This window comes from Stomoxys calcitrans, chromosome 3 (assembly GCF_963082655.1).
Source record: "Stomoxys calcitrans chromosome 3, idStoCalc2.1, whole genome shotgun sequence".
Classification (NCBI taxonomy): domain Eukaryota; kingdom Metazoa; phylum Arthropoda; class Insecta; order Diptera; family Muscidae; genus Stomoxys; species Stomoxys calcitrans.
Window position 1 is genome coordinate 88,656,367 of NC_081554.1, and position 72,089 is coordinate 88,728,455.

Below are 72,089 nucleotides of genomic sequence, written 5' to 3' on the forward strand. Positions count from 1 at the left end.
AGAAATGGGTTCAGATTTGAATATAGCTCCCATATATATGTTCGTACGATTTGCAGTAATACAGCAATAAAATGGTCATTTGTTAACCGATTCTCTCGAAGATTGGCAGGAAAGATTTCCTTGAGACACTTAATATTATTGGTGAATTTTATAGAAATCGGTTCAGATTTGGATATAGCTCTCATATATATGTTCGGCCGATTTGCAGTAATATAGCAATAAAATGGTCACTTGTTAACCGCTTCTCGCGAACTTCGGCAGGAAGGTTTTTCTTATAACTCTCGCTATTACTGGTGAATTTCATAGAAATCGTTTCAGATATGGATAAAGCTCCCATATATATATATCGCCCGATTTTCACTACTATACCCACTGCAAACGCACTTATTGACCAATCTTCCCAAAATTTTGTACAACGCTTTCCTCGACGACTTCCACAATATCCATAAAGTTTGATCGAAATCGGTTCATATTTAGATATAGCTCTCATGTATATGTTCGTCAGATTTTGGATAATTTGTTGTCATTTGTCAACCGTAGTTATTAAATAACCTAATAACCTATCTGAATACATCCGCCGCGGTCCATCAAAATTGGTTTCGAATTATATATAGCCCACCATTGTGTTTATAGGGTAGGTGTAGGGTATTATAAAGTCGGCACCGCCCGACTTTTGCCTTTCCTTAGTGGTTTTTATATCAAATTCCCACTCTACTTCCAAATAATGTTAATCTAAGCCTATTCGTTCTATATGCCCGCTGGGTGGGTTTTCTGATGGGGCGTTCCCCCTAGGTACTTTAATGGCTACTACTCCTGTTTGAGTTTAGGGATGACTATTAATGTATTGACAAGAATTCAAACAAATCGGTCCACCCATCTCTGACCCATTTCGGATATAAGTCAAATTGTGGGGAACCTATGTCTACGTTAATGATTATTAAGAATGGGCCTACCAGATTGCCTGTTTTACAGTGTATTTGGATTAGTCATTTTGCATTTTTGACCCTCCTCCCGTCTTTGTTAATACATTTTGTATTTGATGACTCATCGATAAAAAATATGTTAGTTCAGGCTATAAATTACAAATTTATTATACTTCAACTATTCTACATAGGAATTGTCAAGCCATTACGCCTACAGAGAGGCATTAGAGTGGCCAAGTTTCTTAAAAAAATTGAGCACTTAATTTGTTGATTATGACAAATTGAAGCTTAGACAACTAAAAGTTTACACATATCAATCAAAAGTACACACAATACCACCACCAATGGATCGATTGGGACCCAAACAAAATTTTGGAAGCAAACACCATCCGCTTTCGAAAGGAAAAACAAAACACATAATTTTGTACAATTGAATGTCATGGACATGTATAAATTTAATTTATTTACAAAAATAATTTGTCTTACAAAATTTCTACTGTGAGTATGGTGCAGATTAAAAACAAGCAAACAAAACGGAAAATACAAATAGAGAAAAAAAGAAAAAGAATAAATATTTGTACAAAGGGAGCGCAAACCAACACTAAATAAACCATTGCGTTGTTATTTAACAATTACAAAAAGTTAATGGCTTCTAAAATCTACAGCGAGTAGGTGATGGTTGGGTGGGTGGGGTGGTGGGTGAGGGAAAGGTGTAAGTACTGGCACATATGAAATGATATTTGAATACCACCAACAGGGTGACAGGACCATAGAGTCGCCACCGTTTCGGCCCACACTCGAAGGTACATGGGTAAAATACTTCACTGCAAACAACTACGAGCGTTTATAGGCGCGTTTGATTTGTATATTTGCGAGGTGGAGGTCTTGGTACCGATACCGCCTCATAATAGTTGACTGGCCGTGATAACAATTTCGTGGGTATGAAACGGGGGTTACTTAACACTTTCTCGAACATAAGGGATTTCTCCTTGACATTTGAGCTGACAGGACCACTTACATCGGCGTCATTGAGGAAGCCAAAGACATCGTCTACAATTCTCTTTGAGGATTCCACATCGATCAAATTGTTGTTGCTGTTGAACTCTTCCCCCGGCAGCACATGGCCATTGGCGTAAGGCGAAGTTGGAATGATTGGTGTGATAGGGGTTTTGGGAGTGTTTGGAGTGTTGGGAGTAGTTGGCGTGACTGGTTTTTGCACCAAAGGATCAACTCCTAGCAGACGTTTTTTGTAGTTCACCTCAGCATGCTGCTTCCACTTTTGTTCACCCTCTAGTCGATATTGGTTCTCCTCTTTCCTTCTTAAGGCACGGAACTCCTTCAATTTCGCCAAACGAGCACCATGTTTTGCAAGGAATGCCTTACGGACTAGATAGCCTCGACAAAGGGCTTGAAGGTTTCTCATACGTTTTCTGAGCTGAGTAAATTCGTAGGTTTGCTGACGTGATTGAACCACAGCAACCAAACGATGGAAGCCCCTTTGCATTGTTTTAAAATCTCTGCGAGGCTTGCGAGCTCTCCAGCTCTTTTGAATCACAATTGCTGCTTGACGATGCTTCTTTAGGAAACGTCTGAAAATCATATATCGCACTCCTCTTTGTATGGTAACAATTGCCTTGAGTACAACTCGGGATCTTTCCTCCTCCAAATAGGCATCGTCACAGTCCTTGAGGAACACTTTGCTTAGACCAAATTGGTGGTCAGATTTCAGGGACAACTCTTGGTAGCAAATATCTTCTGTCACTTGGCGGCAGTTGAGTTTATTTATGGGGCCCGTTAACCCCCTCATCAAGACACGGTAACGTTTGACAAACTCTTGATAGGTGTGACGTATGGGATAGCCAGCCCTACGAATGCGGGCTGTCTCCATCATGCCGGAATATCGTAGCTGGCGTACGCAAAGCTCCCGATCAAATTGCTATGAAAATAAATAAATTTTTAATGATTTATGAAGATAAAACATCAACTCCAATTATCACTTACGTTTGGCTGTTTATCATCATTGGGTTTGATGCAACGTATAAAGAAAGGATGGGCAGCAGACAATGTACGCATCAACAGTTCCAAAGAGTTGCGGAACTTCACTGACAGTGTCACCTGTTTCTTTATGGTATCGTATGGAACAGGTGCTGGGAAAATATCTTTGAGAAACTTGTTCTTTGATTTGCTTATCATCTTGGTTAAATCCAAGCTAAACGAATCACGATTCTTTTCCAAGAAGCCCTGGGGATTATACATCACAACGCCAGCATAATGGCGTATTCCGAATAGAGTATTCTGTCTGGATTTGTCTTTAATGTAAATGGAACGATTGCCGTGCTGGGTGTGTAACTTTTCGAGCAGAGTGAAGTCCGTGCCTTTGGGAAACTTGGATTCTTCGTCAATGAGGGACATGATGTTGATGGCCTTCATGCCTATTAGGTCCAGGACATCTTGGTTATCCTGAAATTCAATATGTTGCCAGCTGATGTTCTCATGTTGATACTCGGATTGTTCCATCTAAAAGAAGACAAAGTGAAATTGTAAGATATGAACTCAAACGTAACCAAAAGCTAGTAAAGGAAGAGAAACTTGCTAGCCGAGTTGTCTATCTGCTGAGACTAGTTCTTAGAAGAGATGGAATAGAACAAGTGAATCAAGGGAACTTGTTCCATGAAGAAAAGTAAGAAAAATTAGATAAAAACAATGGTGTCGCAGGTACTGGGTTTTTTAGTTCCTGACAATCCCAGTACCGGCGGTGATTTATGGGCCCACGAGTATTGCCATCTAGCAATATTGTGGATGTCTTGATGGCGAAGGGACAAGCGCACATCGAGTTTTATAAAATAAGAGGAAGAGACCAGTGATCTCAGGAAGGCACAGTCACACCATCAAAACTTTAAAATAAAGATGACATCTGTGTGCGCTTCTTTTTTGTTCTTAAAATCTTATTTAGATTCCATTGTAGGATATTGTCCGGCTATAGACCATTTCGTCGAATGCTTTCTATTCAAAGAATAGCGCGCCAAGGCAATTTCAAAAGTAAAGAAAAATGTTTGATGTTGCTTAAAAACATTTAACCGCCTTTCTGTATCGCGATTTCTGTTTCATCTTCATCAGCAGAAATTTGTCAAATGGATCATGGTGCTTTACATACTGACCCAACTAGAGTAGGTTACAAGGCACATATCTGATGAAGAGTCTGGGGAATCAAAAATCGCTATACAGAAAGCCGGTCATATGCTTTTAAGCAACATCGCCAATTTTGCCTTTCTTTTGAAAGTTCTTTGCTGTGCTTTGAACAGAAAGCATTGGACAAAATGGTTTATGAGCGGACAATATCCTGCAATGAAATCTGAAACTTTAGTAGACGATATGGGAATGAGATCAGATACAACGGAGGATATGTTGAGGCTTTTAATGAAAACCCTTTTTCCACAGAATACGAAGGGACTCACGAAGATATCAGAATCTTGGTATAACGACGTTGATCGAAGGTTTATAATTACGGAATTTATGGTGAAGGAATCCTTAAGAAGCTTCAAATTTTTTAACTCACCTGGACTTGATGGAATATTTCCGACGTTACTACAGAAAGAGGCAGACTATCTGGCGCCACTTCTATCGCCACTCCTATGGGTGACCACCATAAATGACCTATTACGGATGCTGACTGAGGTGCGAATTGAACCCATCTGCTACGCAGACGATGCTATAATTCTTCAAGGGGTAAGGATCTGAACGAGATATGCAGAAGGGCCGAAAGGGTCTTGCATATGGCATACGGTTGGGCTAGACCCAGAGGTCTCAATGTTAACCCAGAAAAGACTGAAATCTGCCTGTTCACGAGGAAGACGAAGGTGGGCCAATTTAACACACCACGTTTCCTCAATAAAACTATTTCGATATCTGACAAGGGCAAATACTTAGGTGTGATCTTGGACAGGAAACTTAATTGGAAGCGTCACATTCAGGAGCGTACTGAGAATGCTCACAGCTCGAAATGGGGCCTGAATCCGAGGATAATCCACTGACTCTAAAGGAGCGTGATTATACCAATACTTTCTTACGCCTCAGTAGTTTGGTGGACTGCTATGGAGAAAAAGTGCAACATAAGGACCATACAACAGGTTCGGAGAACCAGAGATTAACCTTAAAGTCGAGTGCGAGGCACTGCTGCCATCGGCACAGTCTTGGATTGACGGAACCTTAGTTTTGATGGATCAAAGCTAGAGGACAGAGTGGGCCTAAGGCTTTATATTATGAACCCAGGGACTGAGATCTGTTTTAGTCTGCTCTCAATTCGTTAAGAGTGAAGAACAAAACCATGGATGTCGATACTGTTACAAGGGGTCTCACTGTTTTAATTTTCAGTAAAAATGGCATAAGTTCTGTTAGTAACTATAACTGGTACGAGTGTTAAGAGATCTCTATCAAATTTCGTAAATTCTGGGTAGGAAATGAGGCTTTGAGTCTTTGAACATACACAAATGATGAGGGGTCTATGCAACTCACTGTAACAACGCAAATTGTTAGTAAAAGCGCTTTTCTGGGTCCAAACATTTAATTCGGGAGATAGCTTTGTCCAAACTCGGCACGGATTTTCATTGAAATCGGGGCAAAAATACTGATATAAAGGGTGCTACATCAAGATATAGGTCATCATTGAACGTAAGGCTATATAGTGATTTCGACAAACAGACGGACGGACATGGCTAGATCCTTTATGAATCACGACGGTACTAGCTCGTTTGTAGCGTTGAAAATGCATAATTTGATGTGTTTGAAATGGAATAGCAAAATCGCCTAGTCTCCGGTGGCGGGTATAAAAACATATACCGCATTTTTGGCTTCTGGAACATTGGGTAGGTTTTGGTCGGAGTTTGGTAGGAATTTTCTTAAATTTTGGTAGGAAATAATTTTCTTGAGTGCGAACACTGCCCACAACCACAAAGCCTTTGGAGACGATTGAAGCTCTCAAAAGGACGCTGAGAATGGTACGAGGACACAAAGTAGACCGGAAGGTCAACAGTTTGCAGACATCGTCTAACATTCAACGGTAGAGAATATGGTCAACAAACAGATTCTATACTCGTAAAAGGCGCTAAACCTAGGAGAGGAACCACTTATGCAGATCATGAGCAAATGCAATTTTTGCAAATTTCATCCCAATCCGATAACAGTTTCGTCTACAAGGGGCTCAAGAAGTCACGTCGAATAACAACTTTATGTGGAAGCTATACCTTGCTCACCAATGCGAGTTACACGAGGTTACAACAACAACAATTCCTATCTAAAAGGGAAGAGGTTCCCGATCGAATACCTGACATGAACCTTGATGTCAATTTCACACTCACCTTAAATATGTGCTTCACAAAAAATTGTTGCAAATTTTCATTGGCGTAGTTTATGCACAGTTGTTCAAAGCTGTTATCTTCAAAGTTCTCAAAACCAAAAATATCCAGTACACCAATAGTGTTGATGTTCTTCACTGGATTCTTGTCGATGGTCTCATTGATGCGCTTGATAATGTACACAAATATATTGCCATACAAAGATTTGGCAAACGCATCGCGACTCTCCAAAGCTGCATCTTTCGATAGGCTGGTGACAACTTCATCACCATTGATCAGTATGGTCTTATGGGTCAAAGTTTCGCAAAGGGCTTCTTTGGTTACTCCAAGTATGGTGGATACCCTAGACACTATGGTCATATCACTAATTTCGGCTCCTTCCATGTGGCGTATTTCTGTGGGATTGAAACCCAAGTTGCCCAAGTGCATAATTGCTGCCAAAAGACTAAAGATTTGCCACTGCTCTTCTGGACTAAAGGAGAGCACCTGCATGGCCGAACGCATGTCGGCAAATTCTTTGGCATCGTTTTTCCCCTGCAACTTAAAACAACCTCCATGCGAAAGATAGTGGTATTTGGCAGGAGATATGTCCATTAGATGCAACTGTTTACGCTCTTCTGGGCTTAGCCCAGCCAGCATGCTATAGAAGATGTGATAATTCCTTTCGTCATGGTTCTGGGAGACTATGCGTGATTTCTCCAATAAGTACTGTTCAATTTTGGCGCTCTGTATATTGCCAGCCTCGGTAAAGCGTATCTCGATGTACTTGCCAAAACGCGAGGAGTTATCATTGCGTACGGTTTTGGCATTTCCAAAGGCTTCCATGATGGGATTGGCCTCAATGATTTGTTGCTCGATCCAGGAGTGCTTACCGCTTATGGCGGCCAAGTACTGTAATATCAGTTTGGTACTTTCCGTTTTACCAGCACCTGACTCGCCGCTAATGACAATGCATTGGTTGACCTTTTCCCGTTTCATTTCCTGGAAAGCATTATCACTAATAGCGAATATATGAGGGGGTAGTTCATTGATTTTCTTGCCACGATAGTTTTGGATTTCTTTGTTAGTGTAGATGGGCAGAACTTGGTAGGGATTAATGGCTATCAACATGGTACCGGTGTATGTCTGAAAGGAAAATGTGAAAATTATTAAAGAGAATGCTCTAACTTCTACCACTTACATAGATTTTCTTCTGCTTATAACGTATCTCTAGATTTCGAAGGATGGTATATTCCTGTAACTCTCCCAGCGTTATCATATCCTCAACATCAGTCTGTGATGTCACATGCATGGGCTTAACAATGTCGGCATTGGGAACCCAAAACTGCTTTCCATTGTCGTCGGACACCAATGTACGCGTTTTGTCCGTACGAACTATACGTGCACCAATTGGAACGGCAAATTCTCTATTTGTGCTTTGTTGTGGATTAACCCACATGTATTCAGCCTGAAAAAAAGGAAAAACAAAAAAAAATAAGCTATAGGAAAGTTTTTCAAAAAAAAAAAAAAACAACGCATAAAATTGAGAAAAATGCATGAAATCTTTGCTTGAATCGAAAGTACGGTCCATATAATTTAATGTTTGCAGATTACTTCATGATGCTTAGTCCAATTATGGCAAACTCTTTCCAAAATTTCGGCCGGTATCTCACGAATAAATGCTTCAATGTTATCTTCCAATGCGTCAATTGAAGCGGGCTTGTCTGCATAGACATGAGCTAAAAATAGTCTAAAGGCGTTAAATCGCACAATCTAGGTAGCTAATTGACCGGTCCCGAACGTGAAGTAAAATGTTCACTGAACTCGCCTCTTAATAAGTCATTTGCTACGCGTGCTGTTTGGCATGTGGCACCGTCCTGTTGAAACCACATGTCATGCAAGTCAAACTCTTGCAAACAAAAAACGGATATCATCCCACAGTAGCGCTCACCATTCAGAGTTACGTTACGATTCGCATCATCTTTGAAGAAGTACGGTCCAATGATGCCACCAGCCCATAAACCGCGCCTAACTGTGACTTTTTCTGAAGGCATTGGTAGCTCTTGCTTATTTAAGTACCCGTTGAGCCAAAAATGAGCGTTGTCGCTGAAGTAGAAGAAGCGCGCGATTAACTTTTTTAACAGAGCACGCATTTTGAAAATAAAATTCAATAATTTGCAAGCGTTGTTTGTTTGTCCTAACCATACGGTCCTGCAGGCGGAAATCCGGGCGACCGCGGAATGCGTGAGGTATTGTGGTGCTAACGCGAGGACGTCGAGTGTGAACATCTTTATCGACAGTAAAATTGCCATAAGGGCAATAACATCGAGGACGGTAAGGGCACGAACAGTTTGGAAGTGTCAGAAGGAGATGTACGCCTTCTCTGAGGATGGCAAAATCCGCATAGTTTGGGTGCTGGGACATAACGGAGTAAGGAGATTTACGCCTTCTCTGAGGATGGCAAAATCCGCATAGTTTGGGTGCTGGGACATAACGGAGTAAGGTTGAATGAAAGGGCAGATGATTTGGCAGTGAAGGCCAGAGGACTGCCGTCAATGAACTTAGTTAACCCGAAACCTTTCGGGTCGACGCAGTCCGAGTTAAGGGAGTGGGCGACGAATGCGTATGCAACATTGTGGAACAGCGAAATGGTCGCTAGGACGGCGAAAATCCTATGGGGGGATCCAGATCGTGAGAAAACGAGGCTATTACTGAAAGGAAGTAAGAAGGAGGTCAGTATAGCTATTGGTAGCATAACGGGACACATAGGACTACGAGCTCATTTATGTAAAATCGGTGCGGTAAGTGATAGCATGTGTAGGGCTTAGATTTTCTTTTTCGAGGTTACTTTTTTAATACAAAGTTTCTGGATCCTTCGTATTTTTCTTCACCTTTGTTATCCGTATGTATAATGGCATCAGATTCCATAGAACGGGATGTGACATCATCATCGCACTCTCTCTAATTTGAGATGTCATTAATTGAACATCCAGGCGTTATTACAATGTTCCAGCAACATAATTAGCCTTTTCGTTATCTTGGGACAGCAGGTTGTTCCAAACATTACGTTTTACTTCTTGTGTTACATTGTCGCAGATATACTAGCTATCCACAAAGCTGGGTTGATAACCAGAGTTGATAAAATTATGCCTGCTCTCTGAAGCCAAAAGTTTTTGGTTGGTTAATTTACGGTGCTTGAAGCTTCGGATTGCTCCTTGATCCATAGGCTGAATTAAGCATATGGAATTCGGTAGAAGAAATATTACTATAAGCTTTTCAGATATCAAAACATTTACATCTGGTTGTGCTCTCATCTAGAAGCAAAATAACTTTACGTTTCTTATCGAAGCCGATGTTTTGTAGAACTTGTCTTACTTCTGGCTTTTTTTTCATCCATATTTACAGTTTGTTTCCCTACATCATATTTTTCTGATTACAAACCAACCGAAATGTGTATATACTGTGATCTTTAACCAGTTCTAATTGTTCCTGAATTGAAAGACCTTCTTCTCTCTTTTGTTGTTGGAGCCATTTTCAAACAAACACCTTGATCTGTCATTTTTAAATTACAGACTGACAGATAGAAGTTTAATTCAAAATAAAAAGGAGAATCCCAGCATTTTACATCAATAATGTGTGTGGTAATAGAGGCCCAAAACCAAAAGCACAGCATGTCGGTTGATAGAGGTAACAGGTTAATAGAGGCACAGATAATCGATGTTCAACTGTATGCTGAAAAAGTTATTCAAAGAATCTGACAAATGCGACCCACGGTGTGGGGTATATAAAATTCCGCCCGGCCTATCTAAAATATCTATCTAATAGAACTCTCAAATATGTCATATGTATAAAATTTATATTGTAGTTGTTCGAATAATACACCACAATAACTGTCGTTTCTTCGAGATACGTCGGTAACTCTTGTGTGGCAAGACAGTTTTATTTCCATTAAGGAACTGGTGCAAACTGCTCACATATCTATGACGGTTGTGCTATTCAAGTTTGAGCTCAGTGGCCAGGCACGGCACTGGGTTAAGTCAAGAATAAAGATATTACTTCTCGTCCAATGGCACACGCTTGGATAACATGGATTCTCGAATAAAAGATGCCGTCTTCAAGCCTCATGTTGCTGGTTGTAGTCGGTCCGGTGGGGAAAAGGGCCTCATTGTGGGAAGCGATGCTAATGCATATCTACATATGTGAGGAAGTTGGGATATCAACGAAAGGGGTGAGCTACTTCTCGAATATTAAATAAGCTGCAATCTGGCGATTTATTACATAGCGAATAAACCGATCTTTATTACCAGGAATAGGCAGGAGGTACTACATGTTATATTTGTATTAGGGAAATTTAGTGATGTGATATGGGACTGAGAAGTTTTGGATGATCATCTTTATGTTAATTTCAGGCTTGGAGAAGATACTGCGGATGTGGTTCCTCTGGTAAACAGATGAAAAGCGGATTGGGATACTTTACGGCATACATTGTCCACAACTATTTCCTCTACATCTGAAAAGTTATTAAAAATTGCGAAGGACATGGATATACTAATGGTCAAGTGGATAACAAAGGACCTAAACAACTCGCCTTTGTCTTAGAGCCAAGCCAAAGGATGTGGTGGACCCAGAACTGGTTGGTCTAAGAACGGGCTACAGAACACTCTTCCACAAGGGCACCGCAAGATATGGACGTCCACAAGGTGGAGCTAAGAAAATGCAAGGGCAAGCCTGAGAAGGCTCAGAACAAATATCCTCGAAACACTAGGACTTTTCGCGGATAAACATCCCGGGAACTCTGCAACGGACAACGTGGGAGAGCATGCATATAATAAGCTGTTGACGACCTAGTCAGCTACATCGAAGACTCTCTCGGTGTCAAGGAATACACAATGGTAGCATTTTTTGACACTGAGGAAGCTTCAATTAATGTAACACCGTCATCACCCATGAAGGAACTGGACAGCTGTATTTTCTCCTCTACATTGGAATTTAGCCATTAACAATTTATTATTGTCACTGGAAGAAAAAGGTTAAAGAGTGGTCGCAACATGCAGGCGATGTAGCGGTTGAGGTTAAGGGAAAGTTTCCAGCACTCTTAGAGATATACTTCAGAAAGATCTATGTACGACAACAAAGTGGGCTACCGAAAGTGGTCTAAGCGTAAATCCGTCTAAGACGGAAGTTGTTCTTTTCGGCAGGAGACAGAAAATTTAACTTCAAATCAAACACTGTAATAAGTGCAAGAGAGCCATTGGCAAAAGTTGGGGGTTTATACTGCGTGACATGCTCTGGGTACATGCTGCAGTTGTAAGAAATGAGATACGTTGCTAAACACAAGTCTCGATTAAATATTGTATTTCCATCAAGCTGGACATTTGTTACAGAGCTCGAATTTTGTTAATAAACTCCAACAATTTTCCCGTTCGTGATTTTCTCAATGATGAAATGGCAGAATATACTGAACACTTTTCACTTTAACAGATTACGTTTGGACCAATGCTGCGGAGTCGAGCAATTTCGACTCAGACACCGGAGTCGACTCCGGGCACTTAAAATGCTATGTTTTATACCCACCTCTGAAGAATAGGGGTGAGGTGCTCCAACCTAGACAATATGAGTATCATATGAAAGGTATTAGTGAGTAGATGACGAATATGTAGTACAAAAATTGGACCTAGGAAGGACCTACGGGATGTTAATATGGGTACCGAAAGAAAGGTAGATTAAAATAAATTACATTCACCTAGGCGCTTTTCCCAGTTTTCATTTTAATCCAAAATTAAGGATGAAGAGGAGGAAAAGGATGGTGATGTGTATGAAGACATCACATCGTGGGTGTAAATTGAGCTCACATTAAATATAGTCCTGAGAGTATTAAAATGTGTTTGCCATATCCACGCGACAATCCCTGGGTAGGGCCAACGAGCAAGTCCCCCGAAGGAGCTGTTTGGGTCGCTAGAGGATCGAGGGGTCTTTGCCCAGAAATGGACTTCAGAATCTCGTTCCTGGGCTCAGAACTAGGGGGTGTACCCTATAAAGTGCATTTTCCCCAAATATCGAGATTTCGTTTGTAACACCTCGAAATATTTATAATGAATATTCTCAATCGTCTGAGTATTAGAAGTCAATCTAGCCATATCCATCCGTCGGTTCAACAGGTAGGCGAAATCACGATACCGACGGAACGATTGTGGCTATCCGCATGAAATTTTGCATAGAAACTTCTTATTGTGGGTCATTTGCTGTCCAATATTGAGCAGATTGAATGTAGTTTATATAAAAAAAATTAAACTATGTACTTAAAATTGTTTCATAACAATGCTGGCAACATTTGTGAGGTACTATGCCATGTATATAAAACTTCTCTCCAAGAGGTGTCGCACTGCGGCACGTCGTTCGGACTCGGCTATAAAAAGGAATCGGACTGCACTCATTGATAGGTGAGAAGTTTGCTCCTGTTCCTTAGTGGAATGTTCATGGGCAAAATTTGCATTTGCATTTACCACTTTTTCTGAACTAGTCTTTCAAACTGTTCGAAAACTGACGTTATTCAAAAAATGTGTGCAAGATTTAAATATTTTTAAATATCCATTGCAGGATATGCAGGATAAAAATGAAAAAACTAAGAAGTTAAATTTTTACCAAATTAATTCAACAATTTTAGTCCTGTGATACAAAACAAAACATTTTAATGATTTTTTCAAAATACATTCACAATTTCAATTAAGTCATTTTTTAAATAAAATTTTAATGCGATGTTTATATAGAATGTTCAGTCAAATGTTTTTCAAAGATAAAATTTCAAAAATTTTCTTAACACAAAATTTCATGGTTATTTTTGAAGGCATTATTTCAAATTTTCTCTAAAGAAAAAATTGTCGATCAAATTTTCTCTAGAGACAAAATTATGATTAAATTTTTGCAAAAACCAATATTTCAATAAAATGTTTCTAAAGACAAAATTTTAACTAAACTATTTCTAAAGACAGAAGTTCAATCGATTTTTTTCTGTAAACAAAATTTAAGGTAATTTTTTTTTTTGAAAACAATGAATTTTTTTTTAATGAAATAATTTCAATAAATTTTTTCTAAAGACAAAATGTTAATAAATGTTTTTCTTAAGACAATTTGTCAATGGATTTTTTCTAGAGCTTAAATTTCAATGACAAAATTTTGATACATTCTTTTCGAGTGACTAAATTTTAATGAATTTCTTCTTTTAATACCCTCCACCATAGGATGGGCGTATACTAATTTCGTCATTCTGTTTGTAACTACTCGAAATATTCGTCTGAGTCCCCATAAAGTATACATATATTCCCCATAAAGTATACATGATCGTCGCGACATTTTAGGTCGATCTAGCCATATCCGTCCGTCTGTCCGTCCGTCCGTCTGTCTGTCGGAAGCACGCTAACTTCCGAAGGAGTAAAGGTAGCCGGAAATTTTGCACAAATACTTCTTATTGGTGTAGGTCGGTTGAGATTGTAAATGGGCCATATCGGTCCATGTTTTGATATAGCTGCCATATAAACCGATCTAGGGTCTTAAGTTTTTGAGTCTCTAGAGGGCGCAATTCTGGCCTGATTTGACTGAAATTTTGCACGTAATGTTCTGGTATCATTTCCAACAACTGCGCCAAGTATGGTTTAAATCGGTTCATGTTTTGATATACCTGCCATATAAACCGATCTTGGGTCTTGATTTCTTGAGCCTCTAGAGTGCGCGACTCTTATCCGATTGGAATGAAATTTTGAACGACGCGTTTTGTTATGATATCCAACAACTGAACCAAGTATAGTTCAAATCGGTTCACAACTTGATATAGCTGTCATATAAACAGATCTGGGGATATTGAGCTTCTAGAGGGCGCAATTCCTATCCGATTTGGCTGAAATTTTGCAAGACGTATTTATTTCTAACTTTCAACAACTGTGTCAAATAAGCTTCACATCGGTTCATAACCTGATATAGCTGACATATAAACCGATCTGGGATCTTGACTCCTTGAGCCCCTAGAGGTCGCAATTATTAACCGATTTGCCTGAAATTTTGTACGACGGATTCTCTCATGACCATCAACATACGTGCTTATTATGGTCTGAATCGGTCTATAGCCCGATACAGCTCCCATATAAATAGATCTCTCTATTTCATTTCTTGAGCCCCAAATGGCGCAATTCTTATTCGAATTGACTGACATTTTACACAGGTCTCCAACATATAATTTAATTGTGGTCCAAACCGGACCATATCTTGATATCGCTCTAATAGCAGAGCAAATCTTTTCTTATATCCTTTTTTTGCCTAAGAAGAGATGCCGGGAAAAGAACTCGACAAATGCGATCCATGGTGGAGGGTATATAAGATTCGGATCGTCGTAAAATTCGAAGACGATTTAACGATGTCCGTGTGTTTGTCCGTCTATCCGTCCGTCTGTTGTAATCACTCTACAGGCTTCAAAAATTTAGATATTGAGCTAAAATTTGGTACAGATGCGCCTTTTTGATGCACGATGGTTAAGTTCTTGAACGGGCCAAATTGGACCATTTTTGGATATAGCTTCTATATAGACCGATTTTCCAATAAAGGGTGTAATGCCCATAAAAACTTTATTTTTAACCCGATATTGCTCAAATTTTAAACAGTGGGTAGTTTTAGGCCTCCCGACATTTAACTCAAACATGATCGGATTCAGATCAGACTATGTTTAGATATAGCTCCCATATAGACCGATCTGCCAAAAGGGTATGAAGCCCATAAAAGTTTTATTTATTGCCCAATCTGGAACAGAGGGTTATTTTAAGCCTTCCGACATCTGACCTAAGTATGGTTCAGATCAGGCTATATTTTGATATAGCTGCCATATAGATCGATATGCCGAAAAAGGGTCAAAAGCCCCATTTATTAGCCGATTTCGCTGGAATTTGAAACAGTGGGTAGTTTTAGGTCTCCCGACATCCGCCCCAAATATGATTTGGATCGAACTATATTTAGATATAGCTGCCATATAGACCAATCTCCCGCTAAAGGGTCTGAAGCCCATTTTCATTGAAATTTGAAACAGTAAGTAGATTTAGGCCACCCGCCAGCCGACCCAAATATGGAAGAAATAGGACTGTATTTAGATATAGATGTCATATAGACCGATATGCCTGTTAGGAGTCTAAAGCTCATAAAAACTTTATTTATTACCCGATTTTGTTGAAATTTGAAATACAAAATTGAACAGTGACTTATATTTATAATACCACTCAATATCCGTGCCGAAATTGGGTGCATAAGTTATCCAATTTTTATTGTGATGAAAGGGGTTTTACATATATACCCGGGCGGTATCCAAATTTCGCCACGGCCGATTTTAATGATTTTTAACTTGTTCTCTATTTTGTCCGAAGTCGAGGAAATTTTTGGACTCCGATTCCAGGCAAAATTGCTCGACTCCGAATCCGTTGCCCTGGTTTGAACAAACAAACTCACCCCTTTCTTTTATATGCAACATCTATGATGACAAAATCTTATTTTACAAACACAACTTAAAGTCTTCCAGGTGAGGAACTGCGACGACGAATCATATAGCAAGACTCTGTTGGCATAGTATGTGCTTACCAGCTTTCTAGTTTTCTAGCACAAATACTCCGATTCGATCTCTTGGTAAAAGTAGTACCAGTTTGGTCATAAATATGAAAAAACAGGAGGCATTAAATTCAATGCACCAAGAAGGTATCAAACTTGCACTATGTACTATGTGCTATGAAAATTGAAAACAATTACTTTTTTTACTAATGAAGTTGGATTACCTATGCATTATATCGAAACATTTTTGAGATAGCAATCGGTAATGTCTTTAAGGATCTTCCTGCTAGAGATAAGATTGTACCACTGGTATTTGCTGATTGCTACTGAACATACATTAATGGTTTAATAAAAATTATCGGACAATTTTTTATTACTAAGTGGAAATAATTACATAAGCACTGTATTGGCTAAACACAGGTGTGCGTTTATATCAGGTTGTATTGAATCAAATATTTAGACCCCAGACAATTTATTACATATGCAAACAAATTTTGCTGTTTTCCATCCACATTAGACCAGTAATTGAACAACAGTTAAAGGACAACATGTTCACTACCTTGAACACTTAGCTGTTCCATAACCAATTCTCTTTTTCAGCTTCTGTACCGAAGTACCGTTATTCTTAAAATCTGTGGAAATTTTAAATTTTCATAGAAAATATTGATATTTGCACATAAGTACGAGTTAACTTTGTGGGAGCTAAAAAAACCAACAATTTCCGGTGATTGCTGTTAATTATATAGCAATTTATCTAGAGACGCGAAACAAAATATACAAAAATATAATTGAAGAATTGTGTGGACTTGCTATCCTCCATGCTACCCTCCATGTTGAACGGCCCCGCCCCGTGCCACTATGGACATACACCTAAGCCAGTAATCGGCTTGATGTGCGCTCTAAAAACTATAAAGTAACCTCTAAAAAGAAAATTTTGAGTAAGGAATTCCGTGCTACTTACAAAATCCTTAATTGTTTTAAATACCACTCCCCTAAGTTGGTTCATGTCTAACATTGTGTCTCCACCTAAGTGCCGGTATCTGTTGGACGCGAAAGCCGGGCAATGACAAAGGAAATGCTCCAACGTCTCATTATCTTTCCCACATGCCCTACACATGCTATCACTTGCCGCACCGATTTTACATAAGTGAGCTCGAAGTCCTATTATAATACCAATAGCTACACTGACCTCCTTCTTGCTTTCTTTCAGTAATAGCCTTGTCTTCTCTCGATCTGGATCTGCCCATAGGATTTTCGCCATCCTACCCACCGTTTCGCTGTTCCACAATGTTGCATGCGCATTCGTCGCAAACTGCCTTAACTCGGACTGCTTCGACCCGAAAGGATTCGGGTTTATTGACGGCAGTCCTCTGGCCTTCGTCGCCAAACGATGTGGATTTTGCCATCCTCAGAGAAGGCGTTAATCTCCGTTGAACGGGTAAAAAATTCATATTTTATATCAAGAAACATACCTTTACTATAGCGCCAATCCATGAAATCTCGATTTGAATCACATTGAAGATCTCTGTGGCATACTATCTGCTAAGGTTTTTTGTAAAATACAAGCCGTAAAGAACGTTTAAAGACTTGAAACAGGTGGTAATAGTAGAGAATTGATATGGCAACCTTAAAAATTGGGTAAGTTCTATGCGATTTCGTAATATTTCGAATTTCGTACTAAATATTTTACTATAGACAAATATATGTAAAACAAGTGAAAGGGCGTTAAGTTCGGCCGGGCCGAACTTTGGATACCCACCACCTTGGGTATATATGTAAGCCACATTTCGTCGTAATCCGGTGAAAAATGCATAAATTATTCCCCCATAGCAGCTAACCCGAAAACTGGTCCGATTTGGAGCAAATTCGACACGGACATTGAGCGGTCTAATAAGTACAAGTCACTGTTCAATTTTGTAGAACAACATATAGGCCGATCTGAACCATATACGACACGGATGTGTAAAATTTCACCGAAATCGGATTATAAATGTGCCTTTTATGTGGCCAAAACCTTAAATTGAGAGATCGGTCTATATGACAGCTATATCCAAATCTGGGATGAATGTTGAAGATTATATCCAAATTAAGGATGAATGTTGAAGAGCCTAACACAACTCACTGTCCCAATTTCGGCGAAATCGGACAATAAAGGCGCTTTTTATGGGGCCAACACGTTAAATCGAGATATCGGTCTATATGGCAGCTATATCCAAATCTAGACCAATCTTAGTAAAATTGAAGACGAAAGTTGAAGGACTTAACACAACTCACTGTCTTAAAATTTCGGCGACATTCAACAATAAATGCGCATTTTATGGGACCAAGACCTTAAATCGAGAAATCGATCTACATGGCAGCTATATCCAAATCTGGACCGATCTGAGCAAAAATGCAGAAAGATGTCAAGGGGCCTAACTTAACTCTTCGGCGACATCGGGCTTTTATGCGGTTTTTATGGGCCCAAAAGCTTAAATCGAGACATCGGTCTAACTGCAAATCTGGACCGATCTGGTCCCAATTTTCAGCAAAATCAGATAATAAATGTGGCACCTTTTCTGTTTTGTTCCACTGTCAAAAATCGTCAGTTTGGTCTATAATTTAACCATGAATCGTCTTACAAACAAACAAGGCTTGCAAATTATTGGCAGCTGTATCGGCCAGTGTTATAGATGACCATCAATATTCGTCGCCGTTCGGGCATCTGTTTCTCAATAACGTGAAAAATGTTGCTGTAATTGAAAGCACCAGCTTTCAATTACAGCTGGTGCAAGAATTGAAGCCGAACAACCTACCGCAACGCAGAAATTTTGGTGAATGGGCTTTTGGAAAATTGGCCGAAGATCCACTCTTTTTATTGAAAAATTGTGTTCAGTTCAAGTAGAATTGTCAACTTTGGAGTAAAAATCAGCCAGAAGCATTGCAAGAGCCTACCAATGCATCCAGAAAAAGTCACAGTTTGGTGCGATTTATGTGCTGATGGCATCATTCGTCATTCTTCAAAGATGATGCGAATCGTATCGTAACAGTGAATGGTCGGCTCTATCGTGAGATGATATCCAACTTTTTATACCCTCCACCATAAGATGGGGGTATACTAATTTCGTCATTCTGTTTGTAACTACTCGAAATATTCGTCTGAGACCCCATAAAGTATATATATTCTTGATCGTCGCGACATTTTATGTCGATCTAGCCATGTCCGTCCGTCTGTCCGTCCGTCCGTCCGTCTGTCTGTCGAAAGCACGCTAACTTCCGAAGGAGTAAAGCTAGCCGCTTGAAATTTTGCACAAATACTTCTTATTAGTGTAGGTCGGTTGGTATTGTAAATGGGCCATATCGGTCCATGTTTTGATATAGCTGCCATATAAACCGATCTTGTGTCTTGACTTCTTGAGCCTCTAGAGTGCGCAATTCTTATCCGATTGGAATGAAATTTTGAACAACGTGTTTTCCTATGATATCCAACATCTGTGCCAAGTATGGTTGAAATCGGTTCATAACCTGATATAGCTGCCATATAAACCGATCTTGGGTCTTGACTTCTTGAGCCTCTCGAGTGCGCAATTCTTATCCGATTGAAATGAAATTTTGCACGACGTGTTTTGTTATGATTTTCAACAACTGTGCCAAGTATGGTTTAAATCGGTTCATAACCTGATATAGCTGCCATATAAACCGATCTTGGGTTTTGACTTCTTGAGCCTCTAGAGGGCACATTTCTTATCCGATTTGAATGAGTTTTTGCACGAAGTATTTCGTCATGATATCCAACAACTGTGCCAAGTATGGTTCAAATCGGTCCATAACCTGATATAGCTGTCATATAAACAGATCTGGGGATTTGATTTCTTGAGCTTCTAGAGGGCGCAATTCCTATCCGATTTGGCTGAAATTTTGCATGACGTATTTTATTTTTACTTTCAACAACTGTGTCAAATAAGGTTCAAATCGGTCCATAACCTGATATAGCTGCCATAAAAACCGATCTGGGATCTTGACTTCTTGACCCCTAGAGGTCGCAATTATTATCCGATATGCCTGAAATTTTGTACGACGGATCCTCTCATGACCATCAACAAACGTGTTTATTATGTTCAGAATCGGTCTATAGCCCGATACAGACTCCATATAAATCGTTCTCTCTATTTTACTTCGTGAGCCCCAATGGGAGCAACTCTTATACGAATTGGCTGAAATTTTACACGGGTCTCCAACATATAATTTAATTGTGGTCCGAACCGGACCACATCTTGATATCGTTTTAATAGCAGAGCAACTCTTTTCTTATATCCTTTTTAGCCTAAGAAGAGATGCCGGAAAAACAACTCGACAAATGCGAACCATGGTGGAGGGTATATAAGATTCGGCCCGGCCGAACTTAGCACGATTTTACTTGTTTTGTCTAAAATGCAAGAGCTTGACTTGCATGACATGTGGTTTTAAGAAGACGGTGCCACGTGCCACACAGCACGCGTTTCAATGGACTTATTGAGAGGCGAGTTCGCTGAACATTTCATTTCACGTTTGGGACCGGTCAATTGGACGCATATATCGTCCGATTTAACGCCTTTAGACAATTTCTTGTGGGGCTTTGTTAAAGCTCATGTCTATATAGACGAGCCAGCTTCAATTGACGTATTACAAGACTCCATTGAAGCATCTATTCGTGAGATACCGGCCGGTCAACATTTGCATGAAATAATCTTTAAACATATCGATCCAAGTAAAGATTTCATGAATTTTTCTGAATTTTATGTGTTTTTTTTTTAAACTCTCATATAGCTCTTAAAGATCACCCCTTATTTGCCTTTGATATGTCTCTTTCTGAATTCACATGTCTTTTCTGGTTTCTAATCGCCATGTATGTTCTATGAATTGTATTTTTTAATCAGAAGTCGTTTTAATAAAAACAAGTAAAAGCGTGCTAAGCTCGGCCGGGCCGAATCTTATATACCCTCCACCATGGATCGCATTTGTCGAGTTCTTTTCCCGGCATCTCTTCTTAGGAAAAAAAGGATATAAGAAAAGATTTGCTCTGCTATTAGAGCGATATCAAGATATGGTCCGGTTTGGACCACAATTAAATTATATGTTGGAGACCTGTGTAAAATGTCAGCCAATTCGAATAAGAATTGCGCCCATTGGGGCTCAAGAAGAAAAAAAGAGAGGTCGATTTATATGGGAGCTGTATCGGGCTACAGACAGATTCAGACCATAATAAACACGTAAGTTGATGATCAAGAGAGCATCCGCCGTAAAAAAATTCAGGCAAATCGGATAATAATTGCGCCCTCTAGAGACTCAAGAAGTCAAGATCCAAGATCGGTTTATATGGCAGCTATATCCGGTTATGAACCGATTTAAACCTTATTTGACACAGTTGTTGAAAGTAAAAATAAAATACGTCATGCAAAATTTCAGCCAAATCGGATAGGAATTGCGCCTTCTAGAAGCTCAAGAAGTCAAGACCCAAGATCTGTTTATATGAGAGCTATATCAGGTTATTGACCGATTTGAACCATACTTGGCACATTTGTTGGATATCGTAATAAAACACGTCGTGCAAAATTTCATTCCAATCGGATAAGAATTGCGTACTCTAAAGGCTCAAGAAGTCAAGACACAAGATCGGTTTATATGGCAGCTATATCAGGTTATGCATCGATTTGAACCATACTTGGCACAGTTGTTGAATATCATAACAAAACACGTCGTGCAAAATTTCATTTCAATCGGATAAGAATCGCGCACTCTAGAGGCTCAAGAAGTCAAGACCCAAGAAAGATTTATATGGCAGCTATATCAAAACATGGACCAATATAGCCCATTTACAATACCAACCGACCTACACTAATAAGAAGTATTTGTGCAAAATTTCAAGCGGCTAGCTTTACTCCTTCGAAAGTAAGCGTGCTTTCGACAGACAGACGGACGGACGGACATGGCTAGATCGACTTAAAATGATATGACGATCAAGAATATATATACTTTATTGGATCTCAGACGCATATTTCAAGGTGTTACAAACAGAATAACGAAATTAGTATACCCCCATCCTATAGTGGAGGTTATAAAAATGGTAAGTGTGCGAAAGATTATTTTGCATTCGGCATAATTATTTGGACATTAAAATATTTTCGATTTCGAGTTAGGTTTTATTAGTAGGAGTATTAGTTAATAGGAAATTTCGGTGGCAGTTTTGGTGTATGAAAATTATAAATACGACCTCAATTTTTGACGTCGTAATAACTATCCTCGTATTGAGGCCTTATTTCGATCCTACGGCCCGTCTGCTTAGTGCCCAACATGTGTGAGCCTTCTCGGTACGCTCCTAAATGTGACACTTCCAATTCAGTGTCCAATCCAAGATCACTCCTAAGTATTTGAACTTGTCAGATGTCGACATCTTTATGTTGAGTAAAAGTGGTGCGTCAAATTGGCCCACCTTCCTCTTTCTCGTGAACAGGTATATTTCACTCTTCTCTGTGTTAATATTGAGACTGCTGGGTCTAGCCCAGTCATAGGCCATATGTAAGACTTTTTCTGCCCTTCTGCATAGCTGGTTCGGATCCTTACCCCAAAGAAGTATTATAAAGTCGTCTGCATAGCAGACGGGTTCAAATCCCTCCTCAGTCAGCATCCATAATAGCTTATTTATGGTTGTCACCCAAAGTAGTGGCGATATGCACAAACTCGTGCAAGGCAGTTTCAACCGACCTTCCCTTGACATAGGCATGCTGTTTGTATTTAAGCAGATCGCTGGTCGTACTACTCTTTATCATAGTATTCTCATTACGTTTCATGGTTTTGAGTAGAAAGGACGTTATGGTTATAGTTGGTGTTGCACAAGTTGCCTTGCCGGGCTTGGGTATAAATACCACCCATGCCTCTGCCAGGCTTTCGGAGTATATGCAAGTCTTAGGCACGCGGTGAAAAAACAGGCCAGATGGGGAGCCAGATAGTCCACCTCCTTCTGTAGTAACGCCGAAAATTTTCCATCAGGTCCGGCCGTCTGTGGATTAAATGCTGCCACATGTCTGAAGTACAATATTGCAAATTTGACTTCGAACATTTCATTGAGGAACAGGCAGTAGTCCTCTTGCATATCAATGAGTGCTGCCCGTTTCTACATTAAGTTCAATGATAAGGGACCTAGTATTTGACTCCGAATGGCATGCCATTTAGCGACATCTATTTATACATATGGGTCTAAAAATATATCCCAATTGAACCGGTTTGGCCCAAATTCCATAGACAGTTAAAGAAAAGATCAATGTGAGAAGATGGATCGATATTCAGGGACCTATGGGTTCAATAATGGAGGCTATCGTGACGCCGAATTCATGGGTTCAAATCCTGATGGAAACAGCAGAAAAAAATCTTCAGCGGTATTTATGAAGCCAAATAAAATGCCAATGAACCCGCAATAACTATTTTTGCATTCATGCTCAAGCGCTCAGTAAACGCATATGAGCCCTTCACTAATGTGTCTCGCCATTTGTGTTGTGGTGTGAGTTCCCTTATCATTGAGCTACAGCTTTTATCGGACTGCAGTCATTGATATGAGAGAAGTATCCCCTGTCCTTAATAGTCCTATCGGGTGAATAGTTGGTGCAGATACAAGTACTGGTGACAATGAAGATCCAAATTTGGCCATGAACATTCCATTGAGGAACATTGGCAAACTTCTCACATATCAATAAGTGTTGTCCGAATCAGTTTTAAGCTCAATGATAAGGGACCACCTTTTTATAGCCGACTCCGAACGGCGTGCCCCAGAGCGACACCTCTTTGGCTAGAAGTTTTTACATGGCAAAGTACCTCACAAATGACGCCAGCATTAGGAGGGAATAACCACCGCTAAAAAATGTTCTGATCTCCCTGCCAAGAATCGAACCCATGCTTTCGGCGTCATAGACGGACATGCTAACCTCTATTTTTGACAAATGTAGTCCAAATGTCAAATATACTAAAATTGGGGGCTTCAAATTTTTGCGAACTATTTGTATTTGGTGTTGGTTTTAAAGGTCATAGGTGCACCTCATTTGCGTTATAAGAAGTGCACCTCGTCATTTGAGATGTTCAATCAGGGAATCAGTTAATGAAGGAGCTATATCTACTTATGCAACTATCCGAACATTTGGTGTCATCAAGAAGAAGTCAACATCCAAGGCGGTGCTATATGTTAATATACATATTTCGGTTAACTATATTTACTGAGAGATGAGGAACTGTCAAATTGTCTACTATTCATAATATCAATCGGTTTGGCAAAATCATGATCTTAAATTAGATACAGAAATAGACTTTTATTTAGGGTTTTGGCCAAGTTCACATACGGGAGGTTTTGAATTACATCGCCATATACCAAATTTCATTTCAGCTTGTTAGAGCCTAATATTCTTTTAATGTAGTGCTTTCTACAAACTTTCTTATTCCTATCACTGCTGGGAATATGAGGATGACCTCATAGTTTGCAGTAAGAATATTTTGCGAAATAGGTTTTGTTAAATTCTTATCGGTACTATCTGACTATAAATTATGTTGTCAAATGTTATTTATATTTTGATTTACCTGAGATTTATATCATATAAATAGATTCCCTTAACTCACATTCATTACAATGTTAAACATGAAATCATTTTTGAACGCACGAACCAACGCACAGTGGGCCAAATGGCAAAAAAATTGGAAATAAGTCTACAACTTTTTATCTGTTGATTTTAGCCATACAAAATGTTCTAGACATTTGTAGAGGAGGACATAGGCTTTCAGAAAAGTGCTGTTGTTGGTCCATATCTTTAATACAGGGTGAGCTACAGGGTGTGAAAGTTGACCACTTTTGACTTCTCCAAGCTTCTGGGGGCCATAACTTTTGATCTACTCAACCGATTTACATGATTTAGGACTCTAGAGAAAGAGCTTGACAAGATCTAAAAAACTTATGCATAAAGTACCATGCCATCGTGTACTGTTAAGGAGTTATGAATTGTTTAATTTTAAAATATGAAAATTTGGCCTTGGTTTTTTTCAGTGTTTTTTTAATAACTCCGTCAATTTTAAAGCTATAAACTTCATACTTCACACAAATTATGCCAGCATATGTGTGCATAAAATACAAAAGGAATCACGTGAATATCTTTGGCGGTTTAAAAATGGCATCGTTTTCAATATGAAAAATATTTTTTTTGTCAAAAAATTGCAAAATTTTTCAAAAAAGATACTCCCATTTCCTTTAAGTTTTCGCAAACTTTGGCCGTCAAAGCATTATCATTTCTTTCCATTTTCACAAAGTCGAGGTATTAAGAAAAGTTTTAAGTGCTAATTTGGCTAATTTCGATATCAAACAACACCGTTATCTTAAGACCAAAATGGCCAATTTTTTTACTAAACTTCAAAAGTTTCTCACTGGAAAAAAAGTTCCACGGGGATTTTTTCGCTTTTTTTGAACTTAAATGAAAGCTTAAAATGTTCCCAACATTTTAAGGTATGTCTCGCCATATCCTAGCCATAAATGAGATCGTAGCGATCAAAATACTGAAAAAAGTCAATTTTCAAGTAGTGCTATATTCATTGCTAAAAAACAAGTATTACGTCACATTTTATTGCAAAGATGTTAAATAAACTTTTATTTGGTAACACTTCTTCTACAAAACACAAAAAGAATCATGGAAATATCTCTATTCTATTCCATTTTATGGAACCGGCAATAAAAAAGTCAATTTTTCAAAAAAGTCGAATTTCCCAAATTTTGTTTTTGTTGTCCTAATTGCACATGACACACTATAGCCATATTTACGCAACATACCTTATCGTAAAGGAAATTTTCATACCTTTCCAACGATGTATAAAACATTTCTCAACTCGGATTCTATCTACTCTAAAATTCATTTACACTTCATTAAACTCTATATAAAAATGTCTATTTGTGAAATGGAACCTTATATGGGGCCTACACTAAAACATTGATAGATTTGCCCAGGGTTTACAATACAAATGTGTTAGAATAAAAAAAGGTCTCCTGCCAAAGTTTAAAAAAATTGGAATAAAAATATGTGTTTTAGAGCGAAAACACTTCGCATCGGCGTGCGTTTGTATAGTACCTACATCTATTTTTAATGTAAGCTGATGATTTTTGAATAAAAAGTAACCTAGAAATATACCTGCATATATATATATATTTGTGTTAAGATTTGATGCAGACAAATGTTACCTGTTTCGCTATGTCGAATTCCCAGGAAATCCACCGTATCAATGAATGTGAAAAAACCTACCCATAAAAAATTCATTGTCATTTTTTTTAACCAAATTCGAGTCCAGGTAAATAATTATAGAAGAGTAAGTAAAAAGAGGCACTTTGGACCCCTTTTTACGATTGCGTCTGATACCTGAAATGGGTCATTAATTGTGAATATATTGCATAAATATTTGAACAAAATCCAAATTTTCTTCATTATATTTTGTAGAGGCGTAAAGGACATTTATAAGTTATGGAAGTCATACTGAAGTATTCCACTCTTTCGAAAATTGTATGGGACATCAAAAATGATTCCAAATCATACACGGAGTCATTTAAGGAACTTGTTTACACTTTGGACCACATATATGGAATAAGGCTAAATAAAGACGCTTTAGACAAACTTGAAAAATTCTACAAATCATTTGAGAGAAGGTTGCCAGAATGTTCATTCGCAAAAATCAAGTTTTTCAAAATGTATGAGAAGTGGCTGAAATCGGATCTACTTATTGAAATTAAACCGCTGATTCCCGGCCGGCCTAGCAAAGCATACGACGAAGTTACGGAGAAAACCAAAAAGAAAAAACAAGAGGAACTATTGGCGGCACATCCGCCAAATTTAATAAAAGATACGTTCAAATATTTGTTCAAATATTTATGCAATATATTCACAATTAATGACCCATTTCAGGTATCAGACGCAATCGTAAAAAGGGGTCCAAAGTGCCTCTTTTTACTTACTCTTCTATAATTATTTACCTGGACTCGAATTTGGTTAAAAAAAATGACAATGAATTTTTTATGGGTAGGTTTTTTCACATTCATTGATACGGTGGATTTCCTGGGAATTCGACATAGCGAAACAGGTAACATTTGTCTGCATCAAATCTTAACACAAATATATATATATATGCAGGTATATTTCTAGGTTACTTTTTATTCAAAAATCATCAGCTTACATTAAAAATAGATGTAGGTACTATACAAACGCACGCCGATGCGAAGTGTTTTCGCTCTAAAACACATATTTTTATTCCAATTTTTTTAAACTTTGGCAGGAGACCTTTTTTTATTCTAACACATTTGTATTGTAAACCCTGGGCAAATCTATCAATGTTTTAGTGTAGGCCCCATATAAGGTTCCATTTCACAAATAGACATTTTTATATAGAGTTTAATGAAGTGTAAATGAATTTTAGAGTAGATAGAATCCGAGTTGAGAAATGTTTTATACATCGTTGGAAAGGTATGAAAATTTCCTTTACGATAAGGTATGTTGCGTAAATATGGCTATAGTGTGTCATGTGCAATTAGGACAACAAAAACAAAATTTGGGAAATTCGACTTTTTTGAAAAATTGACTTTTTTATTGCCGGTTCCATAAAATGGAATAGAATAGAGATATTTCCATGATTCTTTTTGTGTTTTGTAGAAGAAGTGTTACCAAATAAAAGTTTATTTAACATCTTTGCAATAAAATGTGACGTAATACTTGTTTTTTAGCAATGAATATAGCACTACTTGAAAATTGACTTTTTTCAGTATTTTGATCGCTACGATCTCATTTATGGCTAGGATATGGCGAGACATACCTTAAAATGTTGGGAACATTTTAAGCTTTCATTTAAGTTCAAAAAAAGCGAAAAAATCCCCGTGGAACTTTTTTTCCAGTGAGAAACTTTTGAAGTTTAGTAAAAAAATTGGCCATTTTGGTCTTAAGATAACGGTGTTGTTTGATATCGAAATTAGCCAAATTAGCACTTAAAACTTTTCTTAATACCTCGACTTTGTGAAAATGGAAAGAAATGATAATGCTTTGACGGCCAAAGTTTGCGAAAACTTAAAGGAAATGGGAGTATCTTTTTTGAAAAATTTTGCAATTTTTTGACAAAAAAAATATTTTTCATATTGAAAACGATGCCATTTTTAAACCGCCAAAGATATTCACGTGATTCCTTTTGTATTTTATGCACACATATGCTGGCATAATTTGTGTGAAGTATGAAGTTTATAGCTTTAAAATTGACGGAGTTATTAAAAAAACACTGAAAAAAACCAAGGCCAAATTTTCATATTTTAAAATTAAACAATTCATAACTCCTTAACAGTACACGATGGCATGGTACTTTATGCATAAGTTTTTTAGATCTTGTCAAGCTCTTTCTCTAGAGTCCTAAATCATGTAAATCGGTTGAGTAGATCAAAAGTTATGGCCCCCAGAAGCTTGGAGAAGTCAAAAGTGGTCAACTTTCACACCCTGTAGCTCACCCTGTATTAAAGATATGGACCAACAACAGCACTTTTCTGAAAGCCTATGTCCTCCTCTACAAATGTCTAGAACATTTTGTATGGCTAAAATCAACAGATAAAAAGTTGTAGACTTATTTCCAATTTTTTTGCCATTTGGCCCACTGTGCAACGTTAAATCTACTTCGCATTTTGATGTAAGAGATTTGCTAAAAGGCACTGGACAACTTTGCGGCACTACTAATCACCGATCTATCACTGTCAATTCAACTCAATACTAATGAACACGCACAGTGGGAGAAAATAATAAAAAACTAGTAAAAAATATTGCGTTTGAGAACGGGTAAAGATATCTCTTTGAAATTTTGAATGTTTAAAGCTGAGGTGTTTGCGCCACTAAATTGGGTCACCTCGGCATTTCAAAAATATGTTCGATCTGCCAAATGTTCATTTGTGGACCGGTTTTCAAAATTCTTTTTTGCTGGATAGTGCTGAAAAATCCTTATCCTTAGTTTGGAAGTAAAAAAAAAATAATATATATGAAAGAAGTGTCTTTTTTATATTTTCGATCAAAACAAGTATTTCCATTTATTAGCCTTGGAGGATCTCCATGGAACACTCTTTTTCCGACCATCGCTACATTAGCACGGCCAGCGCCGAATCCGATAAGCTTCCGGAATAAGTTGAAAACCAACTGGACAAAATTCGGAAGGCTACTCAGAAGAAGACTTGGGCAAGATAATTTAACAATGTGCGGATCGACACAATGATTCAATTTTTAAACCAGTACCGGGTGGACCCGGTCCTTAGAAACTGGAAAAGCCATATGCTAAGGTACAGGTGGATAAATTGTCGCCACAGGGGGCATATTATCGCCACTCCTATGGGTGACCACCATAAATGACCTATTACGGATGCTGACTGAGGAGGGATTTGAATCCGTCCGATGTTACGATGCCTGTAAGAGGTAAGGATCCGAACCAGCTATGCAGAAGGGCCGAAAGGTTTTTGCATATGGCATCTGTCTTGGCTAGACCCAGTGGTCCCAACGTTAACCCAAAGAAGACGGGAATATGCTTGTGTACGAGGAAGACGAAGGTGGGCCAATTTAACGCACCACGTTTCCTCAATAAGACGATTTCGATATCTGAAAAGGTCAAATACTTAGGTGTGATCTTGACGATCCTGATTCATTCAGGAGCGTACTGAGAAGGCTCACAGATGTCGGGCACTATGTAGACGGACCGTAGGCTCGAAATGGGGCCTGAATCCTAGGATAGTCCACTGGCTCTACAGGAGCATGATTAGACCAATAGTAACTAGGGACTATTCTAGATATCCGACCCATTGACATACAGATAAAGTGTGAGGCAGCCAAGGCGGCTATGAGTCTTAAGGCGATGGGAGAATGGATTAAGGATGGAAGCAGCTCATACCATCGCGGTATAATCGAGGCTACAATAGGAAACCTGGATGGAAAGGAAGAGGTTTCCGATCGAATACCTGAGATGAACCTTGAAGTCTAGTGCGAGGCACTGCTGCCATCGGCACAGTCTTGGATTGACGGAACCCTAGTATTGCCATTTGGAAGATCATATTACACGGATGGATCAAAGCTAGAGGACAGAGTGGGACTGTGGGTTTACATTGAGAACCCAGGGACTGAGATCTGTTTTAGACGGCTTGACCATAATATGGTCCTGCAGGCGGAGATCCAGGCGATCATGGAATGCGTGAGGTGGTGTGGTGCTAACGCGAGTACGTCGAGTGTGAACATCTTTACCGACAGTAAAATTGCCATAAGGGCAATAACAACCAGGACGGTAAGGTGACGAACAGTCTTGCAGTGTAAGAAGGAGATTAACGCCTTCTCTGTGAATGGCAAAATCCGCATCGTTTGGGTGCCGGACCATAACGGAGTAAGGGGTGATGAAAGGGCAGACGATTTGGCGGTGAAGGCCAGAGGACAGCCCTCAATAAACTTGGTTAACCGTAAGCCTTTCGACGCAGTCCGAGTTAAAGGAGTGGGCGACGAATGCGCATGCAACATTGTGGAACAGCGAAACGGGCGGTAGGATGGCGAAAATCCTTTGGGGGATCGGGGGATCGTGAGAAAGCGAGGCTATTACTGAAAGGAAGTAAGATGGAGATCAGTATAGCTATTGGTATCATAACGGGACACTGAGGACTACGAGCTCACTTATGTAAAATCGGTGCGGGAAGTGATAGCATGTTTACGGCATGAGGGGAAGATGATAAAACGTTGGAGCATTTCCTTTGTCATTGCCCGGCTTTAGCGTCGAACAAGTACCGGCACTTAGGTGGAGACACAATACCAGACATGAACCAACTTAGGGGAGTGGCATTAAAAACAATTAAGGATTTTGTAAGTAGCACGAAAAAAACTTTCTTGAAGACCCAATCCTTTTGTTTGATTATGAAGAGGAGATGTTTTTTAAGTGAAACTTGAACAAGACAAGTTAACCTAAATAGGTGCTATGACGGACAGACAGTATGTATCGGAATACTTATCAATGGGTCTATCTCTCTTTTTTCTGGGTGTTACAAACAAATTGACTAAGTTATAATACCCTCTACCACAGCAGTGGTGTGGGGAATAAAAAAACATCGGCTTTGTTTTAGAGAATTGAATGCTACGAACTTGAACAAGATTAGTTAACCTAAGCGGGTGCTATATATACTTGAAATAGCAATTTTTTATTAAAAAAATTGGAAAAACTCTTCGAGCTCAAAAATTTCAAAGTCCAGATCCCTCATAGGTTTTTTCTGCATATGTCCCTGCTTTTTTCTACCTAATAATATGTGTAGCCTGCAGTGCAAATGTACTTAGAAATGCCGATCATGAAACCATTTTTGCTCAAAAGTGTTATTTTGGGGATTTCTGTAAAACAATTCGGGCAGAATTTACTTTTGTATTTTTATGGACAATTTTATCTGCAAAATTTAAAAAGAATTACTTTTTCACATATTTTGACTTCTAAACTGTATAACTTTTAACTGAATAAATCTAACCTAACTGAATAATTGGATGTGGGAATAGTTGCGGCAAAGTCGTTCTAAATTTTGTCACGAATCCAAATCATACATAACCATTAAGGAAAGGCAAAAGTCGGGCGTCGCTGACGGAAAGACAGACAGATAGACGGTCAGACAGACGGACATACGGACATAGCTAAATCGAATCAGAATTGAGTCGTTCGGTATACTAATCAATGAGTCTATCTCTCTTCCATCTGGGTATTATTAACAAATGCAATAAGTCGGAAATGTTCAGAGCTAACATTCAACGGGAAGTAGCGACCGTTTCGTTTTGATAGATGCAAACGTGCCCTCGGCACGTCTAATTGTCCAATAGGTGCAAGTCATTGTCCAATTTTGTAGAACAAAATATTGGTCTTTTTGGTAGCTATATCCAAATATAGACCATTCTGAACCATATACGACACGGATGTCGAAAGCCTAATATTAGTCACTGTGAAAATTTCAGCGAAATCGGATAATAAATGTGATTTTATGGGGCCAAAACTTTAAATCAAGATATCGGTCTATATGGCAGCTATATCCAAATCTGAACCGATCAAGGCTATATCAAGATATAGTCCAATATAACCCATCTTCGAACTTAACCTGCTTATGGACAAAGAGGATTTGTGCAAAATCTCAACTCAATATCTCTATTTTTAAAGACTGTAAAGTTTTTTTAACAGACAGACGGCCGGCCGGACATGGTTAGATCTTCTTAGATTTTTACGCTGATCAAGAATATATATACTTTATAGGGTCGTAAATAGATATTTCGATGTGTTGCAAACGGAATGACAAAATGAATATACCCCCATCCTTCGGTGGTGGGTATAAAAAAGTCCTTAATGGAAAATCCGATATAAATAATATGGTGGCCATTCTTAGGCTGAACAAAGAGACAAATAGTTTGGAAACTTTTCAAAAAATAGGCAAATCTTGAGTTTGCGAGGGTAGATGTCCAATTTCCTACATTATATATTATAGTCACAAGATTCCTTTATTATGTATCAACTTTACAACCATTGTCTTATTATACCCTCCACCATAGGTTGGGGGTATATTAATTTCGTCATTCTCTTTGTAGCACCTCGAAATATGCGTCTGAGACCCCATAAAGTATATATATTCTTGATCGTCATATCATATTAAGTCGATCTAGCCATGTCCGTCCGTCTGTCTGTCGAAAGCACGCTCACTTTCGAAGAAGTTAAGCTAGTCGCTTGAAATTTTGCACAATTACTTTTTATTAGTGTAGATCGGTTGGGATTGTAAACGGGCCAAATTGGACAATGTTCTGATATGGCTGCCATATAAACCGATCTTGGTTCTTGACTTCTCGTCCGATTTGACTGAAATTTTGCCTGTAGTGTTTTGGTATCTTTTCCTATAACTGTACTAAATATGGCGCAAATCGAGTTATAATCTGGTATAGCTGTCATATAAACCGATCTTGGATCTTGACTTCTAGAGCCAATAGAGCGCGCAATTCTTATCCGATTTGGCTGAAATTTTGCATGAGGTGTTTTGTTATGGTTTCCAATTACTGTGCTAAGTATGGCGCAAATCGGTACATAATCTGATAAAGCTGCCATATAAACCGATCTGGGAGCTTGATTTCTTGAGCCTCTAGAGGGCTTAATTCTCATCCGATTTTTTGTACAACGGTTTTTGTACAAGGGCTTCTCCCATGACTTTCAACATACGTGTCTAATATGGTCTGAATCGATCAATAGCTTGATACAGATCCCATATAAACCTATCTCCTGATTTTTATTGATGGATGCAATCGTGTCTTCGTTGGCTATATGAACGAAGTTAACTTCCAATCATAAATATTTCGGTTGTAGTTCAAGCCGATAATAAAGTTTTAGAAATTTCTCAAATAGTTTGCCTTTTTTTAAAAAAAAGTCCTTATTGAATCCCATATAAATAATATGGTGACCACCCTTCAGCTGAACAAAGAGCCAAATAGTTTGAACACTTTTCAAAAATATAGCAAATCGTGATTTTGCTGAAAAAAGATACCTAATTTGCCACATTATACATTAAAGTCATAAGATACCTTTATTATATACCAATTTTCATCCTATAGCCTTAGTTTTTCCTTAAATTCTTCAAAAAATTTTGCAAATTCGCCCAATTGTACGTGAATGTTGAAAGTCGTATGTATACTTCACTAGCGAAACGACCTACAACGACAAGAAGTAAATGTGTAAAATGCCAGGTCGATAGCTCAATTTCTTCAAAAGTTACGGTAGTTTTGATAAACGAAGGAACGGGTATCAGTCAATCAACTTAAAATGTTAAGACAATCAAAAATTTCTAGGAGTTTCATGGAATGGAATGAATGACTAGATTGGATTTGTGTTCTTTACCATATGAAGAGGATACTATTCACGTATCCCCATCCTAAGATGATGATAAAACAAGTAAAAAGGCGTTAAGTTCGGCCGGGCCGAACTTTGGATACCCACCACCTCGGGTATATATGTAAACCATCTTTCATCAAAATTCGGTGAAAATTTCATACCTTATGTCCCATATCAGTTATACCAAAATAAGTTTCGATTTGGACCATATACTAATAAGTACACTAGCTATATGTAAAAATAAACCGATCTGAACTATATACGACACGAATGTCGTAAAGCCTAACATAAGTTACTGTGTCAAATTTCAGTGAAATCGGATAATAAATGCGCCTTTAATGGGGCCAAGACTTTAAATCGAGATATCGGTCTACATGGCAGCTATATCCAAATCTGGACCGATTTGGGCCAAGCTGTCAAAGAGCCTAACACAAATCAAAGTCCTAAACTTCGGCGAAATCGGACAATAAATGCCTCTTTTATGGTCCCAAAACCTTAAATCGAGAGATCGGTCTATATGGCAGCTATATTCAAATCTGAACCGATCTGTGCGATATTGCAGAAGTATGTCAAGGAGCTTAACTTAACTCGCTGTCCCAAATTTCGGCGACATCGGACAATAAATGAGCATTTTATGGGTCCAAAACCATAAATCAAGAAATCGGTCTATATGCCTAAGACCCTAAACCGGGGGATCGGTCTGTATGGCAGCTATATCCAAATCTGGACCGATCTGGGTCAAATTAGCGAAGGAAGTCGAAAGGCCTTACACAACTCACTGTCCCAAATTTCAGCAAAATCGGGTAATAAATGTGGCTTTTATGGGCCTAAGGCCCTAAATCGGAGGATCGGTCTATATGGCAGCTATATCCTATTCTGAAGCGATCTGAACCAAATTGACGAAGGATGTCGAAGGGCCTAACACAACTTACTGCCCCAAAATTCATCAAAATCGGATAATAAATGTGGCTTTTATGGGCCTAAGCCCCTAAATCGGCGGATCGGTCTATATGGCCGAAATATCCAAATCTGGACCGATCTAAGCCAAACTGACGGAGGATTTTGAAGGGCCTAACACAACACATTGTCCCAAATTTCAGCGAAATCGGATAGTAAATGTGGCTTTTATGGGCTTTAGAGCGTAAATCGGAGGATCGGTCTATATGGCAGCTATATCCAAATCTGGACCGATGTGAGCCAAACTGACGGAGGATTTTGAAGGGCCTAACACAACTCACTGTCCCAAATTTCAGCAAAATTGGATAATAAATGTGGCTTTTATGGGCCTAAGACCCCAAAGCGGAGGATCGGTCTATATGGCAGCTATATCCAAATCCAGACCGATCTGGGCCAAATTTACGAAGGATGTCGAGGGGCCTGACATAACTCACTGTCCAAAATTTCAGCAAAATCGGATAATAAATGTGGCTTTTATTGGCATAAGACCCTAAATCGGCGGATCGGTCTATATCGGGGCTATATGAAGATATAGTCCGATATAGCCCATCTTCGAACTTAACCTGCTTATGGACAAAAAAAGAATCTGTGCAAAGTTTCAGCTCAATATCTCTATTTTTGAAGACTGTAGCGTGATTTCAACAGACAGACGGACAGACGGACGGACATGTCTAGATCGTCTTAGATTTTTACGCTGATTATAGGGTCGGAAATGGATATTTCGATGTGTTGCAAACGGAATGACAAAATGAATATACCCCCATCCTTCGGTGGTGGGTATAACAAGCTAGGATGGGCTAAAGTCGAGCAAACCCGACCTTTTTATACCCTACACCCCATTGGATATGCAGGCTAAGTCGTCGAATTTAGAATTCGCTTAAATTTTATATGCAGAATTTCGATCAAAATCCATACATATTGTATCGTAGCCACTGAGTAAATCGTTGTGTAAATTTTTGAGAAGATCGATTGATAAATGTGTTAGCAAAGGCCTTAAAAGTAAAAATCAGCAGATCCTTATATATCTTAAACTGAACATATTTTTGTAAAATTCATCAACCAATTTCTATTAAATTCAATATGTCCACTGCGCCAATTTTCATACGAATCGGTTAATAAATGATTAAATTATTACAATATTGTTCCAAATCGGACGAACATATAAAAGGGAGCTATATATATATCTAGCGGTGTACTTATCAATGGGTCTATCTCTCTTCTTTTTGGATGTTACAAACAAATTTACTAAGTAAAATCGGTTCAGATTTGGATTTAGCTCCCATATATATGTTCATCCGATTTGGACCAAAATTGGAATTATATCGTCATTTGTAAACCTATTCTCGCGAAATTTTCGCACGAGGGGTTCTCTTATAATTCTCGACATTATAGGTGAATTTCAAAGAAATCAGTTCAGATTTGGATATAGCTCCAATATATATGTTCATCCGATTTGGACTAAAATTGCAATTATATCGTCATTAGTTAACCGATTCTCACAAAATTTTGCAACTAATTCTCTTATATGTGTAGACATTTATGATGAATTTCATAGAAATTAATTCAGATTTGGCTATATCTCCCATATATAAGTTCGTCTAAATAGACTAAAATTGCAATTATATCGTCATTTGTTAAACGATTTTTTACGAAATTTTGCACTAGTAATTCCCTTATGAGTCTTGACATTACTGGAGAATTTCATAGAAATCGGTTCTGATCACGATATAGCTCCCTTTTATATGTGCGTCCGATTTAGACTAGAATTGCAATAATTTCGTCATTTGTTAACCGATTTGATGACTAAGCCTGCATATCCAATGTGGTGTTAGGTATCAAAAGGTGGGCTTCGCCCGACTTTAGCCCTTCCTTACTTTTTTTATGTTATGTTAGGTTGCGATACGATATCTTCATTTGTGTTTCTTTTTATCAATGTTTGTTGGCAGTAGTAATGGGAAATTTTTGAGTATTTATCGAGTGGTAAGAAGTTTAGAATGTTGTTGCAAAACAAAGCAATGTGCAAAACATTAAAAGATTAAAAATTTTCATTCTGACACCTTCAATTAAATAACAATTAAAAGATCAACAAGGAAATACGACATGAAAACATGAAGGTTACCAGATGCCATCGTTTTTCCTTTGCACAATCGTATTCTTCCTCAAATTAATTTTGTTTGGGAGGTACAGTTGTCAACAATTCTCCAGATTGCAACTTGTAATACATTCGATAAACAGCTGACCCTTTCGTTGATACTCGAACTTCCCCATATCTGGTGATTAGTTCCCTCAATGAGGCAGAACGGTCTTCAAACAGCAACTTAAGGCTTGAAGACGGCATATTGATTATAAGGCTGGCTGCTATTAAACCTGCAGTGTTTAGAGAGGGAAGAAGAAAGAACGTTTAGACTACTCTTTGCAAGAATACAGGCTCTGTATCTGCCGTTCCCCGTACCCTAGTTTGTTTAAATTCAAGTATTCACAAATCATTCCTCCACACATCCATGGTTCCTGGCAAAGAACAACGTCAACGTCCTCCTGCCAACAGAAGGAACTTTAGTGCCGTCGAAGCGACCTTCCAATGGTGAAGATTTGACTGCAAAAATCGGACCATAGTCTGGATTCAGAATTTTCACCACTGTTGCGTTAGCCTCGTCCTCTGAATCCGCCAAGAGTTCATCTTCACATTCGTTTCGTTCGATCTTATCATGGCGAGTTTCCTTGCGCATCCAGGGGCAATTGAAAAAGCAGTGGAACTACTCTAGCTCAGGGCAATCTACACTTGGGTTGTGAATGATTCCTCCTTAGATGCTTCACTAGCTACTGCTATCGATGTAACATTTTAGTTCCGTCCTTCCCCACTGGCGCCCACCTTGAGCCCAATCCAACCGGAGAGCCCACCTGGACAGGGCTTGACGGGTGCCGTTTCGACGCCTTTCAATCCTTTTTTATTGTGGCAGGGGGATTTCAATCTTCTGCTATCCGTCAGACTTTAAGGATATGATTGATAGTTCCTAAGACAAGTATTCAGCAACAACTACTTAGTCGTCTCCTGACTCCCCATGCCCACCGCTTCTATACATCGTCAAATTCAAGTTGTTGCATCCGTTGAGGTCTGCGAGACAGACGGAGTTGAGTACGAATAAGGCATGTCTCCGACTGTCATCGGCCTCATCAAATCTTCCTGTCGATCGTCGAACGATTGCAGTCCCTTAGTCGCTGTGTAATAGAGTAAACCGACTTTTATACTAGGAACAGGCAGACGGTACTAGATGTTACCTTTGCATAAGAGAATATCAGCGGATGTACTGCCGAAGTGGTACCTCGGCTAAACAGATGAAAAGCGGATTGGAATAAATTCCGAAACATATTATTCGCAACTACCCCCTGGAATACCGCAGCTTCATGGATACCTTTGAGGGCTTTAGGCTAAGGGAGATACTATCCTCAGTATTCAGAGAATGTGTGGACAATGTCAAGTCATAAAACACTAGAACTACTCGTTGATATACATTTCCCCTGAAACTCTCCTATGAACAATTTGGCGCATGAAGAGGTAGTCACTGATATAAATTCGTCGAAGGTTGTTGGGTCTGAGTTGCAAATCCTTAGGGCGATAAAAACTTTCGACTCCTTCAAATCGTCACACTCTGCTGATATATCTCCGGTTGAAGTAGAAGCTATATTCGATAGACTGGCTCCGTGACTAAGGTTGATATATTCTGCTTGTACCAGCATGTCGAATATACCTGTGGGATGGAGTTACACAAAGACTATTTTCATTTCAAAAGCAGAAAACCTTCCCAGACGAAGGCGAAAGATTTTCGCTCTATTAGTCTGTCATCTTTTGTGCTGCAGACTCTTGAGACGATAATAGAAACAGCCCTTCACGACCTAGTCGGCTACAAAGAAGATACTCTCGCTTTCAAGGAATATATAATGGTAGCACATCATGACATTGCGGATTCTTTCAATACTGTAAAACTGACGTCAATCGTAAGGGGGTTGGAGTTTCTAGGCATCTATATTACCGTAAGAAAATTTATTTATAACTTATTTTTTAAAAGATGCATTATGACAGGCTTGGGTTTTGTAGATCTAAAATGATGGGTCATCCTAAGGGAAAAAGGTATTCCTCAACCATTTATGAGTCCACTGTTCAACTACATTTTCGTTTTTTCTTCAATTAGATTTGAATAATTGTGGTGATCTACTGGCAATATATTAGCCGTGATTTTTTCTGGAAAGAAGAAGTGATGTTTGTAAAAAGCATACAAAATATAAGAGATTAAGCCTAATGTGAGTGTAGTGCATTCCATAATAGTCATGTCCTTTGTAATTGACATCAGTAGTCAACGGTTGTAAAATCTTAACTGGGTATTTATACCATTATCAAAGGATTTAGACCAAACTTGACATGTAGGAGTATATTGAAAGTATCGTGAAAAATTATCGCCAAATCGGAAACAATTTGTGTTTTCATGGGACTCAAAACGTCAAATCCGTTGAACACTATATATGGGGGCTATATCGTGTTATAGAAAGAATGGGACCAAACATTGCATGTATGTTCAAACTCAAAACACTAGTCAACCTGCAAGATATAAGCGAAATCTGAAAACAATTGTGCCGCATAGGGGGCATAAGAAGTCATATCGGTTCATCGGTATTTATGGAAACTATATTTAAATATGAACCGATTTCAATACCCAATGATCTACATCAAAAATTAGTATCTGTGAAAAATTTTAAGCCAATTGCATTCATTGATAATTTTTCGTTGGATTGACTCCATTGACTACCAATGTCCTATCAGGAGGACATTTTGCCACAGACAAGCCAACTAACAGTTTTGTGCTTCTTTGGACATCAATTAAATCGTTGCGAAGAGAAAATAATTTTAAAATTGCTACATTTAATTCGGCAGTGAAAGGGTTAAGGGTTCTTCTGTATTCTCTCCTGAGGAATATAGTTTAATGGCTATATATGAATATATGATTGTCTCTGGAAGAAAAAGTTGAGAAAATGGCTGGTTAGGGGAAGTTTCCCAGTACTATTAGTGATATACTTCAGGATGCTCTACGTTCGACGGCTGACTTGACTATCGAAACTGGTCTAGAAGTAAATCCGTCTAAGACGGAAGTTGTTCTTGTAAGCAGGAGAAACATGTTATCCCAGCGGAAGCTGGGGTTTAAACCGTATTTCATGCACAGGATGTATACTGCAGTTACCAAACATATAATGCTAATCACCTACACCTAATTAGCATTATATTAAATAAATTGCTGCGACCACTGCTGTAAGGCTAAAGAAGCTTGCCTTTCGTCATGTGGCGGCTGTGGATACTTTGGTATCCTTGATAAGTGATGAACCGCTATTTGAAAAAAGGACTGCACCACTAATCTTGATAGAACAGATTGAATCTTCAACATCGCTTCATAGACTTCTATAAGGATAGTTCCAAACTAGACGACCAGGCGAACTAGGACTGGTCATATCGAGCATGTTACCCGAACACTTTAGTATGTATCAATTACAGAAGTTGTGGCTAAAATATTTTACAACGATTGATATAAATATCTTATGAATTCAAAAACCGACCTCAACGAGATGGATGAACTGTTAAATTCACCTGTTCTGGGTGGCGGGCCACAGAGATATCCTTGGGAATTGTAGAGCAGACGAGCAGAACTGGCGAATGTGGGTGTGTCTCTAGCGACAAAGTCCGGGTTGTATAGGAAGTTACAGGATTTGAAAGCTTTGAGTTTACATTGAAGGTGGCTTTGAAAATTAACTTGAAAGAATATATAAAAAAATTAGTTTGAAAGGGATTGAATTTGAAAGAGAAAGGTCGATTTGCTTGTCGAAATATGTCGAACAATATCAAGTTATGGTTCTTTTCGGAACATAATTGAACTGAATATTAGAGACTACAGTAGAAGTCATTATGTAAAATTTCAGCCAAATCTAGTAAGAATTGCGCGCACTTTAGGGGCTGAAGAAGAAAAATAGGAAGATCGGAGCCGCATTAGGCTATAAACCGATTCATGCCATTTTCAACACGCATACTGAAGATCATGAGAGAAGCCGTTTTACAAAATTTCAGCTAAATCGGATAATAATTGCGCTCTTTAGTGGCCCAAGAAGTCAAGACCCCAGATCGTTTTATATGGCAGCTATATCAGGTTATGTAACGATTTGAACTATTCTTAGTATAGTTGTTGAAAGTCATAACAAAACACCTCATGCAAAATTTCAACCAAGTCAGATAATAATTGCGTCCTCCAGAGGCTCAAGAAGTCAAGACCCCAGATTGGTTTATATGGCAGCTATATCAGGTTATGGACCGATTTGAACCATTCTTAATATAGTTCTTGGAAGTCATAACAAAACACGTAATGCAATATTTTAGCCAAATCGGATAGAAATTGCGCTCTCTAGAGGCTCAAGAATTTAAGACCCCAGATCGGTTTGTATGACAGCTCTGTCAGGTTATGGACCGATTAGAACCATAATTGGCAGAGTTGTTAGAAACTGTAACAAAACATCTTATGCAAACTTTCAGCCAAATCGGATGAGAATTGCGTCTTCTAGTGGCACAAGAATTCAAAATCCCAGATCGGTTTATATGGAAACTATATCAAAAAATGGACCGATACATACAATCCCAACCGACCTACACTTATAAGAAGTAAAGGGTGATTTTTTTGAGGTTAGGATTTTCATGCATTAGTATTTGACAGATTTCAAGCGGATAGCTTTAGTCCTTCGAAAGTTAGCGTGCTTTCGACAAACAGACGGACGGACGGGCAGACGGACGCACATGGCTAGATCGACTTAAAATATCATGACGATCAAGAATATATGTACTTTATGGGGTCGAATATTTCGAAGAGTTACAAACAGAATGACAAAATTAGTATAACCCTATGGTGGAGGATATAAAAAGGATAGCGGCAAGATTTAAGTATTTGCTGATTTGACAAGGAAAAGATATATTAAAGTAGATTAGTTCTAAGCACTACCATCATACTACCTAATTAATTTTATACTTTGGTAGGGTAGAATTTTCCAAGGTTTGGTTTGGATCAGAATGCACGCAACTTGGATGATCCAAATATGAATTGTTTTTTCACATTAAATTAATAGAAAATTTTCCACTCCGAAAAAAAAAACAAGTAAAAGAGTGCAAAGTTCGGCCGGGCTAAATCTTAGGAACCCACCACAATGGATTTAGCTAAAAATTTATACAAACTAAATTTAGTTGAAGGTCGTAATTTTATCCTTCATACCAAACTTCTGTCAAACCAGCAAAAATTAAAATTCTAGTAATGGAACAAGGATAATCGCGAAAGCGGTTTATATAAGAGCAATATCAGGTTATAGACTGATTTGGACGGTACTTGGCACAGTTGTTGGAAGTCGTAACACAGCATGCAAAATTTCAGTCAAATCAGAAAAAATTGCGGCTTGTAAACCGGTTTCGAATCGGAAACCGGTTTATATGGGAGCTATATCAGGTTATCAGGAGGCTGTGAACATTCTAAAACTTTGTGGCCTAATCTAGACTTGAAGAGTTCTACCGCTTTGTTGTCATTTGCTAGAACAGACGTCTCGGTCATTGTGTCCGTCATAAAAGGTTGCTGTATAATCGGAAAATATGTTGACAGACTGAAGGTAGCCAGCAACGACTTTTGCAGAAGCTGTGATGACTTCAAAGAATAAGAGACTATAGAACACCTTCTGTGTGTGTCCCGCACTAGCAGTCAGAAGGAGTTTCACTTTAGGTTCTCGTTTCTTTGAGAACCTGTCTGATTTAGCGGATGTGAACATTCGCAAGTTATTGGGCTTTTTAAAGCAAACTGGATGGTTCAACGGTAGGAACTAGAAGGCATCTCCCTTCATCTGTTCCTGTGGTATCACAATGGACGAAAACGCCTAAGTGTGTGACGGAGGCCACCGCAGCGCAGAGGTTAGCATGTCCGCCATTGACGCTGAACGCGTGGGTTCGAATCCTGGCGAGACCATCAGAAAAAAATTTTCAACGGTGAATTTCCCCTCCTAATGCTGGCAACATTTGTGAAGTACTATGCCAAGTAAAACTTTTCTCCAAAGAGGTGTAGCACTGCGGCACGCTGTTCGAGTCCGAAGGAGGAGGCCCCTTATCATTGAGCTTAAATCTTGAATCGGACTGCACTCATTGATATGTGAGAAGTTTGCCCCTGTTGCTTAGTGGAATGTTTATGGGCAAAATTTGCATTTGAGTCTGATGACAGACTGCCACTTAACCTAACCTAAACTAAGGACTCAAGAAGTCAAATCGGCAGATCGGTTTATATGTGAGCTATACCAGATTATAGACTGATTTAGACTTTACTTAGTACAGTTGTAGGAAGTCGTAACAAAATATCATATGCAAAATTTCAGCCAATTCGGACAAAAATTGCGGCTTGTAAGGGCTCAACACGTCAAATCGGATATCGGTTTATATGGAAGCTATATCAGGTTATAGACCGATGTGGAGCGTAATTTGCACAGTTGTTGGATGTCATAACAGAACAATTTGTGCAAACTGCTAGCCAAATCAGACAAAAATTCCGGCTTCCAGGGGCTAAAGATGTCAAATCGGGAGATTTGTTTATATGGGATTTTTATGAGGTTATAGACTGAATCGGACCGTACTTAGCTAATTTGTTGAAAGTTATTATCGGGGGATCGATTTATATGGGCGCTATATCAGGTTATAGATCGATTTGAATCGTCCTTGGCACATAACAGAACACTATATGCAAAATGTTACCTAAATCGGACTAAAATAGCGGCTTCCAGGGGCTAAATATGTCAAATCGGGAAATCAGTGTATATGGGAGCTATATCATATTATAGACTGATTTGGACCGTACTTGACACATTTGTTGGAAAACATCATGCCGGGCAAAGAACTTGACAAATATGATCCTTGGTGGAGGGTATATAAGATTCGGCCCAGTCGAACTAAGCACGATTTCACTTGTTTCAAATGGCATAATTCCTCACAAAGGTTGCTAGCATTACGAGGGAATAACCACCACTGAAATTTTTTTTTGATATTCTCGAAAGTATTCGAACCCAGTCTTTCAGAGTCATAGGCGGACATTCTAACCTCTACGCTACGGTGGCCTCACAATACATTTTAATATTCTACACTACAACAGAGATACAGGGGATTTTTAGTTTGTGGGTTTTTCTGTTACATCCAAACGGAGAAGAGATACACTGATAGAAAAAAGACATTGGAAATTCTTGCATCAATGGTGGCATTATTGTACACAGGCGTTGATGATAATATTGTCAACATGCGGTGTTCATTTTGTGAATGCGCGTTGTTCCAAATGTGTATGTATACCAAAATTAAGTTCAAATGATTTCGTTTGTACATAAGGATCATTTTTGCCGAAAGGTACATACATCGACATAGCAAGCGTGGGAATAAAACACTTGCAAACTTTATAATGTTAGGAGGGAGTGGGGGACGAATGCGCATGCAACATTGTGGAACACCGAGGCGGTCGGTAGGACGGCGAAAATCCTATGGGGGGATCCAGATCGTGAGAAGACGAGGCTGTTACTAAAAGGAAGCAAGAAGGAGGTCAGTATAGCTTTTGGTATCATAACGGGACACATAGGACTACGAGCACACTTATGTAAAATCGGTGCGGCAAGTGATATCATGTGTAGGGCATGCGGGGAAGATGATGAGACGTTGGAGCATTTCCCTTGCCATTTTCCGGGTTTCGCGTCCAACAGATACCGGTACTTAGGTGGAGACACAATACCAGACATGAACCAACTTAGGGGAGTGGTATTGAAAAAAAAATTAAAGATTTTGTAAGTAGCACGGAATTCCTAACTTAAAATTTTCTTTTTAGAGGTTACTTTATAGTTTTTAGAGCGCACAACAAGCCGATTACTGGCTTAGGTGTATGTCTTTTCAAACTAACCTAACCTAACCTAACCAATTGTGTTAGGTTATAATATAGTGGCAGCATTAATTCAGAATCAGCAATTTGGTCTGTTGTAACATGTACTACAACAGCGTCAGACCAAAGCCTTTGGTTGGAATTGAACCTACAACGAGTCCCTTGGCAAACTGTGCCAACTGTTCTACAAAACATTACTCGTTAAATCCATGTGACGGTCCGGGCTTTGTTTATACAGACAACAAGATTATCCATTGTAGTATCTGCTCGGTAGAGATGTATATTTTTCGGATTTCATTGTTTCATTCATTTCTTCACATCTGGTCACCTAGATTGGCTGATATTAGTCAGCTTTAATAACAATATGCTTTCATGTTTTACGGTAGAAGTTCGATTTCAATTGTGGACGTTTTTATAAAGCGATTTTTTATCATAACACAAACACTTTTGATAAGAACAGCCAGTAACAATCAATAACTACAAATGCCACATCATTAGTCAGGCGAAACGTTTTATTTTTTTTATACAGGGCAAAATTTTATTCAGATACACTATTCCATACATTCGCCAAATATAAAATGAAGCCTGTGGTAAAAACAAAAAAAAAAAAAAAATCACTGAAAAGTTAACCAAACACTCACATGATCACTTTTAAAATTTGACATGATGGATTTCTTTGTTCTTTCGATAATCTGTTTGATTTTTTTCTCCTATTTCTGCATAACGTTTTTCAAGGGATTCACAACTTTACACAAGAAGATCCAGAAAAACTGTATATATTGGAAATATTTTTTTAAAACAATTTAGAGAATCTGTTTTTTATCTCTTTGTGTGCTATATTAGTCACCGTTTCAATTTATTTATTTGTTTAATTTTTTTTTGTTTATACGTTAAATTTTTTCTTATCAATAAGGTCCGGGCCCTTTTCTACGCAAGGTTGGTGTTTATGGTCGTATCAGCACGCAAACGTTCGAACCGTTGGCCGTCTTTTCAACGAATAACTCTCTCGCATTTCATTACTTTCTTGCCAACCCTTGGAAAGAACAAACATTGCCTGTCACCCACTCTTCGACTCTTCAGTGTCAATATAATTTACTGATATCTCAAATATCATTTCTAATACACACAAAATGGGCCATGAAGCTCCCACGGTATGTGCTAGGTAAATAGCATTGAGTTTACGCCTGAAGCCATGGAGTGATCCATAACTACACCCTACTACATGTGGGTAATGACAGCAAGTTAGGGATTTTCAACTAAAAGGCTATATAGCAAGCTTTTTGGCTTGGGTTTCTCTTTATCAATGGATCTGTTCAAAAACGAAATAAAATATGTAAAAAAAAAATGTCAGCTATTTTGTTTAATAAATTGTCAGTTGTCATTTTTTCTAAACTATAGAAAGATTGTTGTACTATATTTTCATTAGGAAATCAACAAGATTTGAAGATTATTTCATGAAAATATGGACCGCGACTGCGCCTCAAATGGTCTATCCGATTAGTCCAATTTTGGCATAATCTTTCTAACATTTCGGCCGATATCTTACGAATAAATTCTTCAATGCTGTCTTTCAATGCGTCAATTGAAGCGGGCTTGTCTGTAAAGACATGAGCTTTAACATAGACCTACAAAAAATAGTTTAATGGCGTTAAATCGCACGATCTAGGCGCCCAATTGACCGATCCGTGAAATAAAATGTTCACCGAACTTGCCTATAATAATAAATCCATTGTTACGCTTGACTTCCGCGTAATGTCTTTCCTACCGACATTGACGTTCACAAATTTAAGACGAATATCAATAAACACTACTCCCTCTTTCCGCCCTCCAACCCAAAACTTTATTAATTGACAACGCAATGCACTGCATATATAGGGGGCATCCCCTGTGGGTTGGCAACGTGAGAAAAAAAAGACGGCTCATGGTTAAACTATAGACCAAACTGACGATGTTTAAAATAGTGTTGCCAAAAAGATATTAGCTAAAAAAATCACCCTTTATAAAACAAATCGGGTTAGGCTAGCTTAATTTGAAAAGAGGGAGCTGTTATTAATCTGCTTCACGCCACTATGAACGTACACCTAAGCCAGCAATCGGCTTGTTGAGCGCTCTGAATACGTTGTCTCGTCCTTAATACCGGGCAATGACATAGGAAATGCTCCAGCGTCCCATCATCTTTGCGCCTTTAGCTCAGATTGCTTCGCCCCGAAAGTCTTCGGATTAACCAAGTTTATTGACAGCAGTCCTCTGGCCTTCACTGGCAAATCGTCTACTCTTTCATTCCCCCCTTACTCCGCTTTGGACCGGCAATCAAACAATGCCGATCGTGCCACCCTCATAGAAGGCGTTAAATTCTTTCATACACTCCAAGAATGATCGTGATCTTAAAGTCCTGATTGTAATTGCCGTGATGACCAGTTTACTGTCCGTAAAGATGTTCAAACTCGAAGCCCTCGGCGTAACACTACTCCACAGCACGCATTTGGTGATCCCCCGGATCTCCGCCTGCAGAACCTGTCATGGTCAGGTAGTCGGAAGCAGATCTCCGTCCCTGGGTTCTCAAGGATCTCAGCCCTTGGGTTCTAGAGGACATAGTGGGCGTCCTCTAGCTTTGATCTATCCGTGTAGCATGAAATTCAAGACGACAATCCAAGACTATTGAGAAAACGTGGTGCGTCAACTTGGCCCACCTCTGTCTTACTCGTGATCAGGCAAATGTTAGCCTTCTCTGGGTTAACGTTGAGACTCCTAGGTCTAGACCAGTCGTATGCCATCTGTGTGACCCCTTCGGTTTTTCAGCATAGCTGATTCGTAAACTTACCCCATAGAATTAATCGAACAACGACTGCATAGCAGTTTAAATCGCTCCTAAATCGGCATCCGTAATATGTTAATAATGCATGCAAAAATATTATTCGTTTGACATAAAGGAAATTTTCGACAAGTAAACTGTTTTGAAAAACGTTGAACTATGTTTACGATAAAAGTACATTTTTTGCGATAGATTTTTGCAATATTTGAGACAAATATAAATACTTTTCATTCTTGATATGAAAACCATGTTATTCTGTGTTTCTTTATTAATAAATTAATTTAACGTCATGCTTATGTATATGTTTATTCTATTTATACCAACTGCGATAGGATGCGGATTCACTAACCTACCCATCTGGTTTAGATTTAGATGTAGCTCCCATATAAACGGATGTCCTGATTTGACTTCTAGAGGCCCAAGAAGCCACAATTTTCGTTAGATTGGGCTGAAATTTTTCAGAGTGTTTTATTATGACTTCAAACAACTGTGCCAAGTATGGCCCAAATCGGTCTGAAACCTGATATAGCTCCAATATAAACCGATCTACCGATTCTTCTATGGCCCCTTGAAACTTCAATTTGTGCCTGATTTTCAGAAATTTGGTACGTAATATGAACTGAGTTCATTTGTGGTAATGATTTGCAGAATCCAATTTTTAAGTTCGGCCCGGCCAAATCTTAGAAACCCACCACCATGGATTCTGATAAAAATATATACAAAATAAATTTTGTATAAACAAATATATACAGTCATAAATTTATTCTACATACGAAACTTCTGTTAAACCAGCAAAAATTAAATCAAAGCGATGGATTGGTTATAGACCGATAGACCGAGTACTAAAAACAGTTATTGAAAGTCATAACAGAACACTTCTCACAAAATTTCAGCCAAATCGGACGGAATTGCGGCTTGTAAAGGCTCAAGAAGTCAAATCAGGAGATCAGTTTAGATAGGAGCTATATCAGGTTATAGACCGATTCGGACCGTATTTGGCACAGATGTTGGAAGTCGTAAAGGAACACCGCATGCCAAATTAAGTTAAATTTCGGCTTGTAAGGACTCAATAAGTCAAAAGGGGAGATCGGTTTATATGGTAGTTATATCAGGTTATAAACCAATGTGGACCGCACTAGACGAAGGTTGTTAGAGTCATAAGAGAACACTACATGCAAAATTTCAGTTATGTCGGGCAAAACTTCGGCTTGTAAGGGCTCAAGAGTCAAATCGAGAGATCCGTTTATATGGGGGCTATATCTAAATCTGAACTGATGTGGCAATCTCTAATGACCTATATTGATATTAAGTATCTGTGGAAAATTTTATTCCGCTAGCTCTACGCTTTCGGCCGCTATCGTGATTTCGACAGACGGACGGACGGACATGGCTAGAGCGACTCAGAACATCGAGGCGATCAAGAATATATGTACTCTATGGGGTCTTAGACGAATATTTCGAGGTGTTACAAACGAAACGATTAGATAAATATTCCCCTATCCTATGGATGTGGGTATAAAGATACTTATGGGAGTTGTTGTTTTCAAACATTTAAATACATACTTCGGGATGGATATTTCTTTATCGCGTACAAATTGCCAAACAATGTATATACATTATTGTTGTGGTTTCTTGTCCTTGGAAGCCATTTGTATGTTGCTTTAATGATTTTGGTCGTTGGACCAGCATTTTTGTACCTAAGGATCAACTTTAAAAATTGCCACTTTCACAGATTACCATCGGCGCTCGACTGAGCTGCTCAGCACACTGGTTGCTCTTTGCTCGAAAAAGCTTAGTAAAAAGAAAAAATGTTATGTGTAAGAATGTGAATATACCATTGATGAGCACATAATTGTAGTACGCACAAAGTAATGTGCAATAGTGTGAGTATTCTTATATTTTATGCATAACTTCGAGCAGGACAGTCTCCATCGACCTTTCTTTGACATAGACATACTGTCCCATCTGCTGGTATCAGATGATGGTGGTCATGAGTATACCCCAGAACCAATTCCTGGTGATGGTAGTGAATTTATACCACCTGGTCAAAACGAGGTGCAAGTAACAGTAACCCGACTGAAAAGCAATAAGGCAGCAGGAGCCGATGAATTGCCGGCTGAACTGTTTAAGGCTGGAGGCGACACGCTGATAAGGCGTGTGGATCAGCTCGTCTGCGCAATTTGGCTGGAAGAACATATACGCGATGATTGGAACCTCAACATACTATGCCCCGTACACAAGAAAGGGGACAAGAAGTATGTGCCAACAACAGAGGAATATGTCTACCCCCCAGCGTACTGTGTGAAAGATTAAAGCCTTAAGTCAACGAGATAATTGGGCTCTATCAGTGTGGCTTTAGACCTGGTAAATCTAGCATAGACCAGATATTTACACAGCGCAAATTCTGGAAAAGACCCTTCGACAGCACTATACGTTCAATGGTATTTGCAACCCATATCCGAGTTTGGTATCCCTGCAAAACTGATACGACTTTGTAGGATGACGCTGATACAAAAAAAAAAACCTCTCCGAAACGTCCAATGAAAAACGAGGTTTCAGACGGGGAGACTGCATAAAGAGTGATCTCTTTTTTTTTAAATAAAACGAAGTTGTTTGTTGGGAGAAAAGTTTTACATAAAAGATATGTACCAGTTTGCGTTAATGTAGAATATAGGCCCCGCATGAACCACGAGCATTATGACGACACTAGAATAGTTAAGTACATCAAAATACGTACAAGGGTTGCGTTGGCTAGATCATGTTGTCAGAATAGATGAAGAGGTCCCGGGGAAGAAGTCTTTTGAAGGCGATCACGGTGCTGCTCGCAAACCGGGACGACCAAGAAGCCGATGCGAAGATCAAGTGATGGGATATAAAAAGGAGCCCCTTTATCATTGAGCTTAATCTGCAACCAGACAGCACTCAGTGATATGCGAGAAATTTGATTCTGTTCCTTAATGAAATGTTCATGAGCAAATTCGTATTTGCCATTTAAACTTATCTCGGATCTTGGCTTCTTGCGCCCTCTAGAGGGCTCAATTCTTATCCGATTGGGCTGAAATTTTGCATGAAGTAATTTGTTTTGACTCCCAACTTTCCAACTGTGCCAAGCATGGACCAAATCAGTCAACATCCTGATATACCTGTCTTATAAACCGGCCGCCCTATTGGACTTCTTGAGACTATAGAGGGATCAATTATTATCCGATTTTGCTGACATTTTGCTCGTAGAGTTTTGTTTTAACTTGGAACATATATACTCCAAGTATTATCTAAATCAGTTCATATGTTTATATAGCTTCCATTTAAACCAATCGCCCGATTTGGCTTTTTGAGTCCCTAGAGGGAGCAATTAATATCCGATTTGGCTGAAATTTTGAACTGTATTTTTTTATGACTTCTTCCAACCATGACAAGTACGGTCCATATTGGTACGTAACTTGATAGAGCTCCTATATATTTGAAAGAGTCATTCAAAGAACTTATCCACGTGACCCATGGAGGAGGATATATAAGATTCGGTCCTGCAGAACTTAAAGCCCTTCTACTTCTCATACCCTCCTCCATTGGATGGGGTTTACTAATTTCGTTTGTAGCACCTCAATATATTCGTCGAAGACCCCTTATAAAGTATATATATTCTTAATCGTCGTGCCAGTTGTCATGGCCGTCCGTCCGTCTGTCGAAAGCACGCTAGCTTTCGAAGGAGTGAAGCTAGTTTTGGATTGTAAATGTGCTATATACGTCCATGTGTTGATATAGCTGCCATATAAACCGTTCTTAAGTCTTGACTTCTGGAGGCACTAGAGGGCGCAATTTTCATCCGATTTGGCTGAAAATATACATGAAATGTTTTGTTATGAATTTCAAGAACTGTGCTAAGTATGGCTTAAATCGATACATAACCTGATATAGCAGTCATACAAATCGATCATGTTTCTTGAATTCTGAAGCCTCTAGAGAGCGCAATTCTTAGCTGCATGAGGTGTTTTGTTACGACTTCCAACAACTATTCTAAGTATGGTTGAAATTGGTTCATAGCCTTATATAGGTGCCATAAAAACAGATTTTCGATCTTCACTTCTTGAGCCAATAGAGGGCGCAATTCTAATCCGATTTAGCTGAAATTATACATGAAATGTTTTGTTGTGGGTTCCAAGAAGTGTGCTAAGTATGGCTTAAATCGGTTCATAACCTGATATAATTGCCATACAAACTGATTTGGGATCTTGATTTCTTAAGCCTATTGAGGGCGCAATTTCAATCTGATTTGGCTGAAATTTTGCATGAAGCGTTTTGTTATGACTTGCAACAACTATGCTAAGTATGGTTCAAATTGATTCATAGCCTGTAGATATAGATATAGATGCCATATAAACCGATCTTTGATCTTGACTTCTTAAGCCTCTAGACTGCGCAATTCTTATCCGATTTGGGTGAAACTTTGTACAATGGCTTTTCCAACACACGTGTTTAATATGGTCTTAATCGATTTATAGTCTGATACAGCTCCCATATAAACCAATCTCCCGATTTTGCTTCTTAAGCCTCTACAAGGCGCAATTCTTATCCGTATGGGCTGAAATACTTCACAACGACTTCTACTGTGGTTTTCAGCATTCAATTCAATAATGGTCCGAATAGGACTATAACTTGATATAGCTCCAATAGCATAACAATTCTTTATCCATTATTCTTTGTTTGGCTAAAAGGAGATACGGCGCAAAGAACTCAACAAATGCCATCCATGGAGGAGGGTGTATAAAATTCGGCCCGGCAGACCTTAATGCTCTTCTACTTGTTATACCCTTCACCATAGGATGGGGGGTATAACACCTCGAAATATGCGTCTAAGATCCCATAAAATATATATATTCTTGATCGCCATGACATTTTAAGTCGATTTAGCCGTGTCTGTCCGTCCGTCTGTCGAAAGCATGCTAACTTTCGAAGGAGTAAAGCTAACCGCTTGAAATTTTGCACAAATATATCTTACTAGTGTATGTGCGTTGGGATTGTAAATGGGCCAAATTGGTCTATGTTTTGATATAGCTGCCATATAAACCGATCTTTTGTCTTGACTTCTTGAGCATCTTGATATAGCTGCCATATAAACCGATCTAGAGGTGGCAATTCTCATCCGAATTGGCTGAGTGTTTTTGCATCAAGTGTTTTGTTATGACTTCCAACAACTGTGCTTAATATGGTCTAGATCGGTCCATAACCTGATGTAGCTGCCAGTTAAACCGATCTTGGATCTTGACTTCTTGAGCCTCTAGAGGGCGCAAGTCTTATCCGATCTTGCTGAAATTTTGTACAACGGTTTCTCCCATGACCTTCAACATACGTGTCAAATTTTGTCACACATAAACCGATCTGCCGATTATGCTTCTTGTGCCCATTAAAGGCGAAATTTTTAAACGATTGGACTAAAATATAAACCAATGGCTTCTAATATGGTCTTTAACATTCAATTCACTTACGGTACGAATCGGACTATGACTTGATATATCTCCAATAGCATAACAATTTTTATCCATTATTATTTTGAACTCGACAAATGCGATCCATGGTGGAGGGTATATAAGTTTCGGCCCAATGGAACTTATCGCTCCTCTACTTGTTCTATGTTTATAACGTATATCGATTTTGACCTTTGACCTTTGCCCTTTCCAATTTAATTTTTCGATTAAATAATTCGGGTAGTACTGTGAAAAGTATAAGATAAAATTATTTGCATAATTGGCATACAGACAATCACCGTCGACTTATATTTAGGTGCTATTAACGCCACCTTCTGAACAACTAATCATTTTATTGATAACAAGGTATTATTCGATGGTCGACTGGGTTCTGTTGGCATTTTGAACATAAATTTCATTTTCTTTGCAAGAAGAGAGAAAGAGCGACATCACTCACTTGTATTTGGGGAAAACATAAAAAACATGCCAATATTTGCAAATATTTTTTGTGTCAAATAGGGAATGTATCAACACATGTGATTATGTGTTTGACAAATGTGAAATGTTTAGATTAATCTAAAAGTGCTTTTTTATACCCTCCACCATAGGATGGAGGTATACTAATTTAGTCATTCTGTTTGTAACACCTCGAAATATGCGTCTGAGACCCCCTAAATTATTGTGTTGCCCAAAAAGTAATTGCGGATTTTTCATATAGTCGGCGTTGACAAATTTTTTCACAACTTGTGACTCTGTAATTGCTTTCTTTCTTCTGTCAGTTATCAGCTGTTACTTTTAGCTTGCTTTAGAAAAAAAGTGTAAAAAAGTATATTTGATTAAAGTTCATTCTAAGTTTTATTAAAAATGCATTTACTTTCTTTTAAAAAATCCGCAATTACTTTTTGGGCAACCCAATATATATATTCTTGATCTTCAGGTCATTTTAAGTCAATCTAGCCATGTCCGTCCACCCGTTCGTCTGTCTGTCGAAAGCACGCTAACTTTCGAAGGAGTAAAGCTAGCCGCTTGAAATTTTGCACAAATACCTTTCATTAGTGTAGGTCAGTTGTGATTGTAAATGGGCCAAATCGGTCAATGTTTTGATATAGCTGCCATATAAACCGATCTTGGGTCTTGACTTCTTGAGCCTCTAGAGGGCGCAATTCTCATCCGATTTGACTGAAATTTGCACTTGGTGTTTTGGTATCACTTCCAACAACCGTGCTAAGTATGGTTCAAATCGGTTCATAACCTGATATAGCTGCCATATAAACCGACCTGGGATCTTGACTTCTTCAGCTTTAAGGGGGCGCAATTCTTATCCGAATTGGCTGTAATTTTGCACATGGTATTTTTGTACCATTTTCATTAAATGTGCTAAGTATGGTTCATATCGGTTCATAACCTGGTATAGCTGCCATATAAACCGATCTTGGATCTTGACTTCTTGAGTAGCTGGAGGGAGCAATTCTCATGCGTTTTGACTGAGGACTATAGGACTATAGCTTGATATAACTGCAATAGCATAACAGTTCTTAATCATAATCCTTAGTTTGCCTAAAAAGAGATAACGCGCAAAGAACTCGACAAATGCGATCCATGATGGAGGGCATATTAAATTCGGCCCGGCCGAACTCTTACTTGTTTCTATTTGGGTTTTGATAAACGTACAAAAATATGGGGTTATTCTTGGAATTTAAAACTATACTATAGCTACAACCATAAATTGATCTCCACACTTACTTTGCCGATCGAATAAAGCTTGCAATATCACTTAGACTATCACTGGACTTAGATTTTGATATGCTTATAGATAAGTGGCGAGAAGGTGTTATAAAATTAAAATAATAAAAAAATTAAAATAATAATAATAATAATAATATTAAATACTAGGCCCTCAATCGTTTTGATATCGGCTTTGATCATTTAACAGTCTCTTATGATTATCTAGTATGCTTTTTCTCTTTTCCGAAAATACGTCTGGTGTTCTTTTGGACCTAAAATTTCCAACTAGGCTGTTAGTTATGTCACGATATCCCCAATCATTCTTAATGAAATGGAAAAACAAACTGATCATAAATAAAGTGATAGCTAATATATAGGCGAAATTCGAAAAGGGTGTGGCCTGAATGAAAACCACACGTTTAAAAAGGCAAAAGGGGTTAAGCTCGGCCGGGTCGAACTTCGGATACCACCACCCACCACCTTGGGTATATATGTAAACCACCTTTCGTCAAAATCCGGTAAAAAATGCATATCTTATGCCCCATAGCAGCTAAATCAAAGTATGTTCCGATTTGGACCAAATACTTATAAGTACAAGTCATTGTTCAATTGTGTATAACAAAATATTGGTCTTTTTAGTAGCTATATCTAAAAACAATTCGATCTGAAATATAAACAAGACGGATGTCGAAAAGCCTAACATAAGTCACTGTGTCAAATTTCAGTGAAATCCGATTAAAATTGCGCCTTTTATGGGGCCAAAACTTTAAATCGAGAGATCGGTCTATATGGAAGCTATATTAAAATCTGGACCGATCTGGGCCAAATTGAAGAAGAATGTCGAAGGGCCTATATCTAAGGCCTTAACTTAACTCACTGTCCCAAATATCGGCGATATCGGACAATAAATGCGCCTTTTATGGGCCCAAAACCTTAAACCGAGAGATCGGTCAATATGGCAGCTATATTAAAATCTGGACCGATCTGGGCCAAATTGTAGAAAGATGTAGAAGGGCCTAACGTAACTCAATGTCCCACATTACGGCGACATCGGACCTTAAACCGAGAGATCGGTCTATATGGCAGCTATATTAAAATCTGGACCGATCTGAGCAAAATTGAAGAAGGATGTCGAAGGGCCTAACGTAACTCAATGTCCCACATTATGACGAAATCGGACAATAAATGCGTCTTTTATGGGCGCAAGACCTTAAATTGAGTCATCGGTCTATATGGCAGCTATATCCAAATCTAGACCGATCTGAGCCAAATTGAAGAAGGATATCGAAGAGACTAACGCAACTCACTGTCCCAAATTTTAGCAAAATCGGATAATAAATGTGGCTTCTATGGGCATAAGACCCTAAATCGGCGGATCGATCTATACGGGGGATATTTTAATATATAGTCGGATATAGCCCATCTTCGAACTTGACCTGCTTATGGACAAAATTTCAACGTAATTTCTCTATTTTAAAGACTTTAGCGTGATTTCAACATACAGACATGGCTAGATCGTCTTAAATTTTTACGGTGATCAAGAATATATATACTTTGTTGGGTTGGAAATGGATATTTCGATGTGTTGCAAGCGGAATGACAAAATTAATATACACCCATCCTTCGGTGGTGGGTATAATAAATAGCCTCCAGTGGGTTGGTCTAAAGTGGTTAACTGTGACTTCCTGTATTAAGGATAGCAGCATGTTTGTGAAAGCTTATATCCTCCTCAAATTGCAAATTTAAACAGGAACATTCCATTTAGAAACAGGTGCAAACTTCTCACATATCAATGAGTGCTTTCCGATTCAAGTTTAAGCTCAATAATAAGGGGCCTCCTTTTGATAACCGAGTCCGAACGTCGTGCCGTAGTGCAAAATTGTGTGTAGTGCGCTGAAATTTTTCTGATGTTCTCACCAGGATTCGAACCCAGGCGTTTGGCGTCGTAGGCGGACATGCTAATCTTTTTGCTACGGTGGCCTACGTCCTCCTCTACAAATGTCTAAAAAATATACAAATGTCAAAACATCAACAAAGGATTGATTATTTATTTCCAATTATTTGCCGACCAATGTGCGACAAAATTGCTATGTTGGAGTAACGCCAATGAACATTTGACTATGGTAAACCCGTATTTGCATAGAGGTAATTAATTTTACTTTGTTGTTTGCGCTTTGTGATTGAACAGTTGCGTACATAAAAGTGTATGAACGATCATTTTTCCATTAACAAAAACTTCGCAATTTCTTTCTTACATGCAAATGGCGTTGCAGCCAAAAATGATAAAAGGCTATTTTGATGAGCAATGATTCAGTTAAGCGTGAAGAATTTTTATTTTGATAATTCTATTGATAAATCAACAATTTCATATAAAGAAATTTAACAGTGAAAAGGCCGGGCCGATCTTTGGTTACCCACCACCTCGGATATATATATATATATTAACCACCCTTTGTCAAAACACGGTGAAAAATTTATCATTTTTGGACCCGTAGCAGCTATGTCTAAATAAAGTCCGATCTCCAACTTATTCAGCAAGGCTAAGTAAGGTTGAACACAAATTATTGTACCAAATTCACATTAAACAAGTAAAAGCGTGCTAAGTTCGGCCGGGCCGAATCTTATATACCCTCCATCATGGAACGTATTTGTCGAGTTCTTTTTCCGGCATCTCTTGTTAGGCAAAAAAAGGATAAAGAAAAGATTTGCTCTGCTATTAGAGCGATATCAAGATATGGTCCGGTTCGGACCACAATTAAATTATATGTTGGAGACTTGTGTAAAATGTCAGCCAATTCGAATAAGAATCGCACCCTTTGGGGGCTCAAGAAGTAAAATAGAGAGATCGATTTATATGGGAGCTGTATCGGGCTATAGACCGATTCAGACCATTATAAACACGTATGTTGATAGTCATGAGAGGATCTGTCGTACGAAATTTCAGGCAAATCGGATAATAGTTGCGACCTGTACAGGCTCAAGAAGTCAAGATCCCAGATCGGTTTATACGGCAGCTATATCAGGTTATGAACCGATTTGAACCTAATATAGTACAGTTGTTAAAAGTCATATTAAAATAGGCCATTAAAAATTTCATTCAAATCGGACCAGAATTGCGCCCTCTAGTGGCTCAAAAAGATAAGATACAAGATCGATTTATATGGCAGCTATATCAGGTTATTGACCGATTTGAACCATACACAGCACAGTTGTTGGAAGTCAAAGCTATATCATGTTATAGACCGATTTAAACCGTACTTGGCACAGTTATTGGAAGTCATAACAGAACAAAATTTGTGCAAAATTTCATTCAAAATTAAGACTTCCATGGGCTTAAGAATTCAAATCGGGAGATCGGTTTATACGGGAGCTATATCAGGTTCTTGAACGATTTGATCCGTACTTTGTGCAGTTGGTGGAAGTCATAACATAACACTAAATGCAACATTTCAGCCAAATCGGATGAAAATTGGGGCTTCCAGGGGCGCATGAAGTCAAATCGGGAGATCGGATTATATGGGAGCTATATCTGGTTTTTGACCGATTTGAACCGTACTTTGCATAGTTCATAGAAGTCATAACATAACACTATGTGCAAAATTTCAGCCAAATCGGATGAAAATTGTGGCTTCCAGTGCGCAAGAAGTCAAATCGGGAGATCGGCTCCTGCGGGAGCTATATCAGTTTCTTGACCGATTTAAACCATACTTGACACAGCTATTGGAAGTCCTAACATAAAACTAAGTGCAAAATTGCAAACAATTCGGAAAAAAAATGAAATCCAGGGGCTCAAGAAGTCAAATCGGGAGTTCGGTTTATATTGGAGCTATATCAAGTTATAGACCGATTTGGATCGTACTTGACACAGTTGTTGAAAGTCGTAACATAACACTATGTGTGGCTTCCATGGGCTCAAGAAGTCAAATCGGGAGATCAGTTTATATGGGAGCCAAATCCAAATCTGAACCGATATGAACCATTTGCAATGTCCAGTGATCTACATCAAAACTAAGTATCTGTTCAAAATTTCAAGCGGCTAGCTTTACGCGTTTGACCGCTATCGTGATTTCGACAGACGGAAGGGCGGACATGGCTAGTTCAAATCAAAATTTCGAGACGATCAAAAATATATATACTTTATGGGGTCCTAGATCAATATTTCGAAGTGTTACAAACGGAATGACTAGTATACCCCTTACTTGTTTTGCTAAAAACTTCTTGGTTGAAAACAAATTATCAAGTGACTGGTTTTGACATTTGCTTCACATTGTTGACAACTGTTACGATATACATGAACCCATATTTTTATCTGAATGCTTACGTTTTTGTTCGGCTTGTTGTTCGATAAATTCTTTGTTTAAAATGAGATACGCAAACCGAAATCAGTTTTTTTTATTTGCAGGCTGAACGAACGCCTGAGTTCGACGTCGACAAACAGGCAACATCAATAAAATACCTAAAAAATTTTGTCCATCTGTGTGTAGGTCTGTTGCAATCATGTTAATTTGTCGCTGTATTTGTTCTCATAGCATTACTTGATGGTTGGTGACACCTAGCAAGTAAATTCTATCCTACACTATAGACGTTTTATATTTTTATTCATGTTTTCGTCACCAGGTGGTGTGATTGTTGTCTTAACTAGATAGAAATACTAAACATAGTTTTACTATCAAATGGTAGTGGTCGCTACCTTTGTCCATAACATAAATAGTATATCAACATATGGGGCTTATGTCACCCTGTATGCAGTTTGAAAAGGAGCAATGGCTTGAGATGGTTGATGGGTAAATACCAGAAAGGTATTAACTGGTAAATTGTGTTAACCAAAGAACTTGAGATGCCCTATATTCACACTGAACATATTATTATTGGTCATATTTTATTGTAATATATTTAGGCCCATAAAGGGTGAATTTATTGACCTTTGATCAAATTTGCTATAAAAAGTTATGTTACTCTCCCCGACATACCTGTTCCATACGGCCCTGAGCGGTCCAGATTTTGATGTAACTGCCATATATACTGATCCACCGACTTAAGGTTTTAGGCCCATAAAAGGTTAATTTATTTACCGATTTCGCTGATATTGAGCAAAATCAGTTTTGTTAGGCCCTTAGACATTCGTCGCAAGTACGTAGATCAGTAGATAGTAGATCAGGCTATATTGGGATATAGCTGCCATATATACCGATCTCCCGATTTAAGTTCTAGGGACACTAAAGGCTCCTTTATTAAACGACTTTGCCTAAAATTTGACACAGTGGGCTGTGTCAATATAGTTCAGATCGTTCTTTATTTGAATAGAGCTGTCACATACATATACCGAACTTTCTTATTTCAGTTCTTATACCCATAATAATTGCATTTTTTAACCGATGAATTTGGAACAATGAGTTGTTCCAGACCCTTACATAGCCTGAATATGGTGGATATCGGACCATATTTACATATAGCTGCTATGGGTTCATAAATGATAAATTTTCGCCGTATTATGACTAAAGGTGGTTAATATATTTATCCGACGTTGTGGGTAGCCGGCCCACGCGGGATAACTATGAACACCAACAGGCTGGAACTTTGACCTTGTGTGGTGTCCATAGTTATCACGACAAGTTTAGCTGAAAGCTACCGGACGAGATCACAGGTTGCGGATAGTGGAAAGCTTCATTTTTATGAGGAGTAGCTGCAAATGCGGCCGCGGGCAGTCAGCGATTTCGAGAATAGAGTATAATTGAGGGGTCAAGTGGCACTGGCTCTTAATTAAATACTGAGTGCCAATGATACTCGAGATGACAAGGCGAGTTATTGGCACCTCCAAGTAACCAATGGGCAACATCAGCGTCTGTTCCCAGGATAGGGGCGGCTTAAGGCGAGCGTCGGATCTTGGAGCAAGCGGCTCGCGACAACTAGGAATACATGTGCGATCCCACAAAATCAACGCGGTTGGGGCGCTGGGCCAGTTACCCGCTCCGGAAAGAACTCCTTGTTCCTATGATATAATGGATTGGGCAAACCATTGTCCAATCCATTGAAAATTCCGCGAAATCCGTACTTGGGTACCGGAAGCCTCCCCCAAGAATCCCATGGTACAATCAAGAGTATCGAGATGCTACTGAAGCCAAGAATGCGGCATACAGAGCAACCCTGCAGTGAGCAGCAACGCTCTAGAATGAAGTCCGGAAATTCTACCAAAGACTCAAACTGATGGCTTTAATACAGGAACATCCTCCTGCAGAGACAAAGAAATAAATCTGGCAAGTAACACTGATAGCGTGCCGAGGATATGTAAAGAACATTTTACCCAACTGCTAGTGTCCGATGTTAGCAGCGAAGAGGATACCGCAGAACCAATCCCTGATGTAGGTATAGAATGTTTACCTCCTAGTCAGAATGGGGTCCAGGTGGCAGTGACCCGATGGAAAAACAACAAGGCAGCAGGAGCCGAAGGGTTACCCGCTGAACTGTTTAAGACCGTAGGCGACATGCTGATAAGGCGTATGCATCAGCTTATCTGCACAATCTGGCTAGAAGAACGCATACCCCATGATTGGAACCTCAGCTTACTATGTCCCGTACACAAGAAAGGAGACAAGACGGAATGTACCAACTTCAGAGGAATAAGTCTCCTCCTCATCGCATACAAGATACTCTTGAGCGTACTGTGTGAAAGATTAAAACGTAAAGTCTATGAGATAATTGGGCCCTATGCGGCTTTAAACTTGGTTAATCCACCCTAGACCAGATATTCACACTGCACCATATCCTGAAAAGTCCCGAGGAGGACAAATTAACACCTACTATCTCTTTGTTGACTGCAAAGCTGTTTTCGATAGTCCTATACGTTCAAAGGTATTTCAAGACATGTCTGAGTTTGGTTTGGTATCCCTGCAAAATTAATAACTCCGCAGGATGATACATGCTGTTCCTCATTAAGAATAGGAAAAAATCTCTTCAAACCATTTAATTCCAAACGAGGTTTCTGACAAGGATCTCTTTAAAATCCTGCTGGGGAAGATTATACGAGACGTAGATGTGAATGATGTGGCACACTACTCACAAGAGAACACTTGCTACTCGCCTATGCCGACGACATCGATATCATAAGTCGGTCACCGAAAGTAGTAACTGCAACCTTTCAGAGAATCGAAAGAGAGTCAGTAAAAATGGGTCTGGCAGTAAAGATTAAATGGATGGTTTCAACACCCAAAACGCCTTGTACAACCGATCAGATTAGTAAAGTCTGTAATCGAATCGAATGACACCGAGATAAAGCGAAGAATAATAGTGGCAAATAGATGCTACTTTGGACTAAGTAAGCAGTTTAGAAACAAGGCCACCTCTTGACAGACGAAGATTGCACTATACAAGGCACTGATACTACCCTTGTTGCTATATGGTTCCGAGGCATGGTACTTTTGAAAGTAGAGGAGGAAGTTTATGGAGTGTTTGAGAGAAAGATACTTCGTAAAATATATGGTCCAGTTTGCGTTTATGTAGAACATATGAGTTGTATAAACTACGAGCTATATGACGACGATAGCATAGTTAAACGTATCAAAATACAATGGCTGCGTTGGGTAGGTTATATTGTCAGAATGGATAAAGAAGCTCCAGCAATGAAGTTTTGAAGTCAAATACGGTGGTACACGCAAACCTGGATGATCAAATGCACAATGGGAGATACCTTGAAACGTGGTGTGATTTGAAGGTGAGATTTTGGAATGTGTGGAGAAAAGCGAGGGGTTTGAAACACTATTCTACCTTCGGCTAATGGAACAAATGTTCTTTCATAATCAATTAAAATAAGAAAAGTAAGATTTCATTGCTAAGGTGTCTCACTTAATTACGGATAGTTCTTCATTAGTTTGTGTGAATGGCTTTAACTTTTGTGGAACTTCATTGATCTCCGACGACAATGGGTTGGACTATGTCCCCTCGACTTATTCAGTCATATTCATTGCGTTTTGGGATAAGATTTTTGAACTTTATTTGTAGAACCAGATAAATTATATATTGAATGCTAAAGACAGATTGTTGGATTTAGTTTTCTCATCTCCTTTGGATAATTCTAATTTTGTAGATCCTCTCCGTTTATAGACCTTGAGGATATCTATCATGCTACACTCCTGATAAATATTGAGTTGGGGCATATCTCGCCCAATACTAATTCCGCTAGAACTTCGATTGGTAGACGTAACTATGCGAATAGTAACTTGACTCGACTACGTTCTCTTTTGCCGTGTTCTACGTGGTGTCTTGGTGGTGACATTGATGCCTGTGTTTTGGGATTTTACGAATAACTGAATTCTGCTTGGCTGACTCTGTACCTATCGTGATTGCTGGTCAGGGACCTGCACTTAAGCGTTTACGCAAAGTAAAGGGTGATTTTTTAAGAGCAATAAGAAAGTTAAAACAAGTAAAAGCGTGCTAAGTTTGGTCGGGCCGAATCTTATATATCCTCCACCATGGATCGCATTTGTCGAGTTCTTTTCCCGGCATCTCTTCTTAGGCAAAAAAGGATATAAGAACAGATTTGCTCTGTTATTAGAGCGATATCAAGATATGGTCCGGTTTGGACCACAATTAAATTATATTTTGGAGACCTGTGTAAAATGTCAGTCAATTCAAATAAGAATTGCTCCCTTTGGGGGCTCAAGAAGTAAAATAGAGAGATCGATTTATATGAGAGCTGTATCGGGCTATAGACCGATTCAGACCATAATAAACACGTATGGTGATGGTCATGAGGGAATCCGTCGTACAAATTTTCAGGCAAATCGGATAACAATTGCGACCTCTAGTGGCTCAAGAAGTCAAGATCCCATATCGGTGTATATGGCAGCTATATTAGGTTATGAACCGATTTGAACCTTATTGACACAGTTGTTGAAAGTAAGAATAAAATACGTCTTCCAAAATTTCTGCCAAATAGGATAGGAATTGCGCCCTCTAGAAGCTCAAGAAGTCAAGTCCCCAGATATGTTTATATGACAGCTATATCAGGTTATGAACCGATTTGAACCATACTTGGCACAGTTGTTAGATATCATAACAAAACACGTCGTGAAAAATTTCATCCCAATCGGATAAGAATTGCGCACTCTAGAGGCTCTAGAAGTCAAGACCCAAGATCGGTTTACATGGCAGCTATATCAAAACATGAACCGATATAGCCCATTTAAATACCAACCGACCTACACTAATAAGAAATATTTGTGCAAAATTTCAAGCGGCTAGCTTTACTCCTTCGGAAGTTAGCGTGCTTTCGACAGACAGACGGACGGACAGACGGACGGACAGGGCTAGATCGACATAAAATGTAGCGACGATCAAGAATATATATACTTTATGGGGTCTCAGACGAAAATTTCGAGTAGTTACAAACAGAATGACGAAATAAGTATACCCCCATCCTATGGTGGAGGGTATAAAAAGCATATATAATTCATAAAAATGCATGAAATTTTTATTTGAATCGATAGTACAGTTCATATAATTTTATGTTCGAAGATTATTTCATGCAATTGTTGACCGAGACTGTGTCTCAAATGGTCGATCCGCTTAGTCTAATTTTGGCATACTCTTTCCAACATTTCAGCCGGTATCTAACGAATAAATGCTTCAATCTTGTCTTCCAATGCGTCAATTAAAGCGGGCTTGTCTGTATGGACATACACGTTCACCGAATTCGCCTCTAAATAAGTCCATTGTTACTCGTGCTTTTTGCATGTGGCGCCCTCTTGTGGAAATTAGATGTCATGCTCTTGAATTTTGGAAGATTGCGCTCACCATTCACAGTTGAGTTACGATTCGCATCATCTTTGAAGAAGTACGGTCCAATGCTGCCGCCAGCCCACGTACTCATTGAGTCAAAAATGAGCTTCGTCGCTAAACACAATTTTGCGCACGATGAGTTTTTTAACAGAGCACACATTTTGAAAATAAAATTCAGTATTTTGCAAACGTTGTTAGTTTGAAAGTTGTCTTTCTTGCAATTTCCAAAATGTTGGATTTGAAGTTCAATTTCCTGTCCATTATTAAAAGCACATTCAATGTCAAGAAATGCTAACATTGCATATTCCATGACAGCGAGAGTACCCTCCATGTAGACGACTAGGTCGTCTGTTTCAGTGGATTTGCCTTAACTAAAGGGTGATTTTTTTGAGGTTAGGATTTTCATGCATTAGTATTTGACAGATCACGTGGGATTTCAGACATGGTGTCAAAGAGAAAGATGCTCAGTATGCTTTGACATTTCATCATGAATAGACTTACTAACGATCAACGCTTGCAAATCATTGAATTTTATTACCAAAATCAGTGTTCGGTTCGAAATGTGTTCATTCACCGTAACGTTGCGTCCAACAGCATCTTTGAAAAAATACGGTCCAATGATTCCACCAGCGTACAAACCACACCAAACAGTGCATTTTTCGGGATGCATGGGCAGTTCTTGAACGGCTTCTGGTTGCTCTTCACTCCAAATGCGGCAATTTTGCTTATTTACGTAGCCATTCAACCAGAAATGAGCCTCATCGCTGAACAAAATTTGTCAAAATTTGAACACATTTCGAACCGAACACTGATTTTGGTAATAAAATTCAATGATTTGCAAGCGTTGCTCGTTAGTAAGTCTATTCATGATGAAATGTCAAAGCATACTGAGCATCTTTCTCTTTGACACCATGTCTGAAATCCCACGTGATCTGTCAAATACTAATGCATGAAAATCCTAACCACAAAAAAATCACCCTATATTTTCTTAGCTCAGCCTTATAGATGTCCCAATCGTGTGGCGCTCCTGTGGCTTTTGCTCTGTTGAAAAGTTTTCTGTAGTCCTTTTTTAGACCAATCAGCTCTGGGGTCCACCATGGCGGTCGCCGTTTGCCCCTTGGCTTGGCACTAGCACATGCTGACACAAGCGAGTCATTCAGGGCCTTCGTGATCCGCTTGACCACTATGTCTATATCCTCCGTAGCTTCCACTTCCTTTTCTGATCTAGAAGGGATAGACGTGCAGAATTTGTGCCGAAATTTATCCCAATCCACTTTTCTTCTGCTTAGGCGAGGGACCACTTCAGCAGTATTTTTTCCAAGGCTGTAACTAAAATAACGATGATGAAAGAAGCTGTGGTCATCCAACACATCCCATATCTGTAGAAACCGAACCATGGTCAGGATTCAGAACTTCCACCACTGTTGTGTTAACCTCGTCTTTTGATTCCACCAGGAGCTCATTTTCACAAGATTCGTTAGAACTTGTCATGATGAGCTTCCGTACGCATCTAGATGCAGGTGAGAAAGCTGTGGAATCACTCTTCCTCAGAACACTGGACACTTGCGGTGTGGACGATTCCTCCATAGATGCTTCACCAGCTGCTGCGGTCGAAGTTCTTTTTGAGTGCTTCCCCGCTGGCGTACACCTTAAGGCCAGTCGAACCACATGACCCACCCACAAAGGGCTTGTCGGGTCCCGTTTCGATGCCATCCCCTCCTGCCTCGATTGTGGCAGCGCGATTTTCTATCTCTTGCAATGCGCCAGACTTGATCTCTTACAAGTCACAATTTTTGACCGTTTTAGTTGAAATTTTCATGTAGTATTCTATTGTGACTTCCAATAACTGTGCGGTACGGTCTAAATCGATCTATAACCTGATATAGCTCCCATATAACCCGATCTCCCGATTTGCGTCTTGAGCCCTTAAAAGTCACAATTTCTGGCCGATTTGGCTGAAATTTTGCATGTGGTGTCTTATTATGACTTTCAACAACTGTGCCGATGTACGGTCCGAATCGGTCTATAACCTGATATAGCCCATATAAACAGATCTCTAGATTTGACTTCTTGAGCCTTTACAAGCCGCAATTTTTGCCCGAGGTGGCCGAATTTGAGCATGTAGTTGTTTGTTATGACTCCCAACAACTGTACCAAATACGGTCCAAATCAGTCTATAACCTGTTATAGCTGTCATGTTAGTCGGTCTCTCGGTTCCTATTGGGTTGCCCAAAAAGTAATTGCGGATTTTTCATATAATCGGCGTTGACAAATTTTTTCAACGGCTTGTGACTCTGTAATTGCATTCTTTCTTCTGTCTGTTATCAGCTGTTACTTTTAGCTTGCTTTAGAAAAAAAGTGCGCGAAATTTCCGTAAAGGAAAAAAACGCGGAGCAGGTTGCTAAAAAGTTACGAGATGTTTATGGTGATAAAGCCTTAAAAGGAAGACAGTGTCAAAATTGGTTTCGCAAATTCCGTTCTGGAGATTTTTCACTTAAAGATGAGCCACGTTAAGGTCGGCCAAATGAAGTTGATGATGACCAAATCAAGGCATTAATCGAATTGGATCGTCATGTAACTGAGCGTGAGATAGGAGAGAAGTTAAATATACCAAAATCAACCGTTCATTATCACATAAAAAGTCTTGGACTGGTGAAAAAGCTTGATACTTGGGTACCACATGTATTGAAAGAAATTAATTTAACAAACCGAATCAACGCTTGTGATATGCACCTTAAACGCAATGAATTCGATCCGAATCATAATTGGAGATGAAAAATGGATTGTTTACAACAACGTTAGTCGGAAACGATCATGGTCCAAGCATGGTGAACCAGCAAAAACCAAGGAACCAAACGATTAATTCGGATGTTTACTGTCAACAATTGGACAAATTGAATACAGCCATCAAGGAGAAGCGACCAGAATTGGTCAATCGTAAAGGTGTCATATTCCACCAGGACAACGCTAGACCGCACACATCTTTGGTCACTCGCCAAAAACTGAGTGAGCTTGGCTGGGAACTTTTGATGCATCCACCATATAGCCCTGACCTTGCACCATCAGACTACCATTTATTTCGATCTTTGCAGAACTCCTTAAATGGTAAAACTTTCGGCAATGATGAGGCTATAAAATCGCACTTGGTTCAGTTTTTTGCAGATAAAGGCCAGAAGTTCTATGAGCGTGGAATACTAAATTTGCCAGGAAGATGGCAAAAGGTTATCGAATAAAATGGCAATTATATATTTGATTAAAGTTCATTCTAAGTTTTATTAAAAATGCATTTACTTTCTTTTAAAAAATCCGCAATTACTTTTTGGGCAACCCAAAATACAATTATGCCCTACAACTAAATTTATTTTATATAAATCTTTAGCAGAATCTATGGTGGCGGGTCCCCAAGATTCAGCACTGCCGAACTTACCACGCTTTTACTTGTTAAATACCATATTCTACTCTCCAATACCTTTAATTTGATACCCATGTTGTTTTTATTGGTTCACTTTTGATTTTGATGGTGTTGTTGGGGCATTGGGGAAGGGTCCGCGCCCTTCCGATATCAACAAATTATAAAGCCTATTTTTCCTTCCTGACCTAATTGGTAATCTACTCCCGAATACCTTTCATTTGAGTCCCATATTGTCATGATCGTCCTATAAGCCCAGTTTGGATGGTTTTGGGGTTGGGGTAGCCCTCCAGTTACTTGGACCCAATTTTTATTCCCTACACCACCGCGGTGGTACAGGGTATTATATATTTGTGCATTTGTTTGCAACGCTAAGAAAGAGAAGAGCTAGACCCATCGATAAGTATACGGATCGGTTTAGAATTACTTCCCGATTCGATTTAGCCATGCCCGTCTGTTCGTCTGCCTGCCTGTCCATGTATTCTTGTAATCAAAGTACAGGTCGCATTTGTGGTCCGATTTTCACAAAATTTTGCATAAGTCTTTTTTTTTTGGTCCAAGTACGAACGCAATGATTTTGAAAAATATCGGTTCAGATTTAGATATAGCTCCCACATATATCTTTCATCCAATATGGTCTTTTAAGGCTGTAGAAGCTACAATTTTGGACCGATCATTACAAACTTTAGCAAGATGTGTTTTATTCGACATCCTCACGTGTGTAAAAAATTTCGTCAAAATCGGATCAGTTTTAGATGTAGCTCCTATATATATCTTTCATACAATATGGCCTTTAAGGCTGTAGAAGCAACAATTTTGGTCCGATCTGTACAAATTTATTTGATGTCCTCATAAGTGTGGAAAAATTCGTCAAAATCGGCTCAGATTTATATATAGCAAAAATATATATATTTCATCCGATAAGGCCTTTTAAGCTTGTATAAGCCACGGTTTTGGATCCATCTGTACAACATTTAGGGTTAGGTGTTTTATTCGAAGTCCTGATGTATGTACAAATTGTTGTCAACATCGGGCACGATTTAGATATAGCTCCCACATATATCTTTCATACAATATGGCCATTTAAGCCAATAGAAGCCAGAGTTTTTGTCCGATCTTTTAAAAATTTAGCACAAGGCTTTTTTTAACATCCCAGTACGTGTGAAAAACTTTATCAAAGTCGGTCTATATTTAGATATGACCCCAACATATATCTTTTATTCGATATGGTCCTTTAAGGTAGTAGTGGGTTGCCCAAAAAGTAATTGCGGATTTTTTAAAAGAAAGTAAATGCATTTTTAATAAAACTTAGAATGAACTTTAATCAAATATACTTTTTTAACACTTTTTTTCTAAAGCAAGCTAAAAGTAACAGCTGATAACTGACAGAAGAAAGAATGCAATTACAGAGTCACAAGTTGTGAAAAAATTTGTCCACGCCGACTATATGAAAAATCCGCAATCACTTTTTGGGCAACCAATAGTACAATTTAGGTCCTATAGTAAGAAGATCTTACAAGTTTTTATTTAATATCTCAATAGCTATGCAAAATTAAAGGCTGAATAGATTTCAACATAGTATAACATTCGTACTGTACTCCTGAATACCTTTCACTTGAGTCGCATATTGTCCCGACCGGTACTTTTGGGGTAAGGGCGAGGTTTCACCACCCTTCCGATATCAAAAAAGTATATAACTTATTGTTCCTTCCAGAACCCAAAATCTGTAAACAAACTTACATACCCACAAATAAACAAACAAACAAACACACAAATTCATTTTGATATATATAGATTACAATTGAATATAAATTACAAAAGACATACACAGTACAAACGCAACAAGTGTATAAATGCGGAAAACTATTTTCATTACTCTTGTGTATTATTAAATTAGAATTAATTTCAGTTTCCTCGGATATAAATTCTGTAACACAAAGTTACATTGCATCCACAGGCGCACTCACTCGAGACGTACACTATCGCCCATCTACACTTGGTCACAAGGGGCCAATAGTACTACCATCATGGGAAATAACAAAATGACTGAACTCAACAGTCACGGTGTGCCTCCAAAATGCAGTGCAGAAAGGGGTTGTTTCATTGTACTGGGCAAAGTTTCATCAATTTTCTGGTCATGAGCGGATTTCCCCAAAAGGCATATTAAAGTAATAAATTGATCGAATTGCTGAATCTGTTTGATGTTGTAACCCCTCTCCAAATATTTGTCCTGCAACGCATGCATGGCATACGGCACACGAGAACGTACACGTATGTGTGTTTATCCGTACATCCTTGCCATATTCAGTGGTAAATGCACTCAGTAGCAGAGTAGCAAATGAATACATTGTTCTTTATTGACGTGTAACTCTCGTAGTGACCACACTCTTTCGTACAGCATCCTCTGACAGCCATGTGCATTTGTGACTCTTGTTCAATTCGGACAAATATTGTTGCATGGGAAGGAATCATTTGGGAGTCATAATAGTCCTTTTTGCAAAATTGCATGTCCTTTTTGTAAAAGCAGACCATAGTGTGATGACACAAAAACATGAACATGTACAGCCATTCGAGTGAAATTCAGAAAACGATTTTAGTTCATCGCTACACGTAGGTATTTTTATTATTTTTCTAAGTGGGAAAGTCAAATGCACTACGCTATAGTAACCAAAGCGATGATCTACGATATCAAAGTCTAATTAATTTGCTTTCTATATATACAATTTATTGTAAAAGGAACCTAAGAAAATAGATGATAAGAATTTGTGCTGCAAAAATGTTCCAAAAAAGCTGACCTGTACACGAATGCTGTCTTCAAGACAATAATGTACGTCAACGTGTAGTGTACTGGGTTCTTTTTTAAAGATTGCAAAAAGTTTTTGTGTGTTGCTGAGAATCGAACCCGTGTATCTATCTATCGCACAATTGCGCGTTTTCAAATCTTTACCTCACTTCACCTACCACAGCCGCCAAATAATAATGTTTTAAGAGTCATGTGAACATATATCTATTACATTGGTATATCTTCTTACATATGAAAATCAATTTGTGTTTGTTTGTTTGTATGTTTGAGTGTTACTTATAGACTCAGAAACGGCTGAACCGATTTTCTTGAAATTTTCACAGATGGTGCATAATGACCCCGTGGTAAAAATAGGGTACTACATTTTTATACCCACCACCGAAGGATTGGGGGTATATTCATTTTGTCATTCCGTTTGCAACACATCGAAATATCCATTTCCGACCCTATAAAGTATATATATTATTGATCAGCGTAAAAATCGAAGACGATCTAGACATGTCCATTCGTCTGTCTGTTGAAATCACGCTACAGTCTTTAAAAATAGAGATATTGAGCTGAAATTTTGTACAGATTATTTTTTTGTCCAAAAGCAGGTTAAGTTCGAAGATGGGCTATATCGGACTATATCTTGATATAGCCCCCATATAGACCGATCCGCCGATTTAGGGTCTTAGGCCCATAAAAACCACATTTATTATCCGATTTTGTTCAAATTTGGGGCAGTGAGTTGTGTTATGTACTTCGACATCCTTCGTCAATTTGGCTCAGATCGGTCCAGATTTGGATATAGCTGCCATATAGATCGATACTCCGATTTATGGTGTAAGGCCCATAAAAGTCATATTCATTATCCGATTTTGCTGAAATTTGAACAGTGAGTTGTGTTAGGCCCTTTGACATATCTCTTCAATTAGGTCCAGATCGGTTCAGATTTGGATGTAGCTGCCATATAGACCGATTTCTTGATTTATGGTTTTGGGCCCATAAAATACTCATTTATTGTCCGAATTTGGAACAGAGAGTTAAGTTAAGCCCCTTGACATACTTCTGCAATATCGCACAGATCGGTCCAGATTTGGATATAGCTGTCATATAGACCGATATATAGGTTTTAGGTTTTGGGGCCATAAAAGACGCATTTATTGTCCGATGTTGCTGAAATTTGAGACAGTGAGTTTGGTTAGGCTCTTCGATGTCCTTCTTCAATTTTGCCCAGATCGGTCCAGATTTGAATTTAGCTGCTATATAGACCAATCTCTCGATTTAAGGTTTAGGGCCCATAAAAGAGGCATTTATTGTCCGATTTCGCCGAAATTTGGGACAGTGCTTTGTGTTAGGCTCTTCGACATGTTTATGCAACTTGGCCCAAATCGGTCCAGATTTGGATATAGCTGCCATGTAGACCGATATCTCGATTTAAAGACTTGGCCCCATAAAAGGCGCATTTATAATCCGATT

General features: G+C 38.7%; 1 protein-coding gene across 1 annotated transcript; it reads right to left on the bottom strand.

Moving 5' to 3' along the window:
• Positions 1-1,374: 1,374 nt before the first annotated feature.
• LOC131993978 (unconventional myosin-VIIa-like) lies at positions 1,375-45,638 on the bottom strand. The gene is made up of 5 exons (XM_013251655.2): positions 45,285-45,638; positions 7,455-7,721; positions 6,278-7,399; positions 2,925-3,440; positions 1,375-2,859 (listed from the first exon to the last, which is right to left on the bottom strand). Exons 1-5 carry the CDS (start codon positions 45,306-45,308, stop codon positions 1,768-1,770), a joined length of 3,021 nt encoding a protein of 1,006 aa, XP_013107109.2. The 5' UTR covers positions 45,309-45,638; the 3' UTR covers positions 1,375-1,767.
• Positions 45,639-72,089: the final 26,451 nt, after the last annotated feature.

What these genes read in the sequence shown, in the direction of transcription:
- LOC131993978 (XM_013251655.2), bottom strand. Translation starts at nt 45,308, where the DNA reads ATGTCAAATTTTAAAAGTGATCAT. An exon ending in CAAATTTTAAAAGTGATCAT is followed by an intron (nt 7,722 to 45,284) that starts GTGAGTGTTTGG and finishes CCTTTTTTTCAG; the next exon opens with GCTGAATACATGTGGGTTAA. An exon ending in ATAAGCAGAAGAAAATCTAT is followed by an intron (nt 7,400 to 7,454) that starts GTAAGTGGTAGA and finishes TTTTCCTTTCAG; the next exon opens with ACATACACCGGTACCATGTT.